General features: G+C 37.4%; 6 protein-coding genes and 3 long non-coding RNA genes across 10 annotated transcripts in view; 7 read left to right on the forward strand and 2 right to left on the reverse strand.

Moving 5' to 3' along the window:
* LOC103522435 overlaps positions 1-1,676 on the forward strand; it is a 4,790-nt gene extending 3,114 nt beyond the window's left edge. Inside the window, exons 6-7 of the mRNA XM_026832557.1 lie at positions 430-668; positions 1,112-1,676. Of these exons, the coding sequence (XP_026688358.1) occupies positions 430-668; positions 1,112-1,323 (451 nt within the window). The 3' untranslated portion in view covers positions 1,324-1,676. The remainder of the gene's footprint in view (positions 1-429; positions 669-1,111) is intronic.
* A 12,103-nt stretch (positions 1,677-13,779) lies between these two features.
* Positions 13,780-28,148, forward strand: LOC103522257. 2 transcript variants are annotated; one of them, XM_026832614.1, is made up of 2 exons: positions 13,780-14,132; positions 27,618-28,148. In XM_026832614.1, exons 1-2 carry the CDS (start codon positions 14,078-14,080, stop codon positions 27,905-27,907), a joined length of 345 nt encoding a protein of 114 aa, XP_026688415.1. In that variant the 5' UTR covers positions 13,780-14,077; the 3' UTR covers positions 27,908-28,148. The 2 variants fall into 2 exon arrangements, with proteins under 2 accessions (XP_026688415.1, XP_008485585.1); XM_008487363.3 differs by lacking the exon at positions 13,780-14,132 and adding an exon at positions 15,734-16,581 and having other exon boundaries at positions 27,618-27,922.
* Positions 15,352-24,202, reverse strand: LOC113472829. The gene is made up of 3 exons (XR_003394988.1): positions 24,017-24,202; positions 20,487-20,490; positions 15,352-15,695 (listed from the first exon to the last, which is right to left on the reverse strand). It is a non-coding gene; the product is annotated as an uncharacterized LOC113472829 (long non-coding RNA).
* Positions 21,402-22,811, forward strand: LOC113472826. Its single transcript, XR_003394987.1, has 2 exons — positions 21,402-21,476; positions 22,367-22,811. It is a non-coding gene; the product is annotated as an uncharacterized LOC113472826 (long non-coding RNA).
* Positions 28,149-30,833: 2,685 nt separating the features above from the next.
* LOC103522272 (cell division cycle protein 20 homolog) lies at positions 30,834-33,923 on the forward strand. The gene is made up of 3 exons (XM_017449059.2): positions 30,834-31,394; positions 31,529-31,875; positions 32,761-33,923. The coding sequence occupies exons 1-3, from the start codon at positions 30,970-30,972 to the stop codon at positions 33,618-33,620; spliced, it is 1,632 nt and encodes a 543-aa protein (XP_017304548.1). The 5' UTR covers positions 30,834-30,969; the 3' UTR covers positions 33,621-33,923.
* Positions 33,924-34,566: 643 nt separating this feature from the next.
* LOC103522458 (28S ribosomal protein S27, mitochondrial-like) lies at positions 34,567-37,282 on the reverse strand. The gene is made up of 5 exons (XM_026832560.1): positions 37,278-37,282; positions 36,795-36,871; positions 35,910-36,513; positions 35,308-35,623; positions 34,567-35,142 (listed from the first exon to the last, which is right to left on the reverse strand). Exons 1-5 carry the CDS (start codon positions 37,280-37,282, stop codon positions 34,816-34,818), a joined length of 1,329 nt encoding a protein of 442 aa, XP_026688361.1. The 3' UTR covers positions 34,567-34,815.
* A 249-nt stretch (positions 37,283-37,531) lies between these two features.
* Positions 37,532-41,256, forward strand: LOC108254073 (STAM-binding protein-like A). The gene is made up of 4 exons (XM_026832564.1): positions 37,532-37,548; positions 37,777-38,016; positions 39,876-39,921; positions 41,140-41,256. The coding sequence occupies exons 1-4, from the start codon at positions 37,532-37,534 to the stop codon at positions 41,254-41,256; spliced, it is 420 nt and encodes a 139-aa protein (XP_026688365.1).
* Positions 41,257-41,437: 181 nt separating this feature from the next.
* Positions 41,438-47,667, forward strand: LOC113472774. The gene is made up of 3 exons (XM_026832570.1): positions 41,438-41,512; positions 46,755-46,879; positions 47,286-47,667. The coding sequence occupies exons 1-3, from the start codon at positions 41,438-41,440 to the stop codon at positions 47,479-47,481; spliced, it is 396 nt and encodes a 131-aa protein (XP_026688371.1). The 3' UTR covers positions 47,482-47,667.
* A 1,622-nt stretch (positions 47,668-49,289) lies between these two features.
* On the forward strand, positions 49,290-50,617 carry LOC108254096. The gene is made up of 2 exons (XR_001809872.2): positions 49,290-50,101; positions 50,487-50,617. It is a non-coding gene; the product is annotated as an uncharacterized LOC108254096 (long non-coding RNA).
* The last annotated feature ends 5,386 nt before the right edge of the window (positions 50,618-56,003 follow it).

The raw sequence follows: 56,003 nt of genomic DNA on the forward strand, positions 1-56,003 counted from the left end.
CCACTTCTACCATATTGAAAAACATGATTACATACTACACGATAAAATCACACTAGAGAAGGCAACTTATTTTATTGTTGATACAAAACCACCTACACATCTAGATTACCTCAACAAATTCGTAACCAATATTGATACTTACATCTTAGAAGTAGCGACACAGGAACTATCATTCTTGCGAAAAAAAACATTGATACATAACATACCTATAACACAAATAATCCAAACGAGTGCATTCTGACTCACCCACGATGACACATACACACACGAGCTCAAGAGAATTATGAACGAGAGAAGCTTAAGAATAATGCATAAGGAAGCCTATCCAAAAATGGTGTTCTAACAACCTCTAAGAAAAAAAAATTGGACCTTCCCTATTTTTCCTCCCTCAGCGTGGGATGGCAAATGACCACTCTTGCCGATATACAGATGGAGACGCCGACTCCGCTTTTGCCAACAATCATTGTCGGAATCCGACAACGAAGATCGCCCCCATATACCGTTCTCGAAACAGCCACCTATCCGGTACTTGGTCACTCACAAAATCGATGTCCGATCCACGGACACCCCGTATCTCTATACAGACACACAAACAAAATTCAGGAAATGCGCCAAACTCGGGACCAACAACAAAACCATCTCATCGCTCAAGGATAACACATTCTCACGCCAGTCTTGTCACCCCGGGAAGAGAACTCAACAGTGAGAAAATCTCAGGGTAGAATCCCATTGACATTTTACTTTCTACTTTTCTATCATATATGGAGAGAAAGTAATGTAATCCGGCTGATATTTTATCCGGTGTTATTTTTTTTTTTTTTTTTTTTTTTACTTTTCAAGTATTACTAAAGTAATTCTTTACTAATATTTTAAGCTAGCTGACCATCTATCTGGTTAATCGCTTGCTGCTGGCTTTTTACCAGCTCAGCCTGAATGATTTTAATCTGAGTATTGTACAGGTAGTTTGTCCCTGACTGGGGGGTCATCACTAAAGACCTTTGCAGTTATACAGTGACAAACCTCTATCAAACAATCTCATATTTCCGAGTCTTTTTTAGCCAAAGTATCCGCTAAATACGGCCCTACATCGAAAGAAAAATGCAGTAACAAGTCATGAATTTTTCTCTCTGTTCCCAGAAAATCGACACGGAAGTGAAAGCGGAAATCGACGCCGTCATCAAGAAGGCCCGCGCCGATCCGGAAGTAGGTCTGGATGAATTGACAGGAGACATATATGCCGTTCCTCTCGAGACGGACATTCGAGGTACTACCCCATTCAATAGCTATCCGCACAAGCGAGTGGGTAAAGCCATCAACTTGTAGTAAGCCACGAGAAAAGGACGACAAAATAAATAAATAAATAAAAATCTATCGACTTGTTTAGGTTCCTTATATCCCTATACAAATGGACACTCTGTTTTAGCTGGAGAATTTTTGAGACCGATAAGACCATTTGGTCAGTCTGAAATAATACTAATGCATCTCTCGACTTGTATAGGTTTCCTATTCAAATGTTCATGGAACACTCTACTTTAGTTTGAGAATTTTTGAGACCGATAATACCCTTTTGGTCAGTCTAAAAAAATAGCCTAAGAATTTTTGAGCCTCGGCTCAAAAATTCTTAAGCCAAAAGAGACATTATTATAATGTAATGGGAAGTAAAAAAAAAAAAAAAAGACCGACAGACAGACGACACCGAAGCGAATACAATAGTCCGTCCCTTATACCTTTTTTTATTACTATTGTAATAATAAAGGAAGGACGGACTAAAAATGGAAATTAGAAGTTTAAAAAAGGGTCAAACAGAAAAAATGGTGATTGCGTACCGTAAGTTCTTTCAAGTTAGAAACACACTGCCCTCACGTGACGTGAAGGCAGTGTACCTATCGTGAACGAAATCACCTGCTATATTATGGGATTTTGAAATTTGAACCACATCTTTCTGACTCCCCGTAAACTCACATGACGTGAGGGTAGTGTGTTTTCACCTTAAGTCACATAACTTGAGCCATTGTTAAAACAAGACTCGTACTTTTTGCAATGCTATGACATAAGCCTACTTCAGAATCTTTGCTTCTATTGGCGGGCAGTGCACAAAATCCTAACCTGTTTTTAGTTAGGGCTTATTTTGTTTATTCTTCTACAACTTTATTTGTTTGTTATTTGTTTAATTTCAAAACCAATATATGAAATGATGTTGAGATTCGTTGAATTATGCGTGTAACATATTTTATAAGAGAATCTCTTTATTTAAATTTTTCCTTTTATTCCTTTTGATTATTAATTAATCATTTATAGGAGAGATGTGATTACAAGAAATGGACAAGAGGAGAGTTGGTATCGGATACCCTAATAGATTTAGACAGAAGACTAGCAATAGCTTCAATCCAGTATAGGTAGAGCTATATATTTTCCGTGTTATGTAGCTATACAGGGTGCGCCCTGAGCCGTTGTCAGTGTTTTTCTGGCGCACCCTGTATGTTTTCCACACTTAAACATCCCTAATATGTTCCGTTTCGACTTTTCTCTTTTCACTGATTGTTGACACTATCCCCTATTCTGATGCAAAAATTCAATACTACAGCAAACATCAATTTGCGGCCTCCATTTACTGGACTATACAGAGGAGACTCTTATTTTCTTCATTTACTGGACTAAGAATATATTCAGCTGAACTAAATACCTAATTAGCTCATATCAGAAGACATTGAGATAAATGAGGTTTTTTTTTACTTCATTCCCCACAATGATCATTCCAATCTGATTATCATTTTACTTGTTCGTCATTCAAACGTAATTCATCGGACTTGTGTGCTTGTTACGTCAACTTTACTGCTATATCAGAAGTGATATTTATACTTCAGAGATGGAAATTGTGGAGAAACGAGAACCTGCGTTTTCTATGTAAGATTTTATTTGTGTTGAGTGTTGTTGTGAGCGCCACAGAACTATCCCTGAACTAGAATCTAGATCATTCAAAATGTGCAACACTTACAAAGCCGGTTTTGGATGTTCATTAAAGAAGGATTTTTTTTGTCCTTTTTTAGTCCGATTTTTTATTTATTATTATTATTTTTTTAAGAATTACTAGCATCTTCAGATATTAGTACTATAACTAATAACTTCTTCTCTGCTGGAGTGAAAGTGACCACGATGCTTTGGTCAGGTACCTCTGTGTTCAGCAGTTCCTAAGAAGTCACCATTCTACTATTTGGACACCGTGTCCAAATAGTAGACCAGTGAAGTGTCCAGCTCAGAAAAAGTTTAAAGGCCCCCGCCCCTAGCCCCGCTCACCAAAGGCTCGAACAGACAGAAAACAATCAAACGAAAATATTTCCATTTGAAAGCCAGCCTAGTTAGCTCAGTTGGTGGCGCGTCTGCCTTGTGAGCGCTAGGTTCGATTCCCGCCCGGAGCGTATGGGATAATGTTCGTTCTCGGAACGGCTGGCTTTCTCCTATCCTGTCTTCCTTCTCTCTTCGATTTCGAGACGATAAGACCATAGCAGCTGTTCCACGTGGTGTCCAAATAGTAGAATGGTGAAGTGTCCAACTCAGAAAAAGTTTAAAGGCCCCCGCCCCTAGCCCCGCTCACCAAAGGCTCGAACAGACAGAAAAAAATCAAACGAAAATATTTCCATTTGAAAGCCAGCCTAGTTAGCTTAGTTGGTGGCGCGTCTGCCTTGTGAGCGCTAGGCCGCGGGTTCGATTCCCGCCCGGGGCGGATGGGATAATGTTCGTTCTCGAAACGGCTGGCTTTCTCCTATCCTGTCTTCCTTCTCTATTCGATTTCGGGACGATAAGACCATAGCAGTTACTTTAAAAAAAAATCCATTTCCTATATTTCATCAAAATCGGGCGACCCATTCAAGAGTTATTGGTGGAACAAACAAGCAGATAAACTTAAGGAAAATTCACGGGGATTTCCCTGAGAGAAATCCCTCGGAAAATTTCCCTGAGATGCCACTTTCTTTTCTCAAACTTGGTACACGCGGGACGCGCTACGATTTTTTCTTATGATAAGACCGAACGAACCCTTTGTCAGGTTATGCCTTACCGAACCCTCGACTTCTTGTAATACAGTGGAACCTGTCTAATTGGGAATCCAAGGGGTCGGCAATTATCGATTTGAAGAAACAGTTTACTGATGAAAATTTGTAATAAGTTGAAAAATTAAAGATAATAATAATAATAATCCAGGGGTTTCCCAATTATACAAAAGTGATTCCAAATTCCAATTGTAAATGAAGGGACTACGATTTTCCCAGGTTTCCCATTCAGACAGGTCCCACACAGGTTGAAAAACGCTGATCCTCTCCGGCTAATCCATTTGAAAAAATTTCGTTGAACATACTAGCCATATTTCATCGAAATCGGGCGACCCATTCGAGAGTTATTGGTGGGACAAACAAGCAGATAAACTTAAGGAAAATTCACAGGGATTTCCCTGAGATGCCACTTTCTTTTCTCAAACTTGGTACACGCGGGACGCGCTACGATTTTTTCTTATGATAAGACCGAAGTACTCTCTATGTCTATGTCATGCCTTAACCTAACCCTCGACATCTTGGAGTGGAACCTGTCTAATTGGGAATCCAAGGGGTCGACAATTATCGATTTGAAGAAACAATTTACTGAAGAAAATTTGTAATAAGTTGAAAAATCAAAGATGATAATAATAATAATAATAATCCAGGGGTTTCCCAATTATACAAAAGTGTTTCCCAATTGTAATTATAAATGAAGGGACTACGATTTTCCCAGGTTTCCCATTCAGACAGGTCCCACACAGGTTGAAAAACGCTGATCTTCTCTCCGGCTAAGCGATTTGAAGAAACAGTTTACTGATGAAAATTTGTAATGAAACAAAAAGTTGAAAAATCAAAGATAATAATAATCCAGGGGTTTCCCAATTATACAAAAGTGTTTCCAAATTAAGGGACTACGATTTTCCCAGGTTTCCCATTCAGACAGGTCCCACACAGGTTGAAAAACGCTGATCTTCTCTCCGGCTAAGCAGGTACCTACTATCAGCTTAGTCTGTATACCTCCTTGATCTGAATCACGTCTGTACATATTACGGGGTTTCCCCCAGTTTGGGCAATGGAACAAGTTGGTTGAACTCAACCCATGGATACCTACCTACCTTCGGTGTCTAACACTCTAACCTTGTAGTCATTTTATAATCTGAACCAGCGGGGTTAGCCGTCCTTTGTATCGATCGATAGTAAGTGTAGGTACCTACTTTATAGATTCGGTGTCTAACACTCTAACCTTGTAGTCATTTTATAATCTGAACCAGCGGGGTTAGCCGTCCTTTGTATCGATCGATAGTAAGTGTAGGTACTTTATAGATAAGTATAAGTAGGTATAGGCAGCCGATTTTATCGATCGATATACCTAATCACCTTTTTTCTAAAGGAAACTTAACAACGGAGGTCTTCCCGAAATCTAAGAGAGGGAGCACAGGATATAGGAGGCCTTTCCGAGAACGAAGATTATCTTTTAGGACAAAATCGTCCTCGGCCGGGAATCGAACCCGCGGCCTTGCTCTCACAAGGCAGACGCCACCAACCAAGTATCTGTTACTTTTAAGGAAGTATAACGACCTAATGAAATATTTCTAATTATTTCGTCATCTTTCTCATATTAATCAGAATGAGTTCAAGAGTTTTTTCAATCAGAAATAACTTGCATGTAGTTTATACTTATTGTATAACGTAACTTTCTTCATTGATCGATATTTCGTTATTTCGTCATGTCCACAACATTCTTATTATTTTACCTGCTTGTATTTCTGAGAAAGGATTTCACTTGGACGATACCTGAATATGAACTTTTAATATCCATTTTGAGATTTTAAGATCAAGAGAAAAAATTACCTACAGTTCGGCGTGAACGACCAGAACGGTATTCCAGAATTAAAGCGCTCTTTGGAAAAAAAAAAAAAAACCTACAGTTTTTCTTTAACCTCTAGGAATTATTAATTTAAGTACCTAATGTATTATTTTTATTCATATTGTACATTGAATTAGACCTACTTAAGTCTGTGTCTGCACTGTAATGGTTAGCGCGGTGGACTTCGGATCTCGAGGTGGGTGGTTCGAGTCTAAGTCAGGTCATATAAATCTAGCAAAGTGTTTAATAAAACTATGGAGGACTTGAAACAAAGTGAACACTGAACATAATTTTGCACTGACTTACTTCTTGCTTGACTTATGTCCTTTAATACCGAGGGGGACGTAAGGCCTCAATTATGGTACACCCTGTCATATTTATGCAGATAGGAATATCGTTGTGCCGAATTCATGATTCTTAGAATTTGGTTCCACCGTATTTAAGGACTTCTGATAAATTCCTTCTCCTTCTTCTTCTTCTTCTTCTTCTTCTTCTTCTTCTCCTTCTTCTTCTTCTTCTGCTCTAGGTTAACCAGTTTCAATTGAATGTGGAATTTCAAATTGTTTTCTAATACGTAGTGGGTAATATTTACGTAGGTAGGTAGGTACCAATAGGATCATTGGAAGCAAGCAGATACCTATAAAAACGTCAACGTATTAGACTTCGAAGTGCGTGTTTGTACCTAGAATAGAATAGAATAGAATAGAATATACCTTGGTTATCCTGCTCGAATGAGACTAAAAAGTCCCTTTACCCCAGCAGTCTAAACAAGGTCTCGTGTATTTTATGGGTTTAATATTTTACAATGCATAATTATAGACCTTGCTTAATTTAAAAAAAAAAGAAAAAATACCTAAACGTCGTTAACCTATACCTATTACGATGTAATTTCTAAATTTGTCATTCAAAAATAATTCAACTTATAGCATTTATACCTAACTAATAATAAAAATAGTCTAGGTAACTTATAAAAACTTGAACGTAGCCTTAGAAGTGCATTTTGTACCTACATTACGACGTAATTTCAAAATTCATCATCCACTAAATAGTTCACTTTATACCTAGCTATTAAAATAGTCTAGGTGGGCTCCCACCTAATGGTTGGCGATTTTGATTAGACTATTTACGATGATAGAGATGTCAGCAATTTTTTGACCTATGAGCTATGACTTATGGAGGGACGGTCGATCGTAAAAACACATGTACCTATTACTCTACCTTTGAAGAGATAATTATGTAGCCCAGAAAAAAAAAGAAAAGAAATAAAAAAAAGAGATGTTTGATAAAAGGAAACACAACAGAGATCTTATCATCCTGAAATCGAAGAGTTAAAGAGGGCAGGATAAGAGAAAGCCAGGGATAAAGTTTGCCCTTTGGAATATAGTTCGCTCCGTTCGGGAATCGAACCCACGATCTAGCGCTTATAATGCACGCTATCTTCCACTAGACTGGCTAAGTAGGTATTAGTTAGGTACCTATTACGTATTAGTTACTATCTACTGGTTTGTTTTTATCTCAAATACCACATTCACGCGGCATAATAAAAGTGCTAGTGATAAGAATGATAAGATACACTAAATCCTTACGTAAAATCAATTGGACAACACATAGGTATTACAAGTGTAGTACCTGTATACTGTGTAGGAACTCCTCTTCTGGTCACTCGGTTCAAGTAAGGCCAGCCACTCACTATCAGGTAGACCTGACGGGTACCTGACCAGGTCCGCTTGTAAGTTCAGAATTTTGCTTATCGCCCCTAGACATCAGGTGAGTCATGCACTATCTCTTGGGATTCAGGAGAGAAAAAAAAAAAAAAAAAAATAGTCCTATATGAAAGATAACTTCATTACCTATTTTATAATACAGATAACCTATCTCTTCAGTTCCCTATGCAGAGTCCAGACTCCAGAATTTGCGAAGTTGGTACCTATTTGGACAGTGGACACATTCACTAACCGTGACTAACCAATATTTAATTCGGGAACTAAACCTCGTACCTATTTTTAATGTTGGCAAAACGGTATACCCCAAAGATTTCCTTCTCTAGCTCTTTCTTCTCCTCTTTCCTCTCTTCTTCCTTCTTTTCCTCATTCTTTCTCTTAACTCGCCGACAGTGGACACATCCACTAACCGTGACTGACCAATATTTATTTAGGGAACTAAACCTCGTATTTTTGTATTTTCAATGTTGGCAAAACGGTAGGTATACCCCAAAGATTTCCTTCTCTAGCTCTTTCTTCTCCTCTTTCCTCTCTTCTTTCTTCTTTTCCTCATTCCTTCTCTCAACTCGCCTTTTCTTTCTTTTCTCTTCTGTTTGTCTTCATTCTCTCCCTTCTCCTTTTTCTCACCCTCCTGTTCTTCCTTCTTTCTTTTCCTCTTTTCTTCTCTTCTCTCACCTTTTCTTTCTTTTCTCTTCTATTTGTCTTCATTCTTTCCCTTTTCCTCTTCCTCCTGTTCTTCCTTTTTACTTCTACTTATTCATTCATTCAAGTATTTATGCATACCTACCTACGTAAAAAATAAATAAAAACAAAGGCATTCCCAAGCTAATGTATTGAGTTTAGTTTCTAAGAATTCATTTGTGGAGATATTAGGTAACCAACCCATCCTTGAGATCCGTCTAAATCAGCTAGAACTTGTCGTGTTTGTAATGGACAAAGGTAATCTGGTTTTGATTTCAATTCATCTTCTCAGGATCGCCCCAAACCTGCTGGCACCTCCGCTTCCTCTGAGACTGACTCAAACATCAACACCAGCAATGCTCATGGCTCTCGTACTTGTCGTGTTTGTAATGGACAAAGGTAATCTGGTTTTGATTTCAATTCATAATATTATGTACATTATATTCTACCTATTATCTATATTCTTTCCCAGGTACCTACTAGAACTAGATTACTAGAATCTTGTGAGTGCAGGGAGTCACGTTGCTAATTTTACTAGATACCTATTTATTTTGTACCTATTTGTAGGCACCTATTTATTTTGTACCTATTTGTAGGTACCAACCTATTTATTTTGTACCTATTTGTAGGTATCAACCTATTTATTTTGTACCTATTTGTAGGTACCAACCTATTTATTTTGTACCTATTTGTAGGTACCTATTTATTTTGTTTGTACCTATTTGTAGGTACCAACCTATTTATTTTGTACCTATTTGTAGGTACCAACCTATTTATTTTGTACCTATTTGTAGGTACCAACCTATTTATTTTGTACCTATTTGTAGGTACCAACCTATTTATTTTGTACCTATTTGTAGGTACCAACCTATTTATTTTGTACCTATTTGTAGGTACCAACCTATTTATTTTGTACCTATTTGTAGGTACCAACCTATTTATTTTGTACCTATTTGTAGGTACCAACCTATTTATTTTGTACCTATTTGTAGGTACCAACCTATTTATTTTGTACCTATTTGTAGGTACCAACCTATTTATTTTGTACCTATTTGTAGGTACCAACCTATTTATTTTGTACCTATTTGTAGGTACCAACCTATTTATTTTGTACCTATTTGTAGGTACCAACCTATTTATTTTGTACCTATTTGTAGGTACCAACCTATTTATTTTGTACCTATTTGTAGGTACCAACCTATTTATTTTGTACCTATTTGTAGGTACCAACCTATTTATTTTGTACCTATTTGTAGGTACCAACCTATTTATTTTGTACCTATTTGTAGGTACCAACCTATTTATTTTGTACCTATTTGTAGGTACCAACCTATTTATTTTGTACCTATTTGTAGGTACCAACCTATTTATTTTGTACCTATTTGTAGGTACCAACCTATTTATTTTGTACCTATTTGTAGGTACCAACCTATTTATTTTGTACCTATTTGTAGGTACCAACCTATTTATTTTGTACCTATTTGTAGGTACCAACCTATTTATTTTGTACCTATTTGTAGGTACCAACCTATTTATTTTGTACCTATTTGTAGGTACCAACCTATTTATTTTGTACCTATTTGTAGGTACCAACCTATTTATTTTGTACCTATTTGTAGGTACCAACCTATTTATTTTGTACCTATTTGTAGGTACCAACCTATTTATTTTGTACCTATTTGTAGGTACCAACCTATTTATTTTGTACCTATTTGTAGGTACCAACCTATTTATTTTGTACCTATTTGTAGGTACCAACCTATTTATTTTGTACCTATTTGTAGGTACCAACCTATTTATTTTGTACCTATTTGTAGGTACCAACCTATTTATTTTGTACCTATTTGTAGGTACCAACCTATTTATTTTGTACCTATTTGTAGGTACCAACCTATTTATTTTGTACCTATTTGTAGGTACCAACCTATTTATTTTGTACCTATTTGTAGGTACCAACCTATTTATTTTGTACCTATTTGTAGGTACCAACCTATTTATTTTGTACCTATTTGTAGGTACCAACCTATTTATTTTGTACCTATTTGTAGGTACCAACCTATTTATTTTGTACCTATTTGTAGGTACCAACCTATTTATTTTGTACCTATTTGTAGGTACCAACCTATTTATTTTGTACCTATTTGTAGGTACCAACCTATTTATTTTGTACCTATTTGTAGGTACCAACCTATTTATTTTGTACCTATTTGTAGGTACCAACCTATTTATTTTGTACCTATTTGTAGGTACCAACCTATTTATTTTGTACCTATTTGTAGGTACCAACCTATTTATTTTGTACCTATTTGTAGGTACCAACCTATTTATTTTGTACCTATTTGTAGGTACCAACCTATTTATTTTGTACCTATTTGTAGGTACCAACCTATTTATTTTGTACCTATTTGTAGGTACCAACCTATTTATTTTGTACCTATTTGTAGGTACCAACCTATTTATTTTGTACCTATTTGTAGGTACCAACCTATTTATTTTGTACCTATTTGTAGGTACCAACCTATTTATTTTGTACCTATTTGTAGGTACCAACCTATTTATTTTGTACCTATTTGTAGGTACCAACCTATTTATTTTGTACCTATTTGTAGGTACCAACCTATTTATTTTGTACCTATTTGTAGGTACCAACCTATTTATTTTGTACCTATTTGTAGGTACCAACCTATTTATTTTGTACCTATTTGTAGGTACAACAACCAGGTACTGAGGGTGCGTAGGTAGTAAGTAGGAACCATCTCATCAGCATTTTATAAAAACGAAATAATGCACTGAACCTATGTATAGGTAACTAGGTACCTACCTACTCCTATATGAAAGATAAATTCATTACCTATTTTATAATCCAGATAAGTAGGTATGTTAGGTACCTATCTCTTCAGTTCCCTATGCGGAGTCCAGACTCCAGATTTTGTGGAGTTGGATGCATTGGTTTTCGAACACTGAAGGAAAGAAACGTTAAGCTTAAATAGGTACCATCTCTTCAGTTCCCTTATGAAGAGTCCAGACTCCAGAATTTGCGAAGTTGGTATTTGGACAGTGGACAGTGGACACATCCACTAACCGTGACTAACCAATATTTAATTCGGGAACTAAACCTCGTATTTTTAATGTTGGCAAAACGGTAGGTATACCTACCTATACCCCAAAGATTTCCTTCTCTAGCTCTTTCTTCTCCTCTTTCCTCTCTTCTTCCTTCTTTTCCTCATTCTTTCTCTTAACTCGCCTTTTCTTTCTTTTCTCTTCTATTTGTCTTCATTCTTTCCCTTTTCCTCTTCCTCCTGTTCTTCCTTTTTACTTCTCTTCTTGTTTCGTTTGTCTTCATTCTCTCCCTTCTCCTTTTTCTCACCCTCCTGTTCTTCCTTCTTTCTTTTCTTCTCTTCTCTCACCTTTTCTTTTTTTTTCTCTTCTATTTGTCTTCATTCTTTTCCTTTTCCTCTTCCTCCTGTTCTTCCTTTTTACTTCTCTTCTTGTTTCTCCTCTTCTCTCGCCTCTTCCTTTTTCCTCTTCTTTTTGTCTGCCTTCTTTTCCTCTTCTTCGTCCTCTTTCTCTTCCTGTTCCTCGTCCGTCTTTTCCTCTTTCCTTCTCTTCTCCATTATCCTCTCACCTCCTCCTTTTTCCTCTTCTCTTTGTTCTCTTCTTCCTGTTCTTCGTCCGTCTTTTCCTCTTTCCTTCTCTTCTCCATTATCCTCTCACCTCCTCCTTTTTCCTCTTCTCTTTGTTCTCTTCCCATTCTTCCTTTTCCTCCTCAAAAAAAAAAAAAATGAGACGTGCCATGAATCGAACCCACGAACTACAGTTCTCTGGACTGAAGAGACCGTGATAACTCTCCAATGCAACACTCTCCATTCTTCCTTTTCCTCCTCAAAAAAAATGAGACGTGCCATGAATCGAACCCACGAACTACAGTTCTCTGGACTGAAGAGACCGTGATAACTCTCCAATGCAACACTCGGAACTTCTTGGAGGTAGTAAAAAAAATGGTCATGTCGTGAAATTAAATCAGTTGATAGCAAACTGCCAGATCGCGTAAGTGAACTAAGTGAAGACGATAAAAACTTAAAAACATCGTATTGATCGGACTAAAGTTTTTTTCTATGTGTAGGTATATTATACTCGTCATATTAAATTAAAATAAATATAATATTTATGTAATAATGCATGTGATAAATGACAAGTTTGTGATAACATAATATTTTAAGTAGGCAGTGATGGCATTTTAAATACGTATGTAAATAGTGATGGCATAGTAGGACTTTTTAGTCTTAGCTGACAGTATAAAAATGGTGCCTTTTAAATTAAAATTAATTTTTCGTGCCTAAGGTAGGTACCTACAGAGCAGTGAAATAAATTAAACGAAATAAAACGTTTATCATTTTGCATTTTCTGATAAACACATAATTATTATATAATAATTAGGGACAAAATAAAGGCAGTTGATGCTGAGGAGTCATTATCATTACCTAATGTTATTATTATTTAACAATCATAACAAAGCCCCCCTTTTGTCTACCAGTGGTACTTATTCGACTTTTCCGAGGTGCTCAAGAAGCGCGCCTTTTTTCGCAAAAGTTGTACGGTTAGCGCGTACGATATTACATAGGGTAAGTGTACCATTTATTCGCCCACCTAAAAAACGTACCATTTATTGGCCCACCTGTACCATACGCCACATAAGTCTGAGCTGGTCGAACATTTTCAAGATCCAATTTCATTAAAAGAAAGGGCTTAAAGACTAATGGCAAACCAGTGCTATTCAAAAATTGTAGTCATAAAAACAAAAATTAGAAAAATAATTAATGTGGACAGGTGGGCCAATAAATGGTACGTTTTTTAGGTGGGTGAATAAATGGTACACTTACCCTATTACCCTTCTTCCGCAACACAACGATATTACGGAAAGCGCGTACCTACGATATAAGCTTAACACAAACTGTAGGGCTGTTTGCCCCTACACGTAAGCCTCAGAGTGATGTTTTTTTTTCTGTATGAAGCGGACAATAATGACTAACCTCAGTTTATTGTTCCTGCCGCCCAAAGTTCGGAACGTCGGCATATCCGCGGCTTTTCCCGGCGACTTTTCCGAATTACTCAGGAAGCGCGCCTTTTTGCGCAAAAGTTGTACGGTTAGCGCGTACGAGATTACCATGATAAGCATTGGAATGTAGAACGCCACCAGGGATCCGAAGAGGAAGAAGGCGCGGTTGTTGATGGCACAGCGCTTCCGATGCCCCCTGTGTATTCCAAACACAAAGTCAAAGACAAGGTGAACACGGAAAAAACACAAGCGTTGGGCAAAGTAGTGATGGTTAGCCCGGGTGGTGCTGCACCGACAGGTACACCCCAGGGGAGTAAATCTGCTGAGGCGCCAGAGGTGTTTCCTGAGAAAACTGGACCAGGTAAGCTATTGCCATCATTGGATGGATATTAAGATTATTAAGGCAACACCAACTTATAAAAATTTCCCACGTCACCAATACAAGGAATATGCTGAACCATCAATTTATTGATTAATTGAATTGTCCTGAATACCTCCAAGAGTGTGCATAGAATAGATGTAATTCTGTCACCTTACAAGGTGTATTCTGTCACCTTACAAAAAGAATTAGGTGTAGAGAACTTATTCCAGTCAACACTCATTTCTGCTGAGAAACTTCTACTTAGTCCAGTCAATCGGGTGTATCGTTCGGTGACCGCAGATTACCGAAAAAGGTGAAGCCTAGTCAAAATAGTTGGCCCTCGCCTCGAATCGAATCCTTACAATGAATGCTTCTGGTCATTCGTTTCTGATCTCAATCGTGATGGTGTTGTTCATAGGTAAGTGTTGTTTTTGTAACCTACATAGTTTGTAAGTAAAAAATAGGTAGGTGGAAAAAATAATAATTTAAAAAATAATAAGTATACCTACATTAAAAGTAAAAGATGAGAAACGTTGTGTAAAAACAACAACAAAATCAATTGGACATGTGATTAAGGTGACGAAATCGCAAATCTCAATTGTGGCGAAGAAGAGGTTTTGATTGCGGGGGTCAAATACGCGGCGGTCTCGATAAGGTCACTTTTGTTAGGCAACGTCCAGCCGTGAAAGTGTTGGATGAAACAGAAACAGCTCTCCTGATCATAATTAATTTCCCCAGATCTTCTTAGCAATTCAAGTATTAATTATCAACCAATTTAGGAAAAACTTGAGAAATCTGATTGTAATTACCCCGGTTGACCCTAGTCAGTCATCTTTGCATATGCACTCGTAGGATAGATATCAACACGAAATATCTTTTGTTGGTTGGCAAACTTTAACTAAACAAAAATAGTAGTCAAATCAGTTATCTACTACTTAGAGTAGGTACTTATACTTATACTTACCTACCCACTATGAAATGTTAGAATTTAGATGAGATCGTGATAAGATACCGTGCAAAATACCTACCTAATAAGGTCTACCTACCTGTATCCTTTATTTTCTACAAGTTTGGCCATGCCTCGGGATGAACTAGCGGGATTCCGGAGTGAAGCGACGGAATTCAGCTATCCTTAATAGAAATACACCAAATAATAAACTAAATACCTATAGCTATCTAAATTCTGCATTATAGGTAATAAGTACCCAAGGTACCTACCTACCTACCTTTTATTTTTCAATTCATTATTGTAAATAGGAATTTATGTCTATGAGAAGTAGATACAAACAGGGGCACTCAGATTCCCAACATAATGATAGTAATGATAATGACATAATCATTTAACATTCAGTGCATACCACAATATCATAATGCTCGTTAGATGTTTATCATAAATCATGCGAAGAAAACAGTCTATGAAGAATACCGCGGGCTACTCCACGAAGGCCTTCTTAAGGTGTGTCCACACATAGTCGACCGGCCATTGATCGATGTCGATTGACACGTCCACACTGCCGACAACGTAGATTTTCCTCGTCGATCGACGGCCAGTCAACTACATTTGGACACACCTTGAGAAAGTAATTTATTATTCACATTCCGCATTCCATTTTCAGATAGCCAAGAAAAAAGCACAATTTTCCCGCCCAGTTATAAAAATCTAATAAAAACAAGACACATTCTGTCTTAACATTCTCTCCTTAATAATGAACATTGATAAGTCTCACTATCCGGACCTAGTAGTGAAAGACGTTCGCATTTCTTACCACAGTAATCGAAACAGTACAAATCTTCTAGTGCACAAGTACAAGAAAAGATAACGAAAATAATCACAAGATAAAGACCACAAGAAAAGAAAAGATAACGAAAATTTCTTCAAGATAAAAACCACAAGGAAAGATAGGTATAACGAAAAAAAATATCTGCGATATAAGATCCACGAGTAGAAGAAAATATAACGGAATCATCTACGATATTAAAACTACGATTACAAGAAATCTATAAAGACCACAAGAAAAGAAAAGATAACTAAAATTTCTTCAAGATAAAAACCACAAGGAAAGATATAACGAAAAAAAAATATCTGCGATATAAGATCCACGAGTAGAAGAAAATATAACGGAATCATCTACGATATTAAAACTACGATTACAAGAAATCAAGAAAAGATATCGAAAATATTTTCAAGATAAAAACCACAAGAAAAGATATAACGAAAATTAAATCTACGAGATAAAATCCACGAGTAGAAGAAAATATAACGGAATCATCTACGATAGTAAATTTAAAAGTGTAAGAAAAGAGAGATAAAAATCACAAGTGCGTGTGAGCCTGGCCTTGTCATTTTACGTCAAGTACAAGAACAGATAACGTAAAAACCTACAAGACAATACCTGGATAAAGCACGACTGAAATAAGTATAACGAAAATACCCACAAGATAAAAACCACGAGTACAAGAAATCAAGAAAACAAACATTCTTCGTTCGTCTTGGAGAGCCAAACAGTCCACGTCATCAATACAAGGAATATGCTGAACCATCAATTTATTGATTAATTGAATTTTGTCCTGAATACCTCCAAGAGTGTGCATAGAATAGATGTAATTCTGTCACCTTACAAAGGTGTAATCTGTCACCTTACAAAAAGAATTAGGTGTAGAGAACTTAGTCCAGTCAACACTCATTTCTGCTGAGAAACTTCTACTTAGTCCAGTCAATTGGGTGTCTCGTTCGGTGACCGCAGATTACCGAAAAAGGTGAAGGATACCCTAGTCAAAATAGTTGGCCCTCGCCTCGAATCGAACCCTTACAATGTATGCTTCTGGTCATTCGTTTCTGATCTCAATCGTGATGGTGTTGTTCATAGGTAAGTGTTGTTTTTGTAACCTACATAGTTTGTAAGTTGAACATGAACACTATTCTCTTGAAGGGTTTCAGCAGTCTTATATATAAGTTCTGTGGGTCAACTTGATAAGGAGAACCAAAAAGGCAGATATATTTTGCAGAACTTCAAAGACTATTCACAGAACATTTCACTCACAAGGGACTTGTATGCCGCTGAAGCCCTGGGTTCAATTCCCGGCAATTTTTTCCGTCCGTGTCTTACTGCGAGGCGTAGACACCACACTAATGATTTTATTATTACCAATTTTAATGACAGAGCATAACAGAACTTATTGTGGGTATACGTATGGGTAAAAGTATAGTCAATATAGTAATGTTAAGCAGATAACTTACATAAGATACTATCTACCTGACCTACCCAATACGTACAGAGGGGTAATAAAAATAGTATGAAAGATACCTAAATACCTATATGTATGTACTTACCTGTAGGTACCTAATTAGAGAATTTCCTAGGTACAAAATTGGAAGATCCTCGTGATAGTTACTTACCAATAACGTCATACATACTAACCTAAGTATCAGGTACTTATTAATCCTGGTTACCTGGATAATACCTACTGGATATACTCGTACGTGTTACGTGATCAGGGATAATTTATGAAGGATAATAATTTATGAATTTAGGTACCTACTTTTGGACTTGAAACAGCAATTTGGAGAATTTCCATGTTCCAAATCGAAGAAATAACATGAGTTAGGTACATACATATGCCTACATACTCCAGCAATACAGCAAATTTCATGATTCTCATATGTAGAATTCCTACATACTGAAAACGCAAAGCATATGATTTGGGCCGTTCACTCACGGCCTCACGGATTTTAATGGTTTCGAAAGAAAGGTGTTTTTGTTAAATAAACTGGCCAGTAAAATCACGCAATAATTAGGTATGTATAAAGTTATGCCTACTTTGGCAAGCGTCTTGACCTAACTTCGATTAAGGTAATCTATTTTACTGGCCAGTTTAATCAAGAAAAACTCGTCTTCTCCACCAAAATAATTACGACTCGTGTGGCGTCCGCCTGGATTGATTTTACAAGAATTTCCTACGTTTGTCTTGGATTTTATTTTTTAGCCATTAATTTAATTGATGCCCATTAAAATAAAGTGCTTGTAGAGCATGCAAGTATGGTCTTTGCCACAGGCAATGCGATAGGCAAAATGTATTCTTGGGAAAATTAGAGATCCAGATTGGCAAGATGGATTGAGAAATTGATAATGAAGATTAGAATGGTGGAAATTGACCCAGACTACGTAGATTGTAGAAGATTAATTACTAACATTAGAAGATTCACTGATTAAATTGATTCATAGTTCCTCCTTTATCGAAATTAAGTTTTTGTAGTTTTTTTATGTGAAATAAATTATATAGTTATAGCTATCTAAAAGTAACTACCCATTTCTAGTTCACTATACCTAGTTTTTCATATACATACACTTTGGTGTTTTAAATTAATGTGCCAAAAATTCCAAAATTACTAAATGCAAATGGGAAGTGAGAGAGAGATTGGATTGCGACTTTGTGATTTTTATTGGTGGATGTGCCAAAATCACCAAATTTTCCAATGACGAATGGGAGAGAAAAATAGAAGGACCTGTATACGAAGGTAAGGACGTGAGTAAGTAATAAGTAGAACATATTAGGTACCTTAGGTACCTACATAATTTAGGTAGGTAATACCTATGAATTAGGTACCTACATAATTTAGGTAATAGGTACCTATGAATTAGGTATCTCCTTAATTTAGGTATTATATTCTAATAGGTACCTATACCGATGCATCCAAGCAGGTACCTTCGTGATCATGCAAATAGCATGTGACTTGTACTGGAAGGTATTCAAGGCTTTATTAATTTTGATTGGCTCAGGTCATCATTGGTAACAGACGCAATATCTACCAATGGTCAGTCTTTTTTTATTGAAGATCAATTAACCCGAATGGCCTCTGGTGTCTGGCAACTGCTACCTAACTGTCATTCAAATTATTAGGAGTATGAATTTTTATAGCCAGTAGCGAAGCTCCCATGGGTAGGTAGTCATGGGTACCACTGTAATGAATAACTACCTAGCTAGACTAGTTTTTACTGACTAAACGTTTAGAAATATCGTAAAAGTTAGGGGAGAAAATCCTTTCCCACAAAAATCATAGCTAATAGGCCCTATGAAGGTATCTCCTTAATTTGGGTAATACCTATGAAGGTATCTCCTTAATTTTTAGGTATTATCTAATAGGTACCTATACCGATGCATCCAAGCAGGTACCTTCGTGATCATGCAAATAGCATGTGACTTGTACTGGAAGGTATTCAAGGCTTTATTAATTTTGATTGGCTCAGGTCATCATTGGTAACAGACGCATTATCTACCAATGGTCAGTCTTTTTATTGAAGATCAATTAACCCGAATGGCCTCTGGTGTCTGGCAACTGCTACCCAACTGTCATTCAAATTATTAGGAGTTTAAATTTTTATAGCCAGTAGCGAAGCTCCCATGGGTAGGTAGTCATAGGTACCACTGTAATGAATAACTACCTAGCTAGAAAAAAGGTTTTTTTTTGCTGACTAAACGTTTAGAAATATCGAAAAAGTTAGGGGAGAAAATCCTTTCCCCCAAAAATCATAGCTAATAGGATGATGAAAGCCGTGTAATGTTTACACCAGACCCGGTTTTTTTTTATCACTCCGGGAATCGAACTTCGGACATTCTGATGCCTTCAACGTAGCGGAGTAGTAAAAAACTGATTACCTATTTGACTTTAAATAATAATAAATAATAAATATGATGATGATAATAATAATAATAATATCTAATGATCCAGATTGGCAAGATGGATTGAGAAATTGATAATGAAGATTAGAATGGTGGAAATTGACCCAGACTACGTAGATTGTAGAATATTAATCATTAACATTAGAAGGTTCACTGATTAAATTGATTCATAGTTCCTCCTTTATCGAAATTAAGTTTTTGTAGTTTTTTTTTATATATGAAATAAATTAGTTATAGGTACCTACCTATCTAAAAGTAACTACCCATTTCTAGTTCACTATAGTTTTTCATATATGTAATATGTACATACACTTTGGTGTTTTAAATTAATGTGCCAAAAATTCCAAAATTACTAAATGCAAATGGGAAGTGAGAGAGAGATTGGATTGCGACTTTGTGATTTTTATTGGTGGATGTGCCAAAATCACCAAATTTTCCAATGACGAATGGGAGAGAAAAATAGAAGGACCTGTATACGAAGGTAAGGACGTGAGTAAGTAATAAGTAGAACATATTAGGTACCTTAGGTACCTACATAATTTAGGTAGGTAATACCTATGAATTAGGTACCTACATAATTTAGGTAATAGGTACCTATGAATTAGGTATCTCCTTAATTTAGGTATTATATTCTAATAGGTACCTATACCGATGCATCCAAGCAGGTACCTTCGTGATCATGCAAATAGCATGTGACTTGTACTGGAAGGTATTCAAGGCTTGATTTCAAATCATTACATGAAAGTATAATCAAAAAATCAAATCAAGAATAATATTAAACTGAATATTAAACAAATTAGGTAGGTACATAGGTACTGATTTTCTCTAATCACGATCGAATAAACTACGGGCTAAAAAATACCGGAGGGATGGGCCCAGCTTGTTCCCTTCTTTCTGTTCTCATCTCTTTCATTCGTGCTTTCCCTTTATGTCTTTTCAGGGTTGGAATCTTCTTGTCGGCAGATCCTCAAGCAGGGCTCCAAACAAGGGTCCATCATGCATTTGGTCGAGGAGCATATATCTACCAATGGTCAGTCTTTTTTTATTGAAGATCAATTAACCCGAATGGCCTCTGGTGTCTGGCAACTGCTACCTAACTGTCATTCAAATTATTAGGAGTATGAATTTTTATAGCCAGTAGCGAAGCTCCCATGGGTAGGTAGTCATGGGTACCACTGTAATGAATAACTACCTAGCTAGACTAGTTTTTACTGACTAAACGTTTAGAAATATCGTAAAAGTTAGGGGAGAAAATCCTTTCCCACAAAAATCATAGCTAATAGGATGATGAAAGCCGTGTAATGTTTACACCAGACCCGGTTTTTTTATCACTCCGGGAATCGAACTTTGGACATTCTGATGCCTTCAACGTAGCGGAGTAGTAAAAAACTGACTACCTAGTTGACTTTGATAAATAATAATAATAATAATAATAATAATAATAATGGTACTTATTACTCTACCTTTGAAGAGATAATTATGTAGCTCAGAAAAAAAGAAAAGAAACTAAAAGAAGAGAGATGTTTGATAAAAGGAAACACAACAGAGGTCTTATCATCCTGAAATCGAAGAGTTAAAGAGGGCAGGATAGGAGAAAGCCAGGGATAAAGTTCGCTCTTTGGAATATATTTCGCTCCGTTCGGGAATCGAACCCGCGACCTAGTGCAGATAAAGCGCGCTACCAAGCGAACTAGGCTGGCTGAGTAGAATATTAGTTACCTATTACGTATTACCTACTATCTACTGGTTTGTTTTTATCTCAAATACCACATTCACGCGGCCTGATAGTAAAAGTGCTAGTGATAAGAATGATAAGATACACCTATTACGTATTATCTACTATCTACTGGTTTGTTTTTATCTCAAATACCACATTCACGCGGCCTGATAGTAAAAGTGCTAGTGATAAGAATGATAAGATACACTAAATCCTTACGTAAAATCAATTGGACAACACATAGGTATTACAAGTGTAGTACAGTTAGTTGATGCAGTAACACTAAGGTGACGAAATCGCAAATCTCAATTGTGGCGAAGAAGAGGTTCTGATTGCGGGGGTCAAATACGCGGCGCTCTCGATAAGGTCACTTTTGTTAGGCAACGTCGTCCAGCCGTGAAAGTGTTAGATGAAACAGAAACACCTACCTCTCCTGATCATAATTACTTTCCCCAGATCTTCTGAGCAATTCAAGTATTAATTATAAACCAATTTAGGAAAAACATAAGAAAACTGATTGTAATTACCCCGGTTGACCCTATAGTCAGTCATCTTTGCATTTGTACTCGTAGGATAGATATCAACACGAAATATCTTTTGTTGGTTGGCAAACTTTAACTAAACAAAAATAGTAGTCAAATCAGTTATCTACTACTTAGAGTAGGTACTTATACTTACCTACCCACTATGAAATGTTAGAATTTAGATGAGATCGTGATAAGATACAGTGCAAAATACCTACCTAATAAGGTCTACCTACCTGCATCCTTAGAAAGACCACTAATAATAAACTAAATACCTATAGCTATCTAAATTCTGCATTATAGTTAATAAGTAGGTACCCAACTACCCAAGGTACCTATCTTTTATTTTTCAATTCATTATTGTAAATAGGAATTTATGTCTATGAGAAGTAAATACAAACAGGGGCACTCAGATTCCTAACATAATGACAGTAATGATAATGACATAATCATTTAACATTCAGTGCATACCACCAATATCATAATGCTCGTTAGATGTTTATCATAAATCATGCGAAGAAAACAGTCTATGAAGAATACCGCTGGCTACTCCACGAAGGCCTTCTTAAGGTGTGTCCACACATAGTCGACCGACCATCGATCGATGTCGATTGACACGTCCACACTGCCTCGACAACGTAGATTTTCCTCGTCGATCGACGGCCAGTCAACTACATTTGGACACACCTTGAGAAAGTAATTTATTATTCACATTCCGCATTCCATTTTCAGATAGCCAAGAAAAAAGCACAATTTTCCCGCCCAGTTATAAAAATCTAATAAAAACGAGACACATTCTGTCTTAACCTTCTCTCCATCTCCATAATAATGAACATTGATAAGTCTTACTATCCGGACCTAGTAGTGAAAGACGTTCGCATTTCTTACCACAGTAATCGAAACAGTACAAATCTTCTAGTGCACAAGTACAAGAAAAGATAACGAAAATAATCACAATATAAAGACCACAAGAAAAGAAAAGATAACTAAAATTTCTTCAAGATAAAAACCACAAGGAAAGATATAACGAAAAAAAAATATCTGCGATATAAGATCCACGAGTAGAAGAAAATATAACGGAATCATCTACGATATTAAAACTACGATTACAAGAAATCAAGAAAAGATATCGAAAATATTTTCAAGATAAAAACCACAAGAAAAGATATAACGAAAATTAAATCTACGAGATAAAATCCACGAGTAGAAGAAAATATAACGGAATCATCTACGATATTAAAACTACGATTACAAGAAATCAAGAAAAGATATCGAAAATATTTTCAAGATAAAAACCACAAGAAAAGATATAACGAAAATTAAATCTACGAGATAAAATCCACGAGTAGAAGAAAATATAACGGAATCATCTACGATATTAAAACTACGATTACAAGAAATCAAGAAAAGATATCGAAAATATTTTCAAGATAAAAACCACAAGAAAAGATATAACGAAAATTAAATCTACGAGATAAAATCCACGAGTAGAAGAAAATATAACGGAATCATCTACGATATTAAAACTACGATTACAAGAAATCAAGAAAAGATATCGAAAATATTTTCAAGATAAAAACCACAAGAAAAGATATAACGAAAATTAAATCTACGAGATAAAATCCACGAGTAGAAGAAAATATAACGGAATCATCTACGATATTAAAACTACGATTACAAGAAATCAAGAAAAGATATCGAAAATATTTTCAAGATAAAAACCACAAGAAAAGATATAACGAAAATTAAATCTACGAGATAAAATCCACGAGTAGAAGAAAATATAACGGAATCATCTACGATATTAAAACTACGATTACAAGAAATCAAGAAAAGATATCGAAAATATTTTCAAGATAAAAACCACAAGAAAAGATATAACGAAAATTAAATCTACGAGATAAAATCCACGAGTAGAAGAAAATATAACGGAATCATCTACGATATTAAAACTACGATTACAAGAAATCAAGAAAAGATATCGAAAATATTTTCAAGATAAAAACCACAAGAAAAGATATAACGAAAATTAAATCTACGAGATAAAATCCACGAGTAGAAGAAAATATAACGGAATCATCTACGATATTAAAACTACGATTACAAGAAATCAAGAAAAGATATCGAAAATATTTTCAAGATAAAAACCACAAGAAAAGATATAACGAAAATTAAATCTACGAGATAAAATCCACGAGTAGAAGAAAATATAACGGAATCATCTACGATATTAAAACTACGATTACAAGAAATCAAGAAAAGATATCGAAAATATTTTCAAGATAAAAACCACAAGAAAAGATATAACGAAAATTAAATCTACGAGATAAAATCCACGAGTAGAAGAAAATATAACGGAATCATCTACGATATTAAAACTACGATTACAAGAAATCAAGAAAAGATATCGAAAATATTTTCAAGATAAAAACCACAAGAAAAGATATAACGAAAATTAAATCTACGAGATAAAATCCACGAGTAGAAGAAAATATAACGGAATCATCTACGATATTAAAACTACGATTACAAGAAATCAAGAAAAGATATCGAAAATATTTTCAAGATAAAAACCAACTGGGATTGAACCCACGCCCTCCTGTTTACCAGGCGAGCGTCTTGACCACTACGCCACCGAGGCAGGCTAGATACCTATATGTACGTACTTGCCTGTAGGTACCTAATTAGAGAATTTCCTAGGTACAAAATTGGAAGATCCTCATGATAGTTACTCACCAATAACGTCATACATACTAACCTAAGTTCCTAAGTATCAGGTACTTATTAATCCTGGTCTTGGGTACCTGGATAATACTGGATATACGTGATCAGGGATAAATAATTTACGAAGGATAAGTACTTACCTACACTGATACATATAATGGGTAGGTACCTACTTTTAGACTTGAAACAGCTCTTTGGAGAATTTCCATGATTCAAATCGAAGAAATAACATGAATTAGGTACATACATATGCCTACATACCCAGCAATACAGCAAATTTCATGATTCTCATATGTAGAATTCCTAGATACTAAAAACGCAAAGCATTTGATTCACTCACGGCCTCACGGGTTTTAATGGTTTCGAAAGAAAGGTGTTTTTGTTAAATAAACTGGCCAGTAAAATCACGCAATAATATTAGGTATGTATAAAGTTATGCCCACTTTGGCAAGCGTCTTGACCTAACTTCGATTAAGGTAATCTATTTTACTGGCCAGTTTATTCAAGAAAAACTCATCTTCTCCACCAAAATAATTACGACTCGTGTGGCGTCCGCCTAAATTGATTTTACAAGAATTTCCTACGTTTGTCTTGGATTTTATTTTTTAGCCATTAATTTAATTGATGCCCATTAAAATAAAGTGCTTGTAGAGCATGCAAGTATGGTCTTTGCCACAGGCAATGCGATAGGCAAAATGTATTCTTGGGAAAATTAGAAATCCAGATTGGCAAGTTAGATTGAGGAATTGATAATGTAGATTAGAATGGAGGAAATTGACCCAGACTACGTAGATTGTAGAAGATTAATTACTAACATTAGAAGATTCACTGATTAAATTGATTCATAGTTCCTCCTTTATCGAAATTAAGTTTTTGTAGTTTTTTTATGTGAAATAAATTATATAGTTATAGCTATCTAAAAGTAACTACCCATTTCTAGTTCACTATACCTAGTTTTTCATATACATACACTTTGGTGTTTTAAATTAATGTGCCAAAAATTCCAAAATTACTAAATGCAAATGGGAAGTGAGAGAGAGAGAGAGAGAGAGAGAGAAAGAGAGAGAGAAAGAGAGAGAGAGAGAGAGAGAGAGAGAGAGAGAGAGAGAGAGAGAGATTCATGTAAATGAATAGGTCGGTACCTATCTATCTGAAATAAAATCACCTCCTAATCCAGTTACCTACTAACTAGAATCAAAATTAAGACAGTTGGGTAGGAAGTAGGTACTTCTGATAAGAAATTTAATTCATCTTTTATTACGTGCACATTGCATACCTTGAAAGATACCAGGCGTTCATACAAAAATTGCTCACAACGAATAATTTCCTTCTTTCGCTTTCTTTTTCTTCTGCTCCTATTTTTAGCCCGTTCATCCTTAATTAATAATAAAAGGTATAGTGGACGGGCTATTGTATTCGCTTCGGTTTCGTCAGTCTTTTTGTCTTTTCAGGGTTGGAATCTTCTTGTCGGCAGATCCTCAAGCAGGGCTCCAAACAAGGGTCCATCATGCATTTGGTCGAGGAGCATATGCGTCTGTCCAAACGGGAAACGACCACGATGGCCCCTGTGTATTCCAAACACAAAGTTAAAGACAAGGTGAACACGGAAAAAACACAAGCGTTGGGCAAAGTAGTGATGGTTAGTCCGGGTGGTGCTACACCGACAGGTACACCCCAGGGGAGTAAATCTGCTGAGGTGCCAGAGGTGTTTCCTGAGAAAACTGGACCAGGTAAGCTATTGCCCTCATTGGATGGATATATTAAGATTATTAAGGCAACACCAACTTATGATAAAAATAATAAATGGGTATCTAGATAACCTAGGTGGGTAATTAAGACAAAAGGATACCTACAAAGAGATCAAGGTTTATAATGAATCACACACAACATTGACCCAAAGTTGTAACTTTATCGAATAAAAATAGACAACTCCCTTACATAATGCAGGCAAATACTTGAAATATGAAGATATCCTACCAGATCTACACTAGTAGGTATAATGTGAGATCACGATACTCCAGTAGTCACTAGGTAATACCTAGTAGTAATACAAGATGTCCCTCAGACTCCAAACACATATCTATTGGTCAGGGCCGTATTTAGCGGGGAGGGCATTGGGTCCAACCCCTCCTAGGTCTTTTTTTTGCTCCAAAGTGTAGTAGGTAATATACAAAAATATTGGCCGATAATTTAGAATATCCACCCACCCCCCTTCCCCAGTAAGCCAGCAGCAAATGGTTTCTTCAAATTAAATTGATTCCAAGGTCAAGGAAGACCCAAACCCTTGACAAATGGAGTGTCTCTGAAGGCATGTGGCGTGTTCTAATCCACTCTTTGTATTATTATGCCCCTTCTACTCTTTGGATTCTAAGCCCCCCCCCTTGGATTCTTAGGCCCCCCCTTTCTAGAATCCTGCATACGGGCCTACTGTAGCCCAAGGTCAAGGAAGACCCAAACCCTTGACAAATGGAGTGTCTCTGAAGGCACGTGGCGTGTTCCAATTCACTCTTTGTATTATTGTGCCCCTTCTACTCTTTGGATGCCCCCCTTTAGATTCTTAGGCCCCCCCCTTTCTAGAATCCTGCATACAGCCCTGCTGGAGGTACCTACAGCGTGTCTAGTTTGGATTTCAGATAGGTACCTATTATCTACCTGCCTATATGCCTGGCCACATTTGGTCTGGTATCTACTTGGTGGTACTTGTGTACCTTGAGCTGGAATATAAAAGTTCAACTCAAGTTTCAAGTACATTTGAGATCCATTAAGCAGTAGGAGCACGGCTAATCCAGTGGTAATGCGCTTGCCATGCAGAGGCCGCGGGTTCGATTCCCAAAGTAAAAAACATTGAATGTAATCATTTTCGATTCCAAACAGGTACCTATATATCAACGGACACTTTCAGGTGTTGATCCAGCACCAAAACTGAGAAAAAACTGTCGGGAAGCCCAATGGCGAGACTGTGGGTTCAGGAACTCTAATACATATCTTTCTCCGGAAGTTCAACTCTCAAAAGTACTACTTGCAGCGTTCGAACACCCTAAATCATAGGAAATAATCTAATAATAGAGTTCTTCCAATCTGTCTCGGAGACTTGTGGCACTTTATCAATCTCTCTCTCCCTCGGTGAAAATCGGAAGGATTTTGTCTTTTCTTGCCCATTCCCCATGTTATGAATCTACAAGATACATAGATGTGAGTTTGTGAGTAGCGCCGCGCCGGAAACTGTGTATAAACTCGTAGTATTGGGGTGTGGTTTCAGATGACATCTCATCAAAACAAATTCTGCTGACCCCCGACCAGAGTGATCACAAAAGGACAGACCTATGGGATGTCTTCAATGATGACGACAGTGATACAGTCAAAACCGTCCCTCTCCATATGAACATTACCGATTTGTACCAGATCTGCAAGAAGTACAACCAGGCCAACCAGAGCCCGGATGTCATCAACGATCAGACGGGACGGATACTGCGTCCCGACAGTGTCACCAGTCGGGATAGAACCGCCATCAATCAAGGTAATAGAACTGCCATCAATCAAGGGAAATAAACTGTCATCAGTCAAGGTAAATATAGAACTGTCACTCCTCTCTTCGATTTCTTTCCTTCCTGTATTTTCTCTCTTGGATTTCGGAACTACCTATAAGACCTTGGCAGTTACTCTTCCCTCTATCAAACCTCTTCAAAAAAATGATTGCTGACAAACTGTTATCAATCAAGGTAAAAATATAGAACTGTCATCAATCAAGAGAATATAGAACTGTCATCAATATAGGTAAATGTAGAACAGCCATCAATCAAGGTAAATATCGGATCAGTGGTTTCTGGGAATCATTAACAGCGTAATCAGTAGGTTTTTTTTGTAATTGTTGACAGCGTAAATTAACGGGGAAAGAGTTATTGACCAGTGAAAACCAATAATCTGGACTTATTTTAATTCAAGGACTGAATCCTCAATGGAACTTCCAGGTACTCCAGGAATTCCTGAACAACTCCTCGATAACATTTCGAACCAACTTCTCAGTCCAAAAGATAGTTGGATAGTCAATAGTAGGTACATCGTATAACAATTTGTTTATAAGAATATTTAAACCATGTGGTTGACCTTGAAAACCCATCAGGTTACCAGAACCAAGTACCAGGTTATCAGCTGAGAAATGTAATTTCTCGATTCTTGGCAATCAAGAAAGAAAGAATTTTCAACTTGCAAGAGAGAAAGTATCTAGGACCCGAAGCTCAGAGCTACATTTTTTTTCCATTGAGTTCATTAACATTTGGCCTTCGTCTAAGTAGGTACTTACAAGTAGGTGCATACCTAGGTAGTTAGGTAGGTCCTCGTTTTTTTTATTTTATATTATTACTAATGTTAAAAAATTCCTTCTGCTGAATTGATCATGTAAATGAATAGGTCGGTACTTATCTATCTAAATAAAATCACCTCCTAATCCAGTTACCTACTAGCTAGAATCAATTTATTAAGAGCTAGGGCGCACATTGAGCTGCGTTACACAGTCAGGCAGCACAGCCGCGCAGTGCAGTTTAGGAAAATTGGAACTGTGTGACACAGGTATCTGTACAGTGTACAACTACTGTGATACCTACTCTCGATAATAAGGTCGAGGTCCCCAGCTTCAGAAATGGTGCCTGTACGAAAGCGCCACCGTCTGACGATGGTACCCAAAGCGCCTTTTCTGATGTTGAGGACTCTGAGCTTGTTCTTAAGGCCTGACTCACATTAGAAGCGTAGATCATACTACTTATTGGTACTGTGATACTCTCAATAACAATGTCGAGGTCCCGCATTTTGGAAATGGCACCTGTAAAGGAACACCGCCATCTGACGATGGTACCCGAAACGCCTTCTGATGGTGATGTCCCAAGATTCTGAGGACTCTGAGCTTGTTCTTAAGGCCCGACTCACATTAGAACCGTAGACGGCTAACTCTCGGAGACAGTGCCGGGCAGTCTCCGAGCATCTCGAATCAGCATTCTCAGCAGTTAACAAACATTTAATACGAACCTATAGCGCTATAGCCTATAGACCCGGCACTTCGTATATACTTAGACAGGTTCATTCGTACAATACATAGGTACCTACCTCTACCTATTGCATGGACTCCAATACTAGGTAATAGTACCTATATAAGATACCTAGGTACCTAATGAAATTCCTACAGGATAATGTCTATTTTATGTCTGTTCCTTTTGTACTTTATAATAAAGCTGTAAATCTGCATACTGCGAACCAAAACTTTCGAGTTTTTTTTTGTACCTAGGTACGGCACCTACCTAGGTACTTATTACCTATTTATCCTGTGCCTAGATATTTGCTGACGTAGGTATACCTACCTATCCGTAATTCCCAGAAATAGGTAGCTAAATAAACATTTCTGGATTTTGATTTGCCTGCAGCCTACCTACCTAAAGTAGACTTCTTGGAAGATTAGGATTATTAGGAACAAAAGTGAGAGATTTTATGAGGCCCTGCTACCCGCACACGTGCCCGTGTCGCGTCGAACAAGTATATTTGGAAACCCCTGCTTTACTAATGAGCAGTTTGTTGCCGTCGCATCAGGCTTGCTGGTTGGCCGGCAACACATCGCGTCGTGTGTCACCATCTTACCAAAGAGGTTTCGCTTCGTAAAAGCAAAACCTCTTTGTTCTTCTTTGTTTATTTTTCAAATTTGATGGCCGTTGAAGTTGAAGTTTGAACCTCCAAAAATCATATCAATCAGAGTGTTGAGAGAAACAACAGCCACAACATGCTCACCAGCGGAATGGCAGCGGTCAACCTCACGAATGATCTCAAGAACAGTCTAGACCATTGGATACGAGGAATGAGCACGGCTAATAAGACCACTTATAGTGACATTGAAGAACAGAACATTACGTTGAAGAACAAACTCCTCTCGTCCAAAGTATACTTGGCCGAGCTTATACACGAGATGGTAAATATAAATGTTTATTGTTTTCTATAAAGTAATCTCGCAAGTAATCATTTGTTCCTTTTTAAGTACAGTAGAACCTCGATTATTTCAACTAATTGGGACCGGGGGTGGTTGAAATAGGTATACCTACCTATCCGTAATTCCCAGAAATAGGTAGCTAAATAAACATTTCTGGATTTTGATTTGCCTGCAGCCTACCTACCTAAAGTAGACTTCTTGGAAGATTAGGATTATTAGGAACAAAAGTGAGAGATTTTATGAGGCCCTGCTACCCGCACACGTGCCCGTGTCGCGTCGGACAAGTATATTTGGAAACCCCTGCTTTACTAATGAGCAGTTTGTTGCCGTCGCATCAGGCTTGCTGGTTGGCCGGCAACACATCGCGTCGTGTGTCACCATCTTACCAAAGAGGTTTCGCTTCGTAAAAGCAAAACCTCTTTGTTCTTCTTTGTTTATTTTTCAAATTTGATGGCCGTTGAAGTTGAAGTTTGAACCTCCAAAAATCAAAAATCCAAAATTGAGTTTTTTTGTTTTGCCTTTGATTTTTTGCCGAAGTTCCAAGTTTCCTATTAATTTACTTTCTATTAATGTGTGAAATCTGTGAACATTATTGTGTATTGTAGTGTTTCGTGTGTATTAGAATTTGCCATTGCGATCACCGAAGATGTCACAGTTTGCTTTCTTCAATGATCTGAATAGTGCTCTGAACATGGATGAACCTCTGACGAAAGGTCCTCTTCCCCGCTGGCAACGTAAAAATAAAGAAAACTCCTCCGTAGAAATGAACATGTCCAACTTTAATTCAAGTAATTCCATGAGCTCCAGTGATCTGAACAAATCCCGAGGAAACGAAGAAAGAAAAAGATCTCAATCAGTAGGCCGCAAAACTCCCAAGACTCCAAAGAAGTCACCAGGAAGACACAAGTCGAACCCAAACACTCCAAGTGCCAAGAGTAAAACCCCTAGTGGAGGAGATAGATACATTCCCAACAGATCTGCCATAGATACTGAACTCAGCCATTACCTCCTCACCAGAGATGAAAATATGGAAGATCTCAGTCCATCAGAACGTGAAAAGCGCAAAGCTATGTCAGAACTTGTTCACGGAAAGGATATTCAAAAGTCTCGAGTACTTGCTTTTCAAAATAAAGCCCCTCCCCCACCTGATGGCTATCAAAATTCTCTCAAAGTTGCACTGAACTCAGCCATTACCTCCTCACCAGAGATGAAAATATGGAAGATCTCAGTCCATCAGAACGTGAAAAGCGTAAAGCTATGTCAGAACTTGTTCATGGAAAGGATATTCAAAAGTCTCGAGTACTTGCTTTTCAAAATAAAGCCCCTCCCCCACCTGATGGCTATCAAAATTCTCTCAAAGTTGTTTACAGTACTTCCAAAACACCAATGGGATCCAAACCCACTTCCCGTTACATTCCATTGACAGCTGACAGAATTCTGGATGCACCAGAGATTCAAAATGACTATTATTTAAATTTGATTGACTGGAGTCACTTCAATGTTCTAGCAGTTGCTCTTGGTGGTAGCATTTACTTGTGGAATGGGGAATCAGGTATGTACATTAAATAAAAGATAAACCTTTGATAAGACTCAAACAGTAAATATATTATACGCCAGAGTCCCTTGGTTCAAGAACTCACATCCAAGTGCATTCAAGACAATAGTATTATAATTTTGTTTAATGGCTCCTGTATATTCCAAACACAAAGTCAAAGACAAGGTGAACACGGAAAAAACACAAGCGTTGGGCAAAGTAGTGATGGTTAGTCCGGGTGGTGCTGCACCGACAGGTACACCCCAGGGGAGTAAATCTGCTGAGGCGCCAGAAGTGTTTCCTGAGAAAACTGGACCAGGTAAGCTATTGCCATCATTGGATGGATATTAAGATTATTAAGGCAACACCAACTTATAAAAATAATAAATGGGTATCTAGATAACCTAGGTGGGTAATTAAGACAAAAGGATACCTACAAAGAGATCAAGGTTTATAATGAATTCATGAGTGGATTATTCTGTAAAAATCTTGATGTTTTCTAATACAATTTGGTCATACTCAGCCCGAACAGCTGTCCGGATTGATTCTTCCGATGGTAAAGGGCTCTAAGAATGACGAGTATATAGGTACCGTGCCACTACTGAGACCACAACTCTTTTCACCAGGGGTTTCATAAAAAGCTGTATCTAATAGGTAATGTTATAATGCCTTCCTGACAATGTCCTGCCTTTGATAAGACTCTAAACAGTAAATATATTATACGCCAGAGTCCCTTGGTTCAAGAACTCACATCCAAGTGCATTCAAGACAATAGTATTATAATTTTGTTTGTTTGATAAGACTCAAACAGTAAATATATTATATGCCAGAGTCCCTTGGTTCAAGAACTCACATCCAAGTGCATTCAAGACAATAGTATTATAATTTTGTTTTTGTTTTCAGGAGCCATTGATCACCTTATGGACTTGGAGGGAAATGAGAATGTCTGTTCTGTAGCCTGGATTCAGGAAGGTTACATGTTGGGTGTTGGTACTTCCTTAGGTACAGTACAACTGTGGGATGTCTCTGCCAAGAAGAAATGCCGCACAATGGATGGGCATGATGTGAGAGTTGGTGCTCTGGCTTGGAATACATACATCTTGTCAAGTGGCTCTCGGTGTGGTAACATTGTACATCACGATGTGAGGTCACGTGATCACAAAGTTGCTCTGTTACAAAACCACACACAGGAAGTATGTGGGTTGAAATGGTCACCTGATGGACGTTACCTGGCTAGTGGAGGCAATGATAACTTGCTCAATATCTGGTCTGGAGTACCAGGACAGCATACATTCTCCACACAACCGATACATAGTCTGAGCAGACATCAAGCTGCTGTGAAAGCTATTGCATGGTGTCCCTGGTCCCCTAATGTTCTAGCCAGTGGTGGAGGTACTGCAGATCGGCACATATACTTCTGGAATGTAAGCTCCGGTGCTTGCCTGGATAGCATAGACACCAAGTCTCAGGTGTGTGCTCTGTTATGGAACTCTGATTACAAGGAACTAGTGTCTGCACATGGGTTTGCTCAGAATCAACTCATTATCTGGAAGTATCCTAGTCTAGTAAAGGTAGCAGAGTTACACGGTCACTCTGCTAGAGTTCTTAACTTGGCCATGTCTCCTGATGAAACAACTGTGCTCTCTGCTGGTGCAGATGAAACTCTCAGACTCTGGAAGATATTTGAAAAGGTCAAGTCCAAGAAGAAGGAGATCAAAAATAATGCCTCCAAATTCAATTCAATGTTCAATAGCATTCGTTAATTTCGAATAGCAGTGTACCTTACCTACAAGATCATGGAACCCGATACAAACTTGGTTTTCTTGTCTAAGACTGATACATTCAACTCATGAAACTTTTGGGTCCAAACCCACATTCATAAATTAAGTAATATTAGTTAAAAAAGATGAAAAAATAATAATAATAAAAATAACTGTTGAAGTACTAATAATAATTATCATACTCTAATATTGTGCTCTTCAAATCACTAAAGAGCACTGACCTCAAGAAATGACAGTTATTACTTGCCCCAGTTTTACATATCCAAATGTAGAAAAAGCACACACTAAATCATCATTTAGTTAGCGCCACTATGCAAGCGCACTAGCGGAGGAGTAATCGGGTCAAATTTTTGATGGTCCGTTTTTAGTGTCAAAACACGTTTTGAGGTCCCTAGAGCCTAAATCCAAAGTTTCAGCCATTGGTCTGTGTGTGTGTCTGTCTGTAAACAAAAAAATATCTCGAGAACGGTAAGAGCTAAAGACTTGAAATTTGGTACACCTTTTTGAATTCAAAATAAACATAAAACTCATTTTGAATATTATTTTAATTGTCTATCTACATTTTTTCAACAACAAAAGAGAACAAAAGTAAGTATTTGGTATTTGTACAAATACCAAATACTTACTTTTGTTCTCTTTTGTTGTTGAAAAAATGTAGATAGACAATTAAAATAATATTCAAAATGAGTTTTATGTTTATTTTGAATTCAAAAAGGTGTACCAAATTTCAAGTCTTTAGCTCTTACCGTTCTCGAGATATTTTTTTGTTTACAGACAGACACACACACAGACCAATGGCTGAAACTTTGGATTTAGGCTCTAGGGACCTCAAAACGTGTTTTGACACTAAAAACGGACCATCAAAAATTTGACCCGATTACTTACTTTCCTTCCTATAGGATTTCCTTCCTTCAGGATTTTGAAAAAATGTCCGGGGAACTTTTTGTAGCCCTTGGCTTGTACTATTCGCCATTTTCGGCTTGACATAGCTTTGTGATACACCCTGTATACAAACGCAGAGGTAGGCCTGGCTTGAAAAACAGAAGGGGTAAATTATTTTTTCAACTGAGCCTACCTAGCCTACCCTGTGTATAACCACGAATCAAATCATTTTAGAAATGCTCCTGTTTCCCTAGGTCTGCATACAAGTCTAAGACAATCTACCAAGACATACCCTCTAGTGATTATAAGGCTTGTGAAGATCTGGTGGTACATAGTTCTCATCAACAACACTCTTTTTACTTTTATTCACATTTGTTCTTCCCAGATTTCGTTTGCCATCAAATTCATTTCTCTTCTTAACCACTACTTCTTCCTTGGGTGGATATTTCTCTTCCAGCAGTAGATCAATCTGATTTTCGTTGTCAAAGAAGAAAATTCGCTCCTCTTCTTTAGCAAGCTCTGCCTTTTTCTCTTCAATTGTTTGGAATATTTCCTCTTCTTTCAGTTTTTCCAAGTGTTGTAGCAGAATTTTTTCTCGTCCAATGTCCCATTCTTTGTATTTCTGTAACATCAGAAAAGGCACAAGAATGTTGAATCATTTGTACAATAAAATTAAATGATGGGTTACTACTACAAAAAATAGATAGCTATAATTGCTGTGTAGAAGTTTTAAGGCAAGTACAAACTGACCAATAATTTCCAATATAAAGAATAAAAACTTACTTACCTGTTTTTGTTTTTCGATCTCTTGGGCTTCAAATTGGAGAACTACTTCCTTGACTTTGTTTTCAGTGATCTCCAATAAGTTCACATTCACTCCTGAACCCTTCACCTTCTCTGCAAGATCTAATACAACTTGAAATTCTTCACCAATAATTGCCTGGTTATCACCTGGTGCTGCATCAACTTTTTCTCCTTCAGGTGTACTCTCATTGCTACTGCTGGGTGGCACACCCACATCAGCTGATGTCAAATATTTTTTGAACAATTCCAAACCCTCTAGAGCCACTTTGACTTTACCACTTTCAACATTTTTCAATTGCCTTGAAATAAATAAAACTATTTATAATGATAAATGTGCCCAACCTCAGTAATGTTGTCAGTAGTATACCTACCTAGTTAGAGTACAGTGAACTTCAGTTTTGCAGGTTAGTGGTTCATAAAATTTAGCATAAAGGTAAATAAGTACTAACAGTAGATTTTTTTAGACTGTTGAAGTAGCACAGTTAAGTACTCTGTTTCATTTATGTTTTAATTGATTTTTACATAATAAATATCTCTCTACATTTCCAGATATTTCAGAGGTGGCCTGGAATTGCTGAGACAAGCTGATAGCTATTATGAATCAGGGGAATACGACAAATGCTAGCTGGTGCTGCATCAACTTTTTCTCCTTCAGGTGTACTCTCATTGCTACTGCTGGGTGGCGCACCCACATCAGCTGATGTCAAATATTTTTTGAACAATTCCAAACCCTCTAGAGCCACTTTGACTTTACCACTTTCAACATTTTTCAAAAATTGCTCAGCTTCTTTGGCATCCTTTGTTAGTCCAAGACCTATCAAGTAATAACTTTGATGGAGAACATCTTCTGGACTTAATCTTCCAATGGTTATCAACGTTTTACCAATCAATTCATTTGCAGTTTTCAGATCAAAGTGTCCATCAAAGTAAGGATTCCTCAAGTACTGCACTCTGACTTTCACTTCATCTTCATCGTCATCATTAGCTTCTGTTGTTGATTTTTCTTCAGTCCTGGTATTCCATGGTGTGGGAGCTTGTAAATATTTCAGGCAGGAGTAAAGAGAAAAGTATTTGGTGATCTCATTGGAGAAATCTTCCTGAAGCATTTGTAGGCTTGCTATTTTGGATGCATCCCGGTAATTGTTTGTTTTGATGAAATGATTAATCAGCAAATTATTGCAATATTCATCTGGAAAATCAAGACAACAAGGTTAGAAAAGCTAACATGACTGAATTATGAACAAGACACGTCAAAACAAAGTTAATGTCCCTAATTATAAAAACCCTAGCAAACTTGGACTTCTTGTGACATTTATGTACATGAACTTCTGTGTGGCTTGATTTTATGTTATCCACTGCTCTCCCATTTTCATTGGTAATTTTAAATTTTTTCACATGTTAGGTATTCTGTTAATTTGAGAATACTACTTAGGTGCATGGCTGCACAGGTTGAAATAATGATTATCTCACCTGGGAAAACACCATAGTTAAGTCGATCATCCAGTATCTCTAGCAACTCTTGGGTTTTGTTCAATTTCAAAGAGCTTCTACGAATCTACGAAGTACCTCTGTGAGCCAGCCTTGTTAGCTGGGACTGCTTGGAGGGTAGCGCGTTTGCTTTGTAAGCATCAGGTCGCGGGTTCGATTTCCGCCCGGGCCGGACAAAATTAGAAGCTGTAAAACTAAAAACGCCACCAAACTAGCCTAGTTATGTAGCTTGGTAGGTAACACTTCTAGGTTCGATTCCCGGCCAGGCAGATTTTTTTTTTTCCTGAACGGATAATGTTCGTTCTCGAAACGACTGGTTTTCTCTTGTCCTGCTCTTCTTCTTTCTTAGGAGTTGTAGTTCCCTGAAAATAATAATAATACCATGAACTTCTCAATTTTATGTGTAGGTCCCCGGGAGAGCAACACTTTTTTTCAAAGGAAGATATGAAAATATCGTCTCGGTACTGCATTGCATTAGTTCGAGACAGTCTTCCTCTTTTCTTGTATTTTCTCTCTTTTCTCATCTCTATTCTTAGCTCCTCCCTTTCTTAGTTTCACGTCTGCCAGAGCCAATCAGGGATCAGGGTGCCTTTGGAAATCTCAAAGATACCTTCTTCTTTCTTAGGAGTTGTAGTTCCCTGAAAATAACAATAATAACATGAACTTCTCAATTATATGTGTAGGTCCCCGGGAGAGCAACACTTTTTTCAAAGGAAGATATGAAAATATCGTCTCGGTACTGCATTGCATTAGTTCGAGACAGTCTTCCTCTTTTCTCATACTTTCTCTCTATTCTTAGCTCCTCCCTTTCTTAGTTTCACGTCTGCCAGAGCCAATCAGGGATCAGGGTGCCTTTGGAAATCTCAAAGATACCTCAGGGACAGCAACACCTAATGCTTAGTGCTTCCTCCGTCCAGGTACACACCACGCTCAACAGTGCTTAACTTGAGTGTTTTCATTTCAGGGCCAAACCAGACAGCCCTGCTTCGAGCATCACTTCCGTGCCCTCCTTCGATCGAACCAAAAAACCGACCGCGCCCGCAACTCAAAGCAAGGACTACGGACTGACAGACCACCTCAGACCCGTGGTGATACCGGCCGCGCTGTTGTCAAGTTTCCTCGTTCTGGCGCAGAGAAATACGGACATGAATGTGGAGACGTGTGGCATCCTTGCAGGACGATTGATAAGGAGTTTACCAGGATCGTGGGAGACCCCGGATTCGATTCCAGGCGGTGTTGAAAATTTGAAATGATTTTGTGACTATTTGAATAACTAAATAGAATTGATTTTGAATTAATTCTTTTTGACAAAGGAGTTGCAGTTAGGAACAAATGATTGGGCAAGTCTTACAATTCGTCCCCCCCCAAAAAAAACTCACAATTTATCATCTCTTTTTAGACGAATTGTGATTTTTTTTTTATAATCAAACTAATTTTCAGACTTTTTTTTACACCTCTCGACTATAAGTCTATCTATTATTACGATATTGTTCTTCTGTGTGACATTTCATAACCTTACTTCCTCTTCTTTTCCTCCCCATATCTAGGTGCAAAGTGAACTTAACATTACTCACCTCCTAATACCCAAACAGGTATCCTCCCTGTTTAAAGTCCCCTAGCCAGACAGTCCCTCAGCCAGACATTTTAAACTATGGGTCTGATTGGGTCTGTTATTATGACATTGTTCTTCTGTATGGCATATTTCATAACAATGCTTCCTCTTCTCACCCCCACGTCTAGGTGCAAAGTGAACTTAACATTACTCACCTCCTAATACCCAAACAGGTATCCTCCCTGTTTAAAGTCCCCTAGCCAGACAGTCCCTCAGCCAGACATTTTAAACTATGGGTCTGATTGGGTCTGTTATTATGACATTGTTCTTCTGTATGGCATATTTCATAACAATGCTTCCTCTTCTCACCCCCACGTCTAGGTGCAAAGTGAACTTAACATTACTCACCTCCTAATACCCAAACAGGTATCCTCCCTGTTTAAAGTCCCCTAGCCAGACAGTCCCTCAGCCAGACATTTTAAACTATGGGTCTGATTGGGTCTGTTATTATGACATTGTTCTTCTGTATGGCATATTTCATAACAATGCTTCCTCTTCTCACCCCCACGTCTAGGTGCAAAGTGAACTTAACATTACTCACCTCCTAATACCCAAACAGGTATCCTCCCTGTTTAAAGTCCCCTAGCCAGACAGTCCCTCAGCCAGACATTTTAAACTATGGGTCTGATTGGGTCTGTTATTATGACATTGTTCTTCTGTATGGCATATTTCATAACAATGCTTCCTCTTCTCACCCCCACGTCTAGGTGCAAAGTGAACTTAACATTACTCACCTCCTAATACCCAAACAGGTATCCTCCCTGTTTAAAGTCCCCTAGCCAGACAGTCCCTCAGCCAGACATTTTAAACTATGGGTCTGATTGGGTCTGTTATTATGACATTGTTCTTCTGTATGGCAAAATCTATTTGATGTATTTCTTCCTAAAGTTAGACCATGTGTGTAGCATGTTGAAATAAAACAACTAGGTATTGAAAAAAAAAAAATCTATTTGATGTATTTCTTCCTAAAGTTAGACCATGTGTGTAGCATGTTGAAATAAAACAACTAGGTATTGAAAAAAAAAAATCTATTTGATGATGTATTTCTTCCTAAAGTTAGTCAATTTTATTGTTAGAATCACAATGAAGAGGAGGGTTTTATGTGAGTAAGCCATAAGGAAGAACTGCTCTTTTCAGAGGACTACTGAGTCGGATACTGGAACTAGTAACTCACTCTTAAACTCCCTACAGTCATACGGAGTTGGAATGTAACTCATTACCTAACTGAGTAGTTCACTGAAAAGAGTAGTTCTTTTGTACAACTCACACACTCTTTATACATCTCTAGAAGAAAGGGACTTTTCGGTTCTATTCCTTGTTTAGACTGTGGGAGTAAAGGGACTTTTCAGTGTCATTCTGACAGGATAAACAAGGTATATTGCATTCGGACTGGACAAATAAGGTGTATTCTATTCTATTCTACATTCTGATTATATTCTTTCCTATTGCAGACTCACCCTAGTCAGACAGCTACTACTGAGTCGGATACTGGAACTAGTAACTCACTCTTAAACTCCCTACAGTCATACGGAATTGGAATGTAACTCATTACCTAACTGAGTAGTTCACTGAAAAGAGTAGTTCTTTTGTACAACTCACACACTCTTTATACATCTCTAGAAGAAAGGGACTTTTCGGTTCTATTCCTTGTTTAGACTGCTTTTCAGAGGACTACTGAGTCGGATACTGGAACTAGTAACTCACTCTTAAACTCCCTACAGTCATACGGAGTTGGAATGTAACTCATTACCTAACTGAGTAGTTCACTGAAAAGAGTAGTTCTTTTGTACAACTCACACACTCTTTATACATCTCTAGAAGAAAGGGACTTTTCGGTTCTATTCCTTGTTTAGACTGCGGGAGTAAAGGGACTTTTGAGAGTCATTCTGACAGGATAAACAAGGTATATTCCATTCGGACTTTCGGACTGGACAAATAAGGTGTATTCTATTCTATTCTACATTCTGATTATATTCTTTCCTATTGCAGACTCACCCTAGTCAGACAGCGCTAATATCTCAGTTGCTCCATGTCAAATTGCATCGGAGATCTGTCTATTAGAAAACAAAATTTCCTACTATTTTCACTATTATTTGACATATTTTCTCAGTAACGGTCAAATTTCAGCAAGATCCAACGAGAAAAAAAGTTCAGCTCTTATGGGTTAAGATACTATTACTAATTCACGACTAGAAGTACTCAGTAACGGTCAAATTTCAGCAAGATCCAACGAGAAAAAAAGTTCAGCTCTTATGGGTTAAGATACTATTACTAATTCACGACTAGTGTGAAAAGCATATAACCAGACCTATTAGTGACCAATTGACCATACATTGCAGATTAAATTTCCTCTAATGGACACAGTGTCATAAACTCATAAAAGTAAGGGGGAATTGTCCTTCCATATTGTGAAGCTAATAAGGAAAATGCCAAGCCCCTCATTGTTAAATGCCGGATTGACGTCAATGCCTTGTTTGTCCATGAGGATGTGTTTTCTAAACGTGTTTTTTAACTCTATAAAAAAAAAAATAGTTTTATCCACCCATAATTTGTTGATCTGAAATGTATGAAAACCAACTTCTATGTTGATCATTTTAAATAGGGACTTTTCAGTGTCATTCTGACAGGATAAACAAGGTATATTCCATTCGGACTGGACAAATGAGGTGTATTCTATTCTATTCTACATTCTGATTATATTCTTTCCTATTGCAGACTCACCCTAGTCAGACAGCCTTTCTATCCAGTGTAGATCTACATACGCATTGCTCGTATCAACTCATGATGCCTGAGGCAATAGCTATCGTGTGTGCTCCTAAACATAACGAGTAAGTAAACTAATGTACAAATAAACATAAAACAACAAATGTGAAAAAATCAACCAAAATCCATTTTTATTTGGATTTTTGGCTTTATGGTTTTCTGGACAAAATTTGCACCACAACTTTCGTGTTCCTGATAAAAAGACCTTTAATTTGATATATAGGTCGACCAGGTTTGGATAAGTCCTTCTATGAGGACAGACACAGCCAACTGTAGACAAACCACAGGATTTCATCCTCACCCCAACGATGTACCTTTGTTTATGGTGAGTTTACTCAGATGTACCTACCTACGGGTATGTACATAGTTTAGAAAAAACGTCCTCAGTAGTGTAGTCGTTAGCACGGTAGACTTCGGATCTGGAGGTTGGTGGGTCCAAGTCAAGAAATCAAGTCATAGGTATTTTTTTTTTTTAAGATGAGTGTTCCACCGCCGTTTTTATTTCGTAGCAATGGAACAACTGCTACATTAGACGCTTGTGGCCTGTGCCAAGTCAAGAAATCAAGTCATAACGAGGTATAGTGGGAAACGAAGTTTGTACCAAACATTTAAAACTAATCAGTTTCTCTTTTTTTACTACTGAATGTGTTATTCATTATTATTACTCTGATAGTGGATTCATAAAAGAAAGCATTCTGAAAGGTGAATTATTTCATGATTCATCTCGAAATTCGAACCCAAAATTGAAATTTCACATTTCGGCCCTGATGATAGAAAATAACTTCAAATCCAGAATATCTGAAATTAAAAATTGTGTCATAGTTAAAACTTTTTGTTTAGTTTATTTAGCTAAATCCCCTTAGAGGTGGTTTTTTTTTTTTTTTTTTTTTAAAAAAAACCTAAATTTCCTTTTTTTTTGTCATCAGTTTAAAAAAATAATGTGAAATCTATGTCAATTATGTAAAAAAGAAGCAAGGTTTTTCTCGTAGATTCTCGAAAGGAGTAGTAACCTAAGGGTCAGAAGTTGCCTAGTTCTGTTTTGTTTACTAGAATACCAGTCATGAATTTATGAGAGAGATGTCAAAGTAATCAAATTCCTCGCTGTGGAGGCAAACAATCGTATATTTTGCCCGTCTTGTGGCCCGGTCCGAAATCTCAGTTTGAACTTGGCTTAGGTTAAATTCTTTGATTGAGCAATCTGATTGTCGAAATAGTTTGAAATGTTTGACCTAAGTTTGTTGTGGTTCAAAGTTCATTTTTATAGTTTAAACTCCGATTATTTCCCTTGGCTTTACCCCACAATTATGCCTACACTAAAGTCAACTAAAAGAGAAGGAATATTTTTCTAATAGAAATACCTAAGGTCAAAGAAAAAAAAAACAAACAAACAAACGAACACGCTGTTTACAAAAGATAAGAAGGAAACAACAACGGATGACTACACTCATCCCCACCTTATCAAATATTTATACATGACTCATTCTATCTCCGCCAAGAAACTCCAAGCTAAATAGCTTTACTCATTGATTCATTCTCTAGTGTTGTAACGTGTGCCATTTGTGTGTGATTTCTCCAAAAGTTCATTTAAAACTATTTTGTATTTTTAAATTTTTTACTCGCCTACCTGAAAGTTGAAGAGAATTGACTCGATAATAATTTTACAATTTTATTACCTAATTAAAAGAACGTTTCAGTTTCAATTAATTATAATTCGGTGACGAATTAATTTAATTTTCAATTGAACAATTTTTTACTCGCCTAACTGAAAGTTGAAGAAAATTGACTCGATAATTATTTTACAATTTTATTACCTAATTAAAAGAACGTTTCAGTTTCAATTAATTATAATTCGGTGACGAATTAATTTAATTTTCAATTGAACATTTCGTAATTTAGACAGTTTCATTAATTGAACTAGTGTCAGTTTATTTAACATTTCCATTGTTGAAGAAAAATCTTTGTGACAATTTTTATTGTGTTAAACTCTCCTTTGCCGAGAAAGCAAGTTTAGGAAAGGAATCGAAATCGAAGTGCCATATTACTTTCTATTTTTCATTTTGTCTATCTCTTCTATCTTCTGTCAATGATAAGAATGGTAAGCCAGTGGCCTTATGTGGCGATAAATATGACAAAGGGTTTTGCCTAGTACTGTCTAGGTATGTGGTTTGGAATTCAAGGTTTAGATGTAGGTAAGGATTTGTATCCTATGTTGGCAACATGACAACTTTACTCACCATATAATAAGTATGCCAGTCTACACTACATATTATACATATGTAGCTAGGTAGTAGGTATCTTATTAGGTACCTATACTCAGTGACATAATTATGTACATAGGTATGTAGGTAATTATTTCACAGTAAATTTTGCAAAGTATTTGCTATAGCGATGTAATTAGTAATTCGAGATTTACTACATACCTAATTAGCCAGAAAATTTCTCTCGTGGCCGGGATTTGAACCCAGATTATCCGTGTTGAAAGTCAGTTTTAACCACTCAACCACAGAGGTGGATTAAAGTAATTATAAAATGACTCGTAACATTCTATTGAAGCACATCTAAATACATACCACTCGATAATCTACATAATAATAATTATGTAGGTAGGTATCTAAGAAAATAGAACGTAAAAGAAAATTTGGCAAATTTTCAAGATGAAAGCTAATGATGACCTTGCAGAAAAAAATCTCTCGCAAAATTTATACAGACTTTCAGACACTACCTACGATTACATTTTGGCGCCAACGCTCCCACGGCCACGTTTCGAAGAGAAACTTTTAATGACTAACTATCTCTTGAAAATCAATAACTTTTCTAGTCTCTTGTTTATTTTCTCTTTCAATAACTTCATTTGGATATTTTTCTAATTTTTACTATTGACAACACAGTATTGGGAGTACCGCCAATTGTTAGGAAACACATCAGGTTCCTAGTGTAAACAAACAGAAGATCATTTTCCGTTTTGCTGTCGAAGTGTTTTGTTCATAAGTAAAAAAAGACAATAATCGAATTTTCGAAAACTCGGAGAAAACTATAGCAGTTACATTTTCCTCTGTCAAACGTCTAAAAAGAAAGAAAAAAAAAAAAGGTACCTACCTACCTATTATTTATTGTGAGAGAACTAGATAGAAAAAAAAAGGAAAAAAAATCTAGGTACCTACCTAGGTACCTATTTCAAAGAATATCGAACTTGGGTTTCATTCATGTAACTAGTAGGTAGGTGCTAATAGAATAGACTCTGAATACTCTGATAATAAAGGCAGACAATCCCAAACTTCTAATGTCAGACCCCAATCTCAGTCAGACATGAATTTTATTGGTTGTTGAATATAACGTGTCAACCTCGATAAGGTGGATAATGTGATAAGGATATAGAGGACCCATTGTTTCTTCATTGATCCCTGTCGAGGCAAAAGGATTTAACACTTTTAACCCATCCACATTCAGACTAACGAAACTTTTTCGACCTTACCCTTTTTTCCGTTGTAGAACTGAAGTGCTTTGTGCCTTTTGACAAATAAGTGTTAAAAGAGAAGTGTCAAGTGAAGTGTTTTGTGCTGTGTATTTATCTTATTCAGTTTTTGGATTACCTTTGCTTTCCCGGTTGTGAAGGACTTATCCTCAAACTTTTGGACTGGTAGGCGATTCGGATTCGCAAGGACTAATATACTGAGAGGTAAGATTTTCACATTATTCTAGTAGGTATACCCTGAAAAAAGATCACTACGAAGTCCCCTTAGGTCAGATCAATACCAAGCTCCAATGACGAGGAAATGCTGCGAGTATAGGTATTAGGGGTTTAACATGAGTACCTAGTATACCTGCCTAGCAGTTTTTTATGTACATATTAAATAAATAAAATGTTTTTAGAGGGTTTGATAGAGGGAACTGTAACTGCTAGGGTCTTATCGTTCCGAAAGCGAAGAGAGAATAATGAACCCGGGAAGGAATCGAACCTGAGACCTAGCGCTTACGAGGCAGACGGGCTACCCTACAACCTAACTAAGCTGGTAAATAAATAAAATAAATTGAATTGAAAACAATACTTATGTAGGTACCTGCCTCGTTGGCGTAGTGGTCAAAACGCTCGCCTGGTAATCAGTAGGGCGTGGGTTCGATCCCAGCCGGGGTATGGAATTTTATCCTCATTTATTTTGAGAATTTGACCACATAACAATGGAGCTCTAAGTGTTAGGTGGTAGAGAACGCCTAAGGCGTTAATATTATGGGGAAAAAAACCATGAACGGAGATTTTTTCGCACTAAATTGGTGTTAAGAATGGGGTGCTAAATATTTTGGTCAATTTTATCTGATGATTTCTTGGACACCTTGAAATACTGTTCTGTAAATGTACTAAATGTGTGTCCCACATGGTCGACCATCGGTTGATGAGAATTTATTGTAGATCGACGGCCAGTCGACTTTGTGTGGACACACCTTTAAGTAGGTATATCTAGATATTTTTTAATTCTTTCATTTTAGTAGTAACCTAGCTTAGTTTAAATGTGGGCCCTTGTTTTTAGTCTAGTCTACTGCAATAATGACAACGATTGTGGTTGGAGGTTTTTGAAAGGTCTCAATTAGTATGACTAGTGAAGTACATTCAGATTTCAGATATCATCCCTCTGGAGGCAAAAGGTTTTAACACTTTTAACCCATCCAGATTCAGATTTCAGATATCATCCCTGTGGAGGCAAAAGGTTTTAACACTTTTGTACATAGGTATGTTGATAATTACATATTTCGCAGTAAATTTTGCAAAGTACCTATTTGCTATAACGATGTAATTAGTAATTCGAGATTTACTACATACCAAATTAGCCAGAAAATTTCTCTCTTGGCCGGGATTTGAACCCAGATTATCCGTGTTGAAAGTCAGTTTTAACCACTCAACCACAGTGGTGGATTAAAGTAATTATAAAATGACTCGTAATATTCTATTGAAGTTGAAGCACATCTAAATACCTACCACTCGATAATCTACATAGGTATCTAAGAAAATAGAACGTAAAAGAAAATTTGGCAAATTTTCAAAACGAAAGCTAGTGATGACCTTGCAGAAAAAAATATCTCGCAAAATTTATACAGACGTTCAGACACTACCTACGATTACATTTTGGCGCCAACGCTCCCACGGCCACGTTTCGAAGAGAAACTTTTAATGACAAACTATCCGTGGCACAAGCTCCGGCTTTTACGGATGGGTATACCATTTGTTGCCTATTTATTTAACTGAGAGAATTGTACTGAAAAACTAATAAATGGAAACTTATAAAATAAAAATATCTCTTGAAAATCAATAACTTTTCTAGTCTCTTGTTTATTTTCCCTTTCAATAACTTCATTTGGGTATTTTTCTAATTTTTACTATTGAAAACACAGTGTTGGGAGTACCGCCAATTGTTAGGAAACACATCAGGTTCCTATAGTGTAAACAAACAGAAGATCATTTTCCGTTTTGCTGTCGAAGTGTTTTGTTCATAAGTAAAAAAAGACAATAATCGAATTTTCGAAAACTCGGACTAATACCCTATGGATTAATTTCTTAATTCTCTTCTGATTTGCAGGTGATCGACGCCCAAAAGAAAGACAAGTACGGCTCCAAAATCAAACTGGAAAGCGAATCCGATCTCGACAGGCTCAGCGAAAACCTCAACATGACCCTTCCCCAGAAACAGAAACTTTCCTCTATCTCTCTTGAAAATCAATAACTTTTCTAGTCTCTTGTTTATTTTCCCTTTCAATAACTTCATTTGGGTATTTTTCTAATTTTTACTATTGAAAACACAGTGTTGGGAGTACCGCCAATTGTTAGGAAACACATCAGGTTCCTATAGTGTAAACAAACAGAAGATCATTTTCCGTTTTGCTGTCGAAGTGTTTTGTTCATAAGTAAAAAAAGAAAATAATCGAATTTTCGAAAACTCGGACTAATACCTATATGGATTAATTTCTTAATTTTCTGATTTGCAGGTGATCGACGCCCAAAAGAAAGACAAGTACGGCTCCAGAATCAAACTGGAAAGCGAATCCGATCTCGACAGGCTCAGCGAAAACCTCAACATGACCCTTCCCCAGAAACAGAAACTTTCCTCTATCAACAAACTCATCAAAGCATCCAAACTGGACCTGAGCAAATTCAACGACAAAGAGTTTAACCACAACCGAACGAACGTTGAGTTCCATAAGAAAGGAAACCGAACAGTCGTGTTTGATAAAGACATGAACTCAACGATTGATGAAGTCAACAGCGATGATCTGGGCGCTCACCAAAACTGGTACTGGTGGGGTTAGAACCGCTTTGCCCTGAGCACCCCTACCCGCTTACCTGGTGGGGGGAGCGCCAAAATTTTTAAACGGCGCGAAAAAACTCATCAGAACCGTCCTATAATTTAAGATGTTGGGCGCGCCGCATATTGGGAGCATAGTCTTGCAACTTTTAGTAGAGCGTAGCCGCCTAAAAAACCAAACCTTTGAAAATAATAGAGACATTCTACCTATGTAGGTATATCATTTTCATAGGTTTGGTTTTTCAGGCGACTATATACAAGCTAAAAAGTCGTGCGAATACGCTTCCAATATGCGACGGGCCTTATCGATGAAGTCAACAGTGACGATTTGGGCGCCCACCAAAACTGGTACTGGTGGGGTTAGAACCGCTTTGCCCTTAGCACCCCTACCCGCGTGGGGTGAATCCCCTACCTGTGTTGGGGATTCACCCCACTCGCTAACCTGTGTTGGGAGAGCGAAACCGCTTTGCCCTGAGCACCCCTACCCGCTTACCTGGTGGGGAGAGCGCCAAAATGTTGACGCTATTTTTAAACGGCGCGAAAAAACTCATCAGAACCGTCCTGTAATTTAAGATGTTGGGCGCGCCGCATATTGGGAGCATAGTCGGGCGACTTTTATGCCTGCCACTCACGTTCAAGCATGCTTGACAGGCGGCCTGACAGGAAAAGCTTGAATGTGTGAAGCGAGAAAAAAATATCTCAGGCAAGCGCGTAGTAGCCTGAAAAAACCAAACCTTTGAAAATGATAGAGACCCTCTAAGTATCGATCATTTTAATAGGTTTGGTTTTTCAGGCAACTACGCGCTATTTCGCGCGTCTACGCTTCCAATATGCGACGGGCCTTATTTGTATAGTTGAAATTGTCTCCAGAAATCGCCTCCATTGGTGATGGTTGTTTATGTTCTTGTAGTTGAAATTGTCTCCAGAAATCGCCTCCGTTGGTGATGGTTGTTTATGTTCTTGTCGGCTCCCTGATTGGTGGATGTGTGGGCATTGAACCATGTAAGCACGACCCCCGATTGGTGGATTTGTCGATTGAACCATGTACCTAAACAGTTTTCGACATCGGAGGCGATTTTCTTTTTATTTATTTCGAATTCAAACATGTATTGTATTTGAATTTGTCGATTTTGGTCATTTTGGTGTCGTATGTGTTGTTTTGTCGTTTAGGATTTTAGCTGTACGTAGAATTTCACTGTTCTCTTTTATTTATTGTTCAACGACTGTTCGTACGTAATTCTCCCTTTTGAAATCCCTTACCATCTTTAATCCCTAATTTCTCTCCTCCTGGGCATGAAGACATGAGGAAAACTCAAGGCCGGACACTCATGTTGTTTTGCCTGACAGGCATAACTGTTCATGCAGAACTGTCATGCAAACCTGACGTGATTGTCCGCCCTTACCCTACAAGTATTGGTTATTTGATTTGTAGTTTGTAGTTAGCTGTCATATTTATTATTTCTTCTTTTTTTTCTCTCTCCAGTTTCTTTATCTCTATATATGTATACTCGCAGTACCTACCTAAATGGTCGCCACTCAAGATCAGATCGCCTGGACCTCTTTCTGTCAGGCAATCTGAGCGTGATTCGCGGAAAAAGCTTGAAACCTAGGTCTCTCAGACGGTCTGACAGACCCAGGTCTCGAGGAATTTTTCCGCCACACACGTTACGACGATATGGTCTGACAGATGAGATGGTGTGTCAGACAGTCTGACCGGCCGTGGCTGAATGGGTAGAATATTATACGCCATGTAAAGAAAAGCAATAGGTCTTATTTTAGCTGTATCGTACTTATTACTTTCTATTACTTATGTTCTTGTCGGCTCCCTGATTGGTGGATCTGTGGGCATTGAACCATGTAAGCACGACCCCCGATTGGTGGATTTGGCGATTGAACCATGTACCTAAACAGTTTTCGACATCGGAGGCGATTTTCTTTTTATTTATTTCGAATTCAAACATGTATTGTATTTGATTTTGGTCATTTTAGTGTCGTATTGTTTTGTCAGTTAGGATTTTAGCTGTACGTAGAATTTCACTGTTCTCTTTTTTAAATTGTTCAACGACTGTTCGTATACGTAACGTAATTCTCTTGAACAGTTCCCTTTTTTAATCCCTTACCATCTTTTATCCCTAATTTCTCTCCTCCTGGGCATGAAGACATGAGGAAAACTCTAGGCCGGGCACTCATGTTGTTTTGCCTGACAGGCATAACTGTTCATGCAGAACTGTCAAGCAAACCTGACGTGATTGTCCGCCCTTCCTACCCTACAAGTATTGGTTATTTGGTTTGTAGTTTATAGTTAGCTGTCATATTTATTATTTCTTCTTTTTTTTCTCTCTCCACTTTCTCGATATGTATACTCGCAGTATACCTACCTAAATGCTCGCCACTCAAGATCAGATCGCCTGGACCTATTTCTGTCAGGCAATCTGAGCGTGATTCGCGGAAAAAGCTTGAAAACTAGGTCTCTCAGACGGTCTGACAGACCCAGGTCTCGAGAAATTTTTCCGCCACACACGTTATGACGATATGGTCTGACAGACGAGATGGTGTGTCAGACAGTCTGACCGCCAGTGGCTGAATGGGTAGAATATTATACGCCATGTAAAGAAAAGCAATAGGTCTTATTTTAGCTGTAGCTACAAGTATTGGTTATTTGGTTTGTAGTTTATAGTTCTGTTAGCTGTCGTATTTATTATTTCTTCTTTTTTTTTTCTCTCTCCACTTTCTCTATATGTATACTCGCAGATACCTACCTAAATGCTCGCCACTCAAGATCAGATCGCCTGGACCTATTTCTGTCAGGCAATCTGAGCGTGATTCGCGGAAAAAGCTTGAAAACTAGGTCTCTCAGACGGTCTGACAGATCCAGGTCTCGAGGAATTTTTCCGCCACGTTACGACGATATGGTCTGACAGACGAGATAGTGTGTCACTGTGTCAGACAGTCTGACCGCCAGTGGCTGAATGGGTAGAATATTATACGCCATGTAAAGAAAAGCAATAGGTCTTATTTTAGCTGTATCGTACTTATTACTTTCTATTACCCTTATTTTTCCTACCGTTTGTTTCTACAGTTTATTTTTACGAGAGAAAAAATACATGTAAAAAGAAAATACTGATTTATAATTCCTTTAACTGTGTTTTTGTTTCAAAAATTATCTACAGAAACGCTGTTTACTCTGTGTACAGTAGGTATACGAGTATTGACCATTCTACCTATAAGGTTACCTGTCAGTCAATCTCAGATGAGAGTGATCAGATATCACAATGACCAACACTCGACAGTCATGGTCATTTGAGTAGGTTGTGGGTATTGAATTACAATAATAAAAATAAGGACCGTGTACCAAATGTAGGACTATGCATGACGAAAGTATGTGACAACTTGATAAGAAGAGTCTGTTTGGAATCCTGAATAATTTATTGCAATTTGCAGTGATAAAATTCAGGTGTGAGTACCAAATGTAGGACTTTGAATGACACAAGCATGTGAAAAAAGGGGATTTTGAATCTTGAATTAGAATAATAAAAATAAGGTCCGCGTACCAAATGTAGGACTTTGCATGACAAAAGAATGCGGCAACCTGATAAGAAGAGTCTGCTTTTGAATAATTGCAATTTGCAATAATAAGATTCAGGTCTGAGTACCGAATGTAGGACTTTGAATGACAAATGTATGTGATAACTGATAATGATAAGAAGTGTCTCCTTTGAATATTTTACTGTGGTTTTGATTAGCTGATAAAGACCACCAAGTGCATCACCGGAAGGACAACTTATTAAGCCGTTCAAAGAATTAATGAAGAAATATAATTATTGGCTAGCGACTTTGGTATACCAAATGCTCCAGTTCCCGATAAATCACTGAAGTTAATTAACGTTGGGTGTGATTGATATCCGGATGGGAGGGTATCAAAATCGTGCATTAATGGTTATGCCTTGGTGCCTTATTATGATCGATTCCCCCGAATCCCAACTGATACTGAGCAAGTGAGCAGAGTAGATTTTAGCTACGGCCTAGGTCTTGTTTTCCATTATAGATATCTAAGGTATTCAATGTTCTTACGAATGTAGAGTTCTTATATATATGGTTCTGTGGTTCATATAAGTGCACTTTATAATCTTCTCATAAGTAGCTAGGTATCTACGTCAAACTTTACTGTGTTGCAACTAAATGCAGCCATACAAATCGTTCTATTCGTTCTGAATAACCTTAGTATTCGGTATGTATAGTTGTATAGGATTTCAAGCATCCAGAAATGAGATACTGAGATGGTTTTTGAATGACTCATGCATACCTAGTTCATCATGAGGATATTAGTGATGATATAACTTGTGGGTAACTGGTGTGGAAATGATCCTGTTTCACGAATCTACATATGTAAGTAGGTACCATTTTGTTTGAATAATCCGAATTCCGGAGCTATGATGACGTTTCTTGTCCAGATAGGTACGTTAATCATATCAGAAGATTTACCTTTATACCTACCTAGGTATTTGTACAATATTTTTCGCATGTTTATAGGAACATTTTAGTACGTAGGTGCTTGTTGACGCAACCTTTGAAAAAAAACAAGTTTTTTTTTTTTTTTTTTTTTTTTTTTTTTTTTACTGTGATTTTGATTAGCTGATAAAGACCAACAAGTGCATCACCGGAAGGACAACTTATCAAGGGGCTGTTCAAAGAATTAATGAAGAAATATGTTCCCAATAAATCACTGAAGTTAATTAACGTTGGGTGTGATTGATATCCGGATGGGAGGGTATCAAAATCGTGCATTAATGGTTATGCCTTGGTGCCTTATTACGATACTGAGCAGAGTAGATTTTACCTACGACCTAGGTCTTGTTTTCCATTATAGATATCTAAGGTATTCAATGTTCTTACGAATGTAGAGTTCTTATATATAAATAATTATGGTTCTGTGGTTCATACAAGTGCACTTTATAATCTTCTCATAAGTAGCTAGGTATCTACGTCAAACTTTACTGTGTTGCAACTAAATGCAGCCATACAAATCGTTCTATTCGTTCTGAATAACCTCAGTATTCAGTACCTATGTATAGGATTTCCAGAAATGAGATAGGTACTGAGATGGTTTTTGAATGACTCATACATAGGTAGTTCATCACGAGGATATTAGTGATGATTATAACTTGTGGGTAACTGGTGTAAAAATGATCCTGTTTCACGATTCTACATAATTATGTAAGTAGGTACCATTTTGTTCGGATGATCCGAATTCCGGAGCTATGATGACGTTTTTTGTCCAGATAGGTACCTACGTTAATCATATCAGAAGACTTAAAAGAATATCTATTTACCTTTATACCTACCTAGGTATTTGTACAACATTTTTCGCATGTTTATAGGAACATTTTGGTACGTAGGTACTTATGTTGACGCAACCTTTGAAAAAAAAAAAAAAAAAAAACAAGCTGCATCCGTCCCTCCGGGAAAACCAGTTTTTTTTTTTTTTTTTTTTTTTTTTGTTTTTTTGGGAAAAAAATTCGCACCACACTTTCGTGTTCCTGATGAAAAGAGTATTTGAGTATAAGGTCGACCAGTTTTGATACAGTCCTCTATGGCACAGACAGAGACAGACACACCGAAGCGATACAATAGCCCGCCACTACTCCTTTTATTATTATAATAATATAATAATAAGGTAAGGGACGATCTAAAAAAAAGGATTACCATGGGATAGCATAATAAGGTATATGTCCTATAATATTAGCTTATCTTGCCGTCTTCTCTATCCGCTAGCGATTGTGTAATCTATAAATTCATTTGAGTGTATCACTGACATCTGATCCACCTTCAAATACTATACGTATAAAACTAACCTTATCGATTGAAGCAATCGAACTGAGACCGCTAGTAGCTAGTTGGGTAGAGTGTCTGGCCTCGTAAGCGCTAGGCCCGCGGTGGCGTATCCCGCCCGGCGGATGTGCTGTTACTCCTGATGGGATAATTTCGGTTCTCGATAGCGCTGGGGTTATCCTGTCTTCCCTCTTCTTCGATTCAGGACGGAAAACATTCAGGTATAGCAGTTAGTTCTTCCGCTGTCAACCACGTCTAAAAGGGCAAAGCAAAAAAAAGGGACCACCTACCTATTCCATCGTATTAGGCACGGAACTCAGCGACAAAGAAACCTGAAAAATGGAAAAAAAAAATCCTAGGTACCACCTACTCGCGGTACCTATCTTCAAAAGAACTATCGAACTCTGGTTCATTCTTAATAGACGGTAGGTCTAATAGCAATAGACCTCGAATACTGCTGTAATAAAGCGCAGACAATCCAAACTTCTAATTCAACCCCAATCTCAGTCAGACATGAATTCAGATATCATCCCTGTGGAGGCAAAAGGTTTTTTAACCCATCCAGATTCAGATTTCAGATATCATCCCTGTGGAGGCAAAAGGTTTTAACCCATCCAGATTCAGATTTCAGATATCATCCCTGTGGAGGCAAAAGGTTTTAACCCATCCAGATTCAGATTTCAGATATCATCCCTGTGGAGGCAAAAGGTTTTAACCCATCCAGATTCAGATTTCAGATATCATCCCTGTGGAGGCAAAAGGTTTTAACCCATCCAGATTCAGATTTCAGATATCATCCCTGTGGAGGCAAAAGGTTTTAACCCATCCAGATTCAGATTTCAGATATCATCCCTGTGGAGGCAAAAGGTTTTAACCCATCCAGATTCAGATTTCAGATATCATCCCTGTGGAGGCAAAAGGTTTTAACCCATCCAGATTCAGATTTCAGATATCATCCCTGTGGAGGCAAAAGGTTTTAACCAATCCCGATTTCAGATAGATCATCCCTCTCGAGGCAAACGCAAGTAAAGTTCAAATCTTGAAGGAAATTAAGACAAAGGTCGCTCAAATGTGGTACCTACCCCCGACTTTGAGCTGTTGAAGTCCTCGAACCGTCATGATGCGATGCTTCCCAGTTTCCACCGGCTGTAATGGTTGGTCTGGCTGGAACGCTGGATGCTGGATTTTACGAGGACAGTAGGCAGTCCAGCCGAAAGACAATGTTGTTGTACCTACCTATTTCTTGTTCAAAATAACTAAGAATACCTAATAGGAGCTAAGAATAATAAAATTCTTAGCTTTATCAAAATAACGCCACACTTCGTGGTCCACAAAAAATATACATACATAGAATAGAATGTGTATGCAATGTGCTTTACATTCTGAATAAGGAAAAGTACAACATGTTGCGTTTGAAAAAGTATTCAGGCGCTATAATGGTATTGTAAGCTGTCCAGGTTTGCCAGAAGGCCCACTGTCAGAGAGATTCTTTTTGGTTTTTGGGTGCCCCTGCCCCTTCACCCTTCTGACTCTTTTTCTGAGTGATCACATGTTTATTATCATCTTTTTATTTCACTGTATTTATAGGTACCTCTATGATAATAGATCAGTTGCGCTTACTTGTGTGATGTTTCAAAGTCATAGAGCAGGAAAAATGAGGACCAACGGAATTTTTCTTTTTCTTCTACGACTTCTAGATACCGAGATAAATCGATTTAAATAATACCGATAAATCGTAAAGTTTGACGTCACGACATATGCTCCCGTAGGCGATGACGTCATAACTCATGACTCCCGCTTCGTTTGTTTGTGCGCAAGCGTTTCTGCGCATTTTGACATTAAGTCTGACGTCACAACTCTATGAACTTTTTAATTGAAACGGCAATTAAAAATTGAATTTTCGACCTTCTAAAGTTACTTTTTCGGAGTTTTGACTTCAGATTTGGATTTCTCACAACTTTTTACGTAGGAATCGACCTTTTATTAATAATATTTTCCCAATAGATCAGTTGCGCTTACTTGTGTGATGTTTCAAAGTCATAGAGCAGGAAAAATGAGGACCAACGAAATTTTTCTTTTTCTTCTACGACTTCTAGATACCGAGATAAATCGATTTAAATAATACCGATAAATCGTAAAGTTTGACGTCACGACATATGCTCCCGTAGGCGATGAAGTCATAATTCATGACTCACGCTTCGTTTGTTTGTGCGCAAGCGTTTCTGCGCATTTTGACATTAAGTCTGACGTCACAACTCTATGAACTTTTTAATTGAAACGGCAATTAAAAATTGAATTTTCGACCTTCTAAAGTTACTTTTTCGGAGTTTTGACTTCAGATTTGGATTTCTCACAACTTTTTACGTAGGAATCGACCTTTTATTAATAATATTTTCCCAATAGATCAGTTGCGCTTACTTGTGTGATGTTTCAAAGTCATAGAGCACGAAAAATGTGGACCAACGGAAATTTTCTTTTTCTTCTACGACTTCTAGATACCGAGATAAATCGATTTAAAAAATACAGGTAAATCGTTAAGTTTGACGTCACGGCATACGCTCCCGTAGGCGATGACGTCACATCAAATGTCCCGAGCAAAGCTCCCTTGCAGGCAACGCATTAATGTGTTTGTGCGCATACGTTTCTGCGCAGTTCTTTCTGCTCCTCCGCTAGCGCGCTTGCATAGTGGCGCTACCT

The sequence above is a fragment of the Diaphorina citri genome, unplaced genomic scaffold (genome assembly GCF_000475195.1).
Source record: "Diaphorina citri unplaced genomic scaffold, Diaci psyllid genome assembly version 1.1 scaffold79, whole genome shotgun sequence".
NCBI lineage: Eukaryota > Metazoa > Arthropoda > Insecta > Hemiptera > Psyllidae > Diaphorina > Diaphorina citri.

Coding starts and splice junctions, on each gene's coding strand:
- LOC103522257 (XM_026832614.1), top strand. CDS start 14,078: ATGAATGCTTCTGGTCATTCGTTTCTGATCTCAATCGTGATGGTGTTG. Junction 14,133..27,617: donor CGTGATGGTGTTGTTCATAG/GTAAGTGTTGTT, acceptor GTGTGGTTTCAG/ATGACATCTCATCAAAACAA.
- LOC103522272 (XM_017449059.2), top strand. CDS start 30,970: ATGTCACAGTTTGCTTTCTTCAATGATCTGAATAGTGCTCTGAACATG. Junction 31,395..31,528: donor CGTGAAAAGCGCAAAGCTAT/GTCAGAACTTGT, acceptor CCTCCTCACCAG/AGATGAAAATATGGAAGATC. Junction 31,876..32,760: donor CTTGTGGAATGGGGAATCAG/GTATGTACATTA, acceptor TTTTGTTTTCAG/GAGCCATTGATCACCTTATG.
- LOC103522458 (XM_026832560.1), bottom strand. Junction 35,624..35,909: donor CTGATTCATAATAGCTATCA/GCTTGTCTCAGC, acceptor ATTTATTTCAAG/GCAATTGAAAAATGTTGAAA. Junction 35,143..35,307: donor AGATCGAAAAACAAAAACAG/GTAAGTAAGTTT, acceptor CTGATGTTACAG/AAATACAAAGAATGGGACAT.
- LOC108254073 (XM_026832564.1), top strand. Junction 38,017..39,875: donor ATAAGGAGTTTACCAGGATC/GTGGGAGACCCC, acceptor TTCCTATTGCAG/ACTCACCCTAGTCAGACAGC. Junction 39,922..41,139: donor TGAGTCGGATACTGGAACTA/GTAACTCACTCT, acceptor TTCCTATTGCAG/ACTCACCCTAGTCAGACAGC.
- LOC113472774 (XM_026832570.1), top strand. CDS start 41,438: ATGAGGACAGACACAGCCAACTGTAGACAAACCACAGGATTTCATCCT. Junction 41,513..46,754: donor ACGATGTACCTTTGTTTATG/GTGAGTTTACTC, acceptor TCTGATTTGCAG/GTGATCGACGCCCAAAAGAA. Junction 46,880..47,285: donor AAACAGAAACTTTCCTCTAT/CTCTCTTGAAAA, acceptor ACTTTCCTCTAT/CAACAAACTCATCAAAGCAT.